General features: G+C 32.4%; 5 protein-coding genes across 7 annotated transcripts; 3 read left to right on the top strand and 2 right to left on the bottom strand.

Moving 5' to 3' along the window:
• The first annotated feature begins 1,215 nt into the window (after positions 1-1,215).
• LOC103834269 (meiotic recombination protein DMC1 homolog) lies at positions 1,216-4,148 on the top strand. Its single transcript, XM_009110344.3, has 15 exons — positions 1,216-1,433; positions 1,515-1,594; positions 1,927-2,018; positions 2,127-2,198; positions 2,284-2,322; positions 2,441-2,498; positions 2,585-2,630; positions 2,706-2,751; positions 2,881-2,942; positions 3,041-3,107; positions 3,181-3,273; positions 3,349-3,417; positions 3,505-3,583; positions 3,675-3,841; positions 3,942-4,148. Exons 1-15 carry the CDS (start codon positions 1,273-1,275, stop codon positions 3,984-3,986), a joined length of 1,176 nt encoding a protein of 391 aa, XP_009108592.2. The 5' UTR covers positions 1,216-1,272; the 3' UTR covers positions 3,987-4,148.
• A 250-nt stretch (positions 4,149-4,398) lies between these two features.
• On the bottom strand, positions 4,399-5,744 carry LOC103834279 (transmembrane emp24 domain-containing protein p24beta3). The gene is made up of 4 exons (XM_009110355.3): positions 5,470-5,744; positions 5,152-5,338; positions 4,930-5,037; positions 4,399-4,744 (listed from the first exon to the last, which is right to left on the bottom strand). Exons 1-4 carry the CDS (start codon positions 5,695-5,697, stop codon positions 4,611-4,613), a joined length of 657 nt encoding a protein of 218 aa, XP_009108603.1. The 5' UTR covers positions 5,698-5,744; the 3' UTR covers positions 4,399-4,610.
• Positions 5,745-10,093: 4,349 nt separating this feature from the next.
• LOC103834289 (early light-induced protein 1, chloroplastic) lies at positions 10,094-11,577 on the top strand. Its single transcript, XM_009110366.3, has 3 exons — positions 10,094-10,647; positions 10,735-10,830; positions 11,054-11,577. Exons 1-3 carry the CDS (start codon positions 10,504-10,506, stop codon positions 11,396-11,398), a joined length of 585 nt encoding a protein of 194 aa, XP_009108614.1. The 5' UTR covers positions 10,094-10,503; the 3' UTR covers positions 11,399-11,577.
• Positions 11,578-17,309: 5,732 nt separating this feature from the next.
• LOC103834296 lies at positions 17,310-26,482 on the top strand. Of its 3 annotated transcripts, XR_004449029.1 has the most exons (6): positions 17,310-24,605; positions 24,709-24,793; positions 25,151-25,195; positions 25,345-25,398; positions 25,496-25,592; positions 26,091-26,482. XR_004449029.1 is itself a non-coding variant. In XM_033274385.1 (5 exons), exons 1-5 carry the CDS (start codon positions 24,328-24,330, stop codon positions 26,163-26,165), a joined length of 549 nt encoding a protein of 182 aa, XP_033130276.1. In that variant the 5' UTR covers positions 17,316-24,327; the 3' UTR covers positions 26,166-26,482. The 3 variants fall into 3 exon arrangements, 1 of the variants encoding a protein (XP_033130276.1); XM_033274385.1 differs by lacking the exon at positions 24,709-24,793 and having other exon boundaries at positions 17,316-24,605; XR_004449028.1 differs by having other exon boundaries at positions 17,318-24,793.
• A 969-nt stretch (positions 26,483-27,451) lies between these two features.
• LOC103834305 (heat stress transcription factor A-6b) lies at positions 27,452-38,450 on the bottom strand. The gene is made up of 2 exons (XM_009110384.3): positions 34,203-38,450; positions 27,452-33,562 (listed from the first exon to the last, which is right to left on the bottom strand). The coding sequence occupies exons 1-2, from the start codon at positions 34,548-34,550 to the stop codon at positions 32,714-32,716; spliced, it is 1,197 nt and encodes a 398-aa protein (XP_009108632.1). The 5' UTR covers positions 34,551-38,450; the 3' UTR covers positions 27,452-32,713.
• Positions 38,451-55,458: the final 17,008 nt, after the last annotated feature.

The raw sequence follows: 55,458 nt of genomic DNA on the forward strand, positions 1-55,458 counted from the left end.
ATATTGAGAAATGTACTGTACATAAGCAAATGTGTGCTGTGAACAGTACTCATGGAAAATTCATAAACCCTAATTTGACTAATCTTCTAAACCTAGAGCACTATACAATTCTCATGCTTTGATATTTCACGAATTGGTTTAAAGCCCATGTCAAATCTTCATGTGTGCATGTGCATAGCCAAATCGTATACTCTCTAATCAGACGGTAGAGTTCATTAGAAAAGTTTGTTTTTGAAGTTATATCAGAGGCGATGGAGGTATATAAAAGAATTGCACGTCATGTGAGAGAGGTCAATGAATTTTACATAAATATATCATATAGAGAGTATTATTTTATAAAATAAATTATATAAAAATTGTTCTTTTGTAATCCACTTCTTTTGATATGAGAGATTCATTGAGTATCCATGTGCTCCTTCAATCGATCCAATTCTGTCTGTGTATCTAGCCAACAACATTCCACATGTACCCTTACAAAGTAGAGCTTCTTTTTTTTTTTTTTGAACAACAGTAGAGCTTCTATAATTCGTTTTTAAAATAAACACAAAATTGAGGCAATAGAAAATATGATCATAGTAATATATGCATACATATATATATAGATCAAATTTAATTAACATACAAGGTTATTTATTTAGCAAAACAAAAGCAATGTTATTTAGCAGGCCAATAATATTTTTCCTCAAGTACAGCATATATAATCCTTGCTAGTAAAAACAGAACATTTACAGTTTCACTTCGGTTTTGGAATATGTGAATCTCAAGTTTGTCAAAATTAGCTAGAATTAGCTAAAAGTAGAACAATGATATGACTGAAAAATATTTACCAAGAGAATTATGATATTTGGAAAAGAGTCCGTCAAAATTAGCTAGAAGTAGAACTATAATATGCCAGTAATAGTATGCCACCGAAAAGTAGACTATGATATGACTGAAAAAATTTACCAAGAGAAAAGGCCGAAAAAATTGGGTCATATAAAAGAGGCCAATAAAAAACATTATGAATTTATTTTATTGGATCGGCCCTGGAATGGACTCGCTTAAAGGAGGATGTCCAATTATCAAAGGAAGGATCTGCGCTTTGACTTTTGCTTATTTCGACAAAATGGTTAACAATAGTAGCAGCAGGCAATAAATGAATAACGTGCGCCGCGCAAGGGGTAGATATTTTTCAAACAAGTTATCCTCTCTGGCCGTCGATAAGTTGTTAGTCAATCTGACGTGGCGTCATCGTACCCGTGACTGAAAACAAAAACAGAATCCGGATTTCAAATGATTTCAAAATTCAACGGAATTTTGCGTGCGGTTCAGTTCCGACTCCCGCCATATAAAACCCTAAGATCCTCCACGCAAATCCTCTCAAGTTTCGGATTATCTCTCTCTCTCTCACTCTCTCGTTTCAAGCGTAAACCGAAAATGCTTTCTGCTCTCAAGTAAGTGATCTCTCCCTCTCTCTCTACTATATTCTGAATCGCATCTCGTTTGATTTTTTTTCTCCGATTTGCGGATAACAGATCGGAAGAAGCGAGCATGCAGCTCGTCGAGCGAGAAGAGATCGACGAAGACGATGAATTATTTGAAGCGATTGACAAACGTAAGATCGAAATCGATTCTCCGCTTGTGTAGTTATTGCTGTTATTAGGATCTTCGATCTCTGCTCGCTTCGTTCGAATCTTCATGTTGATGTTTGGGATTGGATCTCTCATCGTTTTAAGTATCTAGTCTAGACTTCGTTCCTGCTGAAGTTCCGAGTCTTAGTTATCAGATCTAGAATCGTTACTCTAGTTTCGCAACGTATTCTCGAATCGATACTTGATTTCGATCTTAGTAATGAATCTAGGATTTTGCTTTTTTAGCGAATAGCTTATGGTCAAGTATAAATCTGTATTTGATATGATCTTGTGAACTTCTGTTTCCTTGTGCCAGTGATCGCTCAGGGTATAAACGCAGGAGATGTGAAAAAGCTACAAGATGCTGGGATCCATACCTGTAATGGTCTCATGATGCATACCAAAAAGGTATAGATTGAGCTTGTGTAGCACTGTAGCGTCCTTCATTGGATTCTGATTGGATGAATCATTGATTGGATCAATCTGCTTTGTTTTGAATCTTTTGGTTTGATGTAGAACCTCACTGGAATCAAAGGATTGTCAGAGGCCAAAGTTGACAAAATCTGTGAAGCTGCTGAGAAAATAGTGGTTAGCTTTAAAAACATTTCTAACCCTTTGTTGCTGCTGCATTCAGTGTGTTTTCATTCTAACCGTGAAAACATTTCTCCTTCAGAACTTTGGATATATGACTGGAAGTGATGCTCTTCTCAAGGTTAGTCTCATTGATTTTAATAACGTTTAAATGTCTGTCTTGCAAATAAGTCCTGTTTCTTGAGATGTGTGATGGCTTATTCAGCATTTAGATACTGAAGCATTGTTTTTGTTTATAGAGAAAATCAGTTGTGCGTATCACTACAGGTTCCCAAGCTCTTGATGATCTCTTGGGAGGTATACTAAGTTTTGCTTCTACTGTTTTCCAGTATATGTCATACTACTTGAAAGTTCTTATTTCATTTCTCCACAATGCTTGCTAGGTGGGATTGAGACTGCAGCCATCACAGAGGCGTTTGGGGAGTTCAGGTAAGAAGCGTAGCCCTGCTCCTTTAAGTTTCCTGTCAATAGCTTGTAACATAACAGAGTTTAATTTCACTTCAGGTCTGGGAAAACTCAATTAGCACATACCCTTTGTGTCACCACGCAGGTTGGTTTCTTTCTTGATGTCTTAATATGAATTACTTGTTACTGTCAAAGGCATGAGATGAGATATTTACCTTTGGGGTCTCTGTCTCTCAATGCCGCTAATGCTCATTTCTGTAATTATGTTATACAGCTGCCTACAAGCATGAAAGGTGGGAATGGGAAAGTGGCTTACATTGACACTGAGGGAACCTTGTATCCTTAACATATTTGAGCAATTGTTTGGTCTAGATCTTGTAGCTTCATTAGGTGGTTTATATATCATGATTTTTCCTAAACCCTGAAACTTATAGCCGCCCTGATAGGATTGTCCAAATTGCTGAAAGATTTGGAATGGATCCCGGAGCTGTGCTTGACAATGTAAGAATTATTATTAAGCTCAGACCTTATCTCTCAGGGCTAAAACTGACATTCACAATTCTTGATGTTGCAGATCATTTATGCTCGTGCTTACACCTATGAGCATCAGCACAACTTGCTTCTTGGCCTTGCTGCAAAAATGTCCGAGGAACCATTTAAGATTCTGGTAAGCATGTCTGCTTATTTCATTGTTCGCTTCGAATCAATGAGCTCATTTAGCGGAGCTTACCGTTGTTTCCAGATTGTTGACTCAATCATTGCCTTATTCCGAGTGGATTTCACTGGAAGAGGAGAACTCGCAGACCGCCAGGTTACCTTTTGACTTCCACACATTACTACTAACATAGTCATTAACAAAATTTGGTTTTTCTCAAAAAGGTTAGTTTCTGTGTTACAGCAAAAACTAGCTCAGATGCTGTCAAGGATAATCAAAATCGCAGAGGAGTTCAATGTTGCAGTCTACATGACCAACCAAGGTTTGCTTTTAACACTAGAAGGGACGCGATTCTTTTATTGGTTTCACTAACCTAATAAGGGAATCACCTATTTTGCATCTGGTAATTGCAGTGATATCGGATCCAGGGGGTGGAATGTTCATATCAGACCCAAAGAAGCCAGCAGGTGGGCATGTTCTAGCTCACGCGGTGACCATCAGGCTGAGTTTCAGGAAAGGCAAAGGAGAGCAACGTGTCTGCAAAGTCTTTGACGCACCAAATCTCCCTGAAGGCGAAGCTATATCCTTTTAACAAATAAATAACATTGAAAGTTGACTTGATTGATTTCGGTTATTCATCACAACGTATTGACTCCCTTTTCCTTAACTAAAAGAATCACATTTTCCAGATTACACCAGGAGGCGTTGCAGATGCCAAGGACTAGAACCAGCGTAAAGGACCTCTTTATGTCTGTTTTTACCTGCTTATCTTATTTCTGTTATGCGTTTACCCACAAGACTTTACTTGGGAAAATTTATAGTACTCTTGACCGTCATATGTATGGACTGAAGCAGAAGTTTATTATTCTTAGTTTCTTTTTACCAAATACATCCTGCAAAAAATAATAGAGTGCCAGTGAGTCCTTAAAATGGCTCTAGTGAGAGATAATCATGAAAAAGAGTGAAACGATGCAATCTTAGACTGTGGAACAGAATAGCCTTGTTTTGACTATGAGCATTCTTCTTAATTTTATCTTCACACAGACGGGTAAATTAAACAGCTTGTTCTGTTTGCTAAAACGGTTATGGTGAGCGTGTATGCAATAAACGAGTGAATGATGATCGAGAGGAGTGAGATTAAAGAATCCGAATATAAGCATATCAAGTTCTCCATTGTTTAAAACATAAATAAACCGAAGTTACTGAAAATTGTAGATACCGAAAGCGAAACAAAAGGGGTCTTTCGTTGTTAAGGTCTTAATCAACTAACACTTTTTATGATTGTGTTCACCAATTCAAAACATAAAAAAAAAGGAGAGACAAAACTATGTTGGGGGTTTCAATTATGTTCAAACTCTGTTGTATGCAACAGACTTGCTGAAGAGCTTGCGAATGTAGAGAATCTGGAGACCACTTGCTGCTGCTAGGAAAATGTACTCTCCTACAGTGTAGAATATCACTCGCTTTCTCGTGCTCTCATTAGCTGCACCCAAGTTTCAAAATCCAAAACAAAAAGGAATGTTAGAACGGTAAAAGGTTCCATCTTTTTGGTCCCTACAAGCGTATTCAACGTCCCAAAGGCTGTATCATGTGGGGTCAGACATATCTAAAGGTTCTCCTAAAGTGCATTCAATAATTGAGAAAGATGAAGGGAGAATAAAAACTCACTATGACGGTGACGGGTATCACGTGCTTTCAAATACTTCTGCTCAGCAACAACAGATTCCAAAGACTCTCGCAGCTCAGCTATCTTCACATTCACCGGGTCCAAGTGTTCTAAAGATAACAGAGGAACATCAATTAGTAAGAGCTAACACAAAAACTAGTAGCAACTCAATGCAAAGAAGCAAACGCTGAAAAGGTTAATAATAAAGAATGAATGTAACAAACCGTCTTTGGCTAAGTCATGCTCGTTGGGGATATGACCAACATGAATGTAGAAGGAGACAGTCTCAGGAGTAGAGTAAGGGTTGTGGAAACAAAACTTGTACATCCCACTTCTCGGTGCCTTAAACTCAAACTTGTCTCCTGATGTCCCCTTCAACGTCTGTACAATGTTCCCAGCAGGAGACGTCACCTACACACGAATCGCATATCCCAATCAATCAATCAATCAAAAGTAAATTCCACAACTTTGATTCCAATCAATCAAACCCACAATCAAGAAAACGTAACATCCTTTCTAAGATCAGATCAGATCTATCTTACCGTGAAATCAATACCGGGATGATCTGGTCCCCAGAAGACGTCATGGTCGACGACGACGAAGTTTCCAGAGACGGTGTCTCCTTCGTAGAGGACATACTCTTGGACGCATTCATCTTCCTCAACCGTAACCGAGAGCGAGGAGATTGGATTGATTGAATTCAATAGTATCAGACCAACCAATGCTAAGACATTGATCTTCGTGTTCCTCATCGCTTCTCTGCTCTCCATCTTCTTCCTTTCGTAGATCTTAACTCTCTCCGTCGATGAAGACAAAGAAGGATGATTTAATTGCGCTTCGGCTGAGTTAACCGGAAACTAAAACCGGTTTAGGAAGAAACGTGTGAGAATGTGGAGCTGGTCAACGGGTTGCTTCTGGTCTAAAGGCATTTAAGCCACTTTAAGATAATTTAAGGTTGAATGTTAACTAAAATAAATTAAAATGTTGATAAAAAAGCTTAGAACTAAATTAGTAACGATAAAAAAATTGATGTCAAAAGATTTCACAGTACTTTTCATTTTTCATTTTTGATAAAAGAAAGTACATTTCATTTTAATGAAACATTTTTGTTAGGCAAGAAGTATTTACTTTTTCAGATTGCCTTTGATTGTCTTAACATATAAAAATGAAGTGGCAATTTGTATGTATCACATAACTAATCAAGACAAAATACCAAGTGTGACTATTTGTTAATTTGGGGAGATTCTATAAACAATAGAAAAATGTAAGGGTAAATGAGCTATTTAAGGTTAAGTAGAATGCTCTGGGCCAAATGAGTCCTTGTAAGCTCATTACAACCTGTAACCACTCAACATTGCAACCAGACTTCCCATTACAAATGTTTTTAGCCTTTTTGTTTGTTGATTACTTGATTTGCATCAGGTAACTTGCAAACAAACAAATTTGTTTACAATTCATTCTTTTTAATACTGGATAACACATGACATCATAATATAATATCTAATTCTATTAGATATGATGATCGACTACCTGCAACATATGTGATGTTGATGAACAACTCCACATATAAGGATTTCATGATTAAGCTATCTCTAAAATACTTGGATCGACGGACGGTTTTGCATGTACGACATCCTCGATGGACATGCTCTTTCTGCAGCAGACGACTACAACAAACGGCTCTGCTTACAGTACTCTGGAACTTCCGGTAAGTTTTGTATCCTATAATCCCCAAGAAATTGCATAGTTTGGGATTCAAACCCTAAACTTGGATATAAAATCCTTTAAACTTTAACCAATAGGCTAAGGTGCTTCTATAATTTACAATTCATTCAAGATAGAAAAATTAAAAAATTATGCTCCCAATCACTTTTTCACTTTCGAATTACGCCATAAGCCACATCCCACTTGAAACACACATTCTAGTGTATGAAAGACCACATTGCCCTCTAACTAAAGGAAAACCACCTTCAATTCTTTTTTCCTCTATCTTCTCATTTTCTTAGTTGGGTAACCAAAACAACACGTAGCCCTTCCCCTCTTCTATATTCTTATTTTACCAATTCGGAAAACTATAACCCTTCAAATTCATTTTTTCCAGAATCATTTCCAGAGGCGACGTAGACTCTGAACCCTTCCCTCTCAGAAAACCACCTCCTTTCTTGTTCCTACTAACATTTTCATCAACCTTCTCAAATCTCCAGTTCCCTAAAGATATACGGTCGTTTTCTCTCCGAAACTCACCAATTTGAAGCTTTAAAGACATGTGAGGTAGGATTCTTGCTTATTTCTTTCAAAGTCACCACCTTTCGAGATGCATGTTCGTCTTAGATCTTTGAGATCCGATTCATGTTTGTTTGATTACGATCTCTGAAAAGTAAAAAGTGGGATCTTTGTCCGGTTTCTTCAATTTAATTGGATTTTGTATTGTTTTTAGCATTAAGATTGTTTAGAGCTGCATTCTGCCATTTATTTCGAGTTTTAAAAATTAGATTATTCAATTACGGTCTCTGAGTTTCATATTAACCTTTGGATTTCATAGGAGGACAATAAGTTCCTGACAACCGTCTCCCACCGATACTGTTTGCGACTGACTGGTGCCTATGTGGGCGTCTTAATATTTACTCTAAGCCTGACCTCCTTGCTTTCATCCGTTATGCGCTTCCTGGCACTAGGAGTTTGAGACTATCAAAACTTCTTGTTTCAGGAAGTTGTTTGACTTACGAGCTCGCCAGTGTTCTGTCTCGTGCTAACTAGTACACTCCTTCCTGACCAGACAACTAGTTTGTGTCGATAAACACATCTTCTGGTGGAGGCAACCCCCTCTGGTTTGATCTTTTTTGTCACAGTTTCAAACACCCATGGAGGAAGATGACACTCCATCACACTCCCTTGTGGTCAGCCAATATAGCGCACAACATTACGTCCACAACTCTCCCGTACATGGCTCGCCGTCCACAACTCCCCGTACATGGCTGGTCGTCCACAACTCACACGTCCACAACTCACACGTCCACAACTCACCCATCTTCAACTATCCTGTCTCACACACCACATCCACACTTCACCCGTCCACGACTATCCCATCCAAAACTCTCCTATTTATCTCCCCAACACTGCATGCAACACTTCCGCCGAACACCATTCCGATGTGCGTGCTCCTGCATCTCCTCAAGTCATATTCTGTTTTGTATGATAGTAATGCTCTAAACTCAATCTGTTACAAAGAGAGTCTGGAGCTTCCTCACATACGAGAAGAAACAATAAATTCATGTCATTGTCGTCATGTAATACCAAGCTTATTTTTAACATCAACCGTGAGATTAAAAACTTTCTTTTTGATCTTGTGGCTATTAATGTAACACAACAACCAAGACATCAAACCTAATAAATGCAAAAAAAAAAAATTAAACTAAACCAACAAACAACTCTACTTGCATCCATCGTAACAATTCACCAACGACTTCCAGTTGTTTTCATTAAGCACAATTTCGTCAACAAACAGCCTCGGTCTCCGTGAATGTATGGCACAAGCGATCTGAGTGCAAACTAAACTCAAAATGTGGTCTATTAAGTAGGCCTGGGACGGATCCGAATATATGGAAAATTCGAGGTACCCGGATCCAGATCCGCCAGATCCGTGAATTTAATATCTAGATCCGGATTCGTGGTTTCCGGATATCCGGATTTCGGATATCCGTCCCCATATTCTATTATCCATGGATATCCAGATCCGGATCCGTAAAAATAATTAAAAATAATATGTTTTTTAAGAAAAATACTAATTTTTTTAATATAATACATAAATAAAATATTTATAAATATATTTATAATATTGTAAAAATTAAAATATAATATTATAAGATTAATTCATGTACAAATATTAATATATCAAATATAAATATTAATAAAAATAAAAAAAATTAATGTATTTTAAAAATACGGATCCGGATATCCGGACCTAAAAATTAAGATATGTGGATTCAGATTCGGTTTGGACAGATTCAAGATTTTACTATCCGGATTTGGATCCAGGCATCCTAGATATCCTATTTTTGGAACGGATCCGGAGCGGGTTTCGGATCGAATCCGGATCTCGGATGATAATTAAGTCCGAGGCCTACTATTAAGTAATCAACTCTAGAAAAAAAAATAATGATTTAAGACCCGACTTTTATTTTATCTTATTTTTCTTTTTATATCGGTTGATCAGTCAATTTAGCAGTTCTCAAACGAATTTATTGAACCAGGATGTGTCAGCGTGATCTACGGCATGTTTACAATGGACCTAAAATAGTAACGTAAACATTGATAGATTTCTCATGAATATTTTGATGGTTAAGACTTGAGACTAACCAAACTATAAGGTTTCCAAAAACTTTATATATTAAGTTATTAACATAGTGGAGAGAAATTTTAAGACCTTACAACAAAATATTTACTTATTTATCTCCTTGTCTAACGACCGTGAAATAAATTGATGAAGCTAAGATGGGCCACGCTAGTAGGAGACAAAGAGAGAAATCACGGACTCGGACAGAGTAAGCATGGGCCTATCTAGATCCCAACTTAGCTAACTTCCAAAGGCAAAAAGAGATGTGTAATGAATGAGAAAACGAACGTTTATGTTTAAAAGTTTAATTTGATTTGAGCCACATGAATTCTGGGAGAGATGAAGAGAATCTTTTTTACGTGTTTTACCAAACCCACTTGGCAGAAGAAGCTGTGACGAAGAAGAAGGCCACGTCGTTGGCTCTTTTCCATTTTATGCGTGGGGCAATCTAAAGCAACGTGGTTCTTTAAATATCGCAAATTCCTCTTTTTCACTTTTCTAGCCTACGTGTTTCGTTTTGGGGCAGCCAAATAATATTGAGCTTTGTCTTACAAAAATAAACAAATATTTTGAACGTCCAAAAAATGTTGAGTTTTGACAAAAAAAAAATATGTTTGAGTTTTAAAAGATCCGAATAAAATAATTAGCATGCTTCAATTTTTTTTTTTTTTGTAAATGGAACACTGATGACTTGTAAATTATACCAAGTTTGCCTATAAAACATTTTTTTTTGGTAAAACGTGTATTGTAGTAAACATATAAAAGGGACTAGGGCTCATATAAAACATTATGTATGCTAAGTTTCATTACTACTCGTAAATGTTTTGTCCACAACAAGCATGATGACATCTTTTACTTATAATTCGCTCATGACACACATGAATACGATACCAAACTATTCAGTATGCTGAACTTACGTCAATACAAGAACCTACTCTTTAACACTCCAATAATGTTTTTTTTTTCGAACAAAGCAACGGTTAAGGTTATTTTCATGTTATCTTTTTGAAGATTTGTTATTTTATTTTGAAGAATAAACAAACAAATGGGAGGCTAAATATGTAAACTAAAGAAAGTTCAGGAAACAGCTTGACCTATCATTTATCATCACTCCGTTCTATAAATACATACGTTGATCCTTCGTAACACCATACCAACTCTACAGTTAAGATCTACCTCACAGTTTAATAACCTTTATTTCATACTTTCTCCTCTATTTCATCCAAACACCAAAGTTTTAGAAATGGCAACAGCATCGGTTAACATGCAGTCAGTCTTCGCCTGTGGGTTGGCCACTCGCAAGATCAACACAAACAAGCTCTTCTTCGCCGGAAACTTCCCAAATCTCAAGAGGAACTATCCGGTGGGAGTGAGGTGCATGGCTGAGGTACTTATAATTTCCTCCGGTTGCTTTATCCAACCCTCATGATATTAAAATGAAATCCTGACCGTCTGATTGATTGATGTTTTGCAGGGGATGAAGGATGAGTCTACACCTTCGACCTCCGCGGCTCAGCCTTTGTCTAGTTCATCATCGCCACCACCTCCTCCACCTCCCACTAAACCAAAGGTATCATTAAATAGGCGGTACCAGACATTAAGATAGAGAAAGAACATTTATAAGTTACGCATATACGTAAACTTAGCATTAAGTAGACGTTTAAGCAAATTTTTAAAAAATATATAAATAAGATGGAAAAAATTAGGGTTATAGAAACGTTACATACATGAAACGAAACGAGGACAAAAATAACAATTGCAATAACTAACAATTTTTGGTTGGTAAAACATAGGTGAGCACGAAGTTTAGCGACTTGCTAGCGTTTAGCGGTCCAGCACCAGAGAGAATAAACGGGCGTTTAGCGATGGTTGGATTCGTGGCGGCCTTGGCGGTTGAACTTTCCAAGGGTGAAAACGTTTTGGCTCAGATCTCCGATGGTGGCGTCTCGTGGTTCCTTGGTACGACTGCGATCTTGACGCTTGCGTCGCTTGTACCCCTTTTCAAGGGTATCACCGCCGAGTCTAAGTCCAAAGGTTTCATGACGTCCGACGCTGAGCTTTGGAACGGACGTTTCGCGATGCTTGGTTTGGTCGCGTTGGCGTTCACTGAGTTTGTCAAGGGTGGGACCCTTGTCTGAGGAAAGAAATTTTCTTATTGGGGAGAATGTTATATTACAGTTTTGCCCCTTGTAAAGTTATCTGGTATGACATGTGTTTAAGCCTATGGTGTGTTTCTTTACATATGCATTAGTAACATGAGACTTTGTGGTAAAGCACTATATCAGTAAAGGTAGTGATGTTTTTCTAAAATCTTTCAGATGAACAGATCCAATAATTTGAGTAACTACAACGATTAAATGTGGAAGAAAAGGAGTTCAATATGTGAATCTCTCTCACTTTCACTCCAACCATTTTCTCCAACATTTATGGTCTGTCATCATTATTGCAAACCTAGCAAGTAGCAACATAATAATCACATATTCCCTATATATATTAAAAGAGAAATATTTGTCGTTAATATGTTCACACTATATTTGCCACGTGCTTAACATTGATTTAAATTTGAATATGTTGACGTGTCGGCTTCACAATCATTTGATAATTAAGACATTCACATTAGACAATTTAATGGGTTCACACTAATTTTTTTTAATCAGCTCATTTTAGTTCCTGTGTTTTTAATCTTTGTATTTGTGAATTGATATTATCTCTGTACAACTACTAAATAATATCATTTTGAAAGGAAAAAAGTTACAAAATCATTAAGATTCACATCAACTAAAATGCTGAAATGTGAATGTTTTAGAAATTGAAAGTTTCGTATCTTTCCGAACTTAGCCATAGTTGATACTTTTTTACACGAAGACAATAAATAATTGTGATTGGTTATGAATTAAGAAAACTAAGGTAAAAAACACCACACACAAAATTGGATATTTAGTTAGCCAAATATTACTTTTTTGCTAAATTTTCATATCAGACCAAAAATATAAACATATCAGATTGCTAGAAAAGAAATAAAAAAGCTTTAATAGAAAAGGAATTTTTTGAAATCGATTGAAAAACAAAAATTAGGTGTCGAGTGAATAAATCACATTATTTTCCACGCAACTCTAACACTTTTCACTCTATTGTATTGTGTTTTTATTATATTTACCAAAAAACTTTATAAGAAAATACATGTTATTAGTTATAGACCATATTGAACATGCCCAACAATATTGAAAGTTTCGTATCATGCCGAACTTAGCCATATTATCAATTTTTCAATATGCCCAACCATTTTTATTGGTATTCTTAAAGTATTTCCAATAATCATGTGTGTTAAATAAGCCCAAAATGTTTGTTTTACATTTATTTTATTTTGCTTTATATTAGTAGAAAAAAGTAAGTCTGGGTAAAATATCTGGATCCGAAAAACCGAACCAAACTAGATTTGAAAGTACTACAAAACTCAAAGTAAAGCTGATTAAGTACTCATATGTATCTAAAAGTTTAATATCCAGATAACAAGACTTGAATCTGATCCAAACCAAAATATTTTGGATACCAAAAATATCTAAATCACAATTATATAATTAAATATGTTAATTATTTTAAATTTTGTATCTATTAGATATTCAAAAATATGAAAATATCTAAAAATTATAACCATAGTCACAAGTAATTCTAAAAATAACATAAAATGTTCAAAATACTGAAAAATATTTTTTTTCTCCTTCCAAATATTTAAATTGAACTAATTTTTATGTAAATTTAAATATTTAACCTTACATTATTCAAATTTTTAAGTTTTATATTATTTTATTTTTGGATTTTGAGGATTTAAATATATTTGGATTTTGTTAAAAATACATAATTAAAATGGGTACCCAAACTCCAATCCAAAACCGCAATGATCGAAACCAAATCCAAACCAAAATTTGTAAAAATCTGAAATCCGAACGGATATATGAATGTTCATCTCCAAAAAGCTATACTACAAATCTCTTAGTACAACATACAATAAATAATCTAATAAACTATTTTGCTCCGCGCGGGTTATAACCTAGTATATTCTCCCTCCGTTTCAAAAAGTTAAATATTCTAGAATTTCTTTTTTTCAAAAAGATGAATTATTTATATTTTCAGTACAATTTTTGTCAACTAATAATCAAAAATTGTGAATTTCAAGAACATTAATTGCAATTCTTGAAGTCTTATTGGTTTAGAAATATAGAAAATATACAATTACAAAAAACTATGCATTAATAACTAAGTTTTATTATGATTTCTTAATAAGCGTGAAAATCATAAAACATGTATTATTTTGAAAAGGATGGAGTATTAAAAAAGAAACATTTGTCATTAATGTGTTCACATTATACTCGTCACGTGGAAGCCTCACATCGATTTAAATTTGAGTTTACTGACATGTCGGCCTCTCAATCATTTAACAATTAATACGTTCACATACTAATTTTTTTAACTCCGCCCCAGAAAATTTAATGTGTTCACACTATTTTTTTTAATCAACTTATTTTTAGTTCATGCATTTTAACCTTTGTATTAGTAAATTTAAATTCTCTCCGTACAAGTCCTAAATAATATCATTTTGAAAGTAAGTAATTACAAAATTATTAAGATTCATATCAACTAAAATGAGAATTTTTTTAGAAATTTAAGTTTTGCATCTTGCCAATCTTAGCCATGGTTGAGACTTTTGTACACGAAGACAATAATGAATTGTGATTAGTTATGAATTAAGGAAAACACCACACACAAAATCAGATCTTTAGTTTAGCTAAATATTGCTTTTCTTTACGGAATTTTTATATCAAACCAATAATTAGAAAAAATCAGAAACCCGAACAATTTTAAAAGAAAAGAAAATTCTTGAAATCAATTGAAAAAGAATTCAGGTGCCGAATGAAGATATCGCATTATATTATATGCAACTCTAACACTTTTCACTCGATTGTATCGTGTTTTTATTATATTTACCCTCGATTGTATCATGTTTTTATATTATTTACCAAACTTTTTTTTATCGGAAATACATGTTATTGGTTATAGACTACATCAATTTTTTAACATGCTCAACAATATTGACACAACGCCCAACCATTTCTATTGATATTCTTAAAGTATAGTCCAATAATTATGTATGTTAATAAGCCCAAAATATTTGTTTTATATTTATTTTATTTTGTTTTATATTAGTAGAAAAAATTAAGTCTGCTTAAAATATATTGATCCGTAGAACCGAACGGAACTGAACTAGATTTGAAAGTAATACTAAACACAAACTAAAATTGATTAAGTACAAATGGATCTAAAAGCTTAATATCCAGATAACAAAACCAAAATCTGATCCAAACTAAAATATTTTGGATACCAAAAATATCTAAGTCACAATTATATACTTAAATATGTTAACTATTTCAAATTTTATATCTATTAGATATTCAATAATATGAAAATATCTAAAAATTATTAACATAGTCACGAGTAAATATCTAAAAATAACAGAAAATGTTCAAAATGCTGAAAATATTTATTTGTTCTTCATCCAAATATTTAGTCTTACATTATTAAAAATTTTATGTTTTATATTATTTTATTTTTAGATTTGGAGTATTTAAGTACATTTGGATTTTGTTTTTAAAATACATAATTAAAATGGTATTCAAACTAATCGAACCGAACCCGCAATGTTTTGAACCAAATCCAAACCAAATTTTGTAAATATCCGAATAAGATTTAATTTCTAACTCTAAAAAAAAATCTGAATAAGTCAACTGAATCAGAACATGTATATGAATGATCCACACAAAAAAAAAGCTATACAGCAAATCTTTTATTATAACATACAACTAGGTGACCGGCCCGCACCCTGTACGGGCATAAGAACATGATCGGTCCGCACCCTGTGTTCTCTCTCGGTCCGTACCTCACGAGAGGGAACACAGTAACGTCAGTACGAACAGACAGATATTATGTGTATGTATAATTGCAACGTCACAAAATATTTTGTGTGTTTACGAAGATACTTTCATTCAAAAAATGGAATAAATAGTGTATAGTTTTAGAAGTAACAGATTTTATATTATCATTAATTAGAATTGTATTGTATATGTTTCGTAATTCTTTATTTTAGGTAAATAATATTATTTTTCCATAAATAATAAACAAACATTTAGGTAGACATATTAAAAGAAAATATAATAAAAATCAAAATATTATCCATAAATAATTTAAATTATGAAGTACATTTCTCGATAAAGAAAGCAAATTCAATTAGAAACTTGTAAAAAATTAAATAAATTTTGTAAGCAATTTGACGGGTTAACATTATTTGATAGATTTATAAATTTCTAAATTTTATTGAACATGAAATAATATTAAATTGACATACCGTCATCGGTCTCCTAACTCATCACAACCCATCTAGCAAATACAAAAAATAAATAATTGCAACAGTTTATTCATTTTAAAATTTGTATTTGAAAAAAAAAAAGTAGATTAAAATTACGTACCGTGACTACAAAATATTCTGAAAAACTTGTTTATAGACAACATTCAATATTTTTGTTTGCGACTTCCCTTCTTTACCAGTTATTAGGATTTTTAATCCAGATCTCGACTTAACTCTTGAAAGTGAAACTTTGCCTTGCATTTTGTAAGCATTTTATAAATTATTTTAAAATTATGATAAATTTATTCTTTAAACAACGATAAATAATTTAAAAATAATATTAATAAACATTTTTGGATTTTGTAATATTTAAAATAGTTATTATATAATTATATTCGAACACAATTCATCAAGTAGAGTATAAAACTATTATAATTATCTTATATAAAATTTCGTTCATTGTATTTTATAGTTTATAAATTTTAAAAGTAATAAATAAAACATTATTAATCTTTCTATAATACTTCCAAGGTAAAGTGGGTGGCAGAGTCGATGAATGTGGGTGGCAGAGTCGATTCATCAAGTAGCATATAATACTTCCAAGGCAAAGTGGGTGGCATAGTCGATGAAAGATGAGGAGCCTTTGCGTCTAAACACATTTTTCTTAGCACACAAGCAGCATCGTTGTAATACCTTAATAGTATGAGAGGAGAGATTTGTGAATAATACTTTAAAGAATGAAAAGAGAATGTTTGTATTTTAAGACCTTGGGTGTCTCATATATATATATACAGTCGATTTATTTCTCATATTAATGACGCACAATATTTTGCACAATAAATAATGAAATCGTTTAAAGAAAGATATTAAATATGTATTGTCAAAAAAATGATTTGCATATGATATGATTTTAACTTGTGCAAGTAATCCATATTAGAAAGGTAAGTTATTCAAAACAAACAACCTAATTAGAAACATTAAAATATTTTATAAGCAATGTAATAAATATGATATCAACATGCACAAGTTTACCATTTAAATAATAAGGAAAGTTTTTAATATTTGTCTTAATTCTAAATCTTGCCCAAGGGTAAACTAAATCGATAATATTTAATGATTTCAACTTGCGCAAGTAATCCATATTGTGAATAAGTGATTTACATATTTAATGATTTCAACTTGCGCAAGTAATCCATATTAGAAAGGTAAGTTATTAAAACAAATTTTGTCAATAAGTTATTTGCATATTTAATAATTTCAACTTACGCAAGTAATCCATATTAGAAAGGTAAGTTATTAAAAACAAACAGCCTAATTAGTAGGGGTGGGCACTTTACCCGATATCCGAAATGGCACCTGAACCCGATCCGAAAATGCATGTCAAGTTTTTTATTTAAAAAATTAACAAAAAATTACATCCAATTTTTTTTTAAAAATAACTAAATTAATGACTTTTTAGTTTTAAAATTTTATGTCTAAATCTATTAACCATTCAATCTATTAAAAATAAAAAATTAGTTAACTGAAAGTTATATTTTTAAATATAAGAAACTTGAGAAATGAAAATTTTAATTTTTTTTTCAAAATCTAAATATCCGAACCCGATCTGAAATAACCTAATCCGAACTAAAAATACCCGAACCCGACCCGAAGTACAGAAATACCCGAACGGGTTCTACACCTCTATACCGAAATACTCGAAAATCCAAAATACCCGACCCTAACCCGAACGGGTACCCGAACGCCCACCCCTACTAATTAGAAACATTATAATATTTTCTAAGCAAATGTAATTAATATGATATCAACATGCGCAAGTTTACTGTTTGAATAATAAGGAAAGTTTTTAATATTTGTCTTAGTTTTAAATCTTACCCAATGCTAAACTAAATTAATAATTATTATCCCCTAGCTATATATGGGCTTAACGAAATCGATAATAGTTTTGGGCTTGTCTACATAAGCGATTGATTAAAATAAATGAAAAATAAAATTCAAAAAAATCGACCAATAGAATTATAACAATTTTTCTGAGAATCTCTATATTAATGCCATGTCAGCAGAAATCACTAAAATGACTTCTCTTTTAATGTATAGGAGGATAAATAATCTAATATACTATTTTATTCCGTGCGGATTACTACCTAGTATACACTATTTCACCAACTGTTTACATTTAGTATTCATTGAATAGCGAAGTGTATTTATAATTGGGTATACACAAAATAATCCATTTACATTATCTAATTGTTTGAAAACACAAAGAACATATATAAAACTCAAAATTTAATACACAAACACTAAATATAAGTTGGGACTACACAAGATAGGGGTATTACACAGTCAAATCCGGGTACTGGGTTCAAATGAACATACTGAATGCAGCAGAAAGACAAAAGGAAATGAATCAACCAAGCCTCGATGGTCTATACCAACAAGTGTGGAAGCTGGATACAAGCCCAAAAGTGCAACATTTTCTGTGGAGATGTCTCATCAACTCCTTATGTCAAGAGACGGAAGTTGTGGCCGCTGCGCAATGGCAGATGAAATAGTGAATCATCTCCTCTTCAAGTGTCCTTATGCGAGACTGGTGCAGGCGATATCTCCTATCCATGCACCTTCGGGTGGTGAAATGTCAGATTCTCTCTACTCTAATGTTCATTAGTTAATAAATTTGAACTATGAATATCCAAAGGAAGAAGCTCATGATCTCCTAGTCTCTGGCTTTTATGGAGAATTTGGAAGAATAGAAATGAGTTTTTGTTCAAAGGCAAGGACTATAATGCTTTAAGTACAGTGAAAAAAGCGAGAGAGGACATGGAGGAATGGAAGTCCCGACAAGAGGTGGAAGTTAGTGTGGTTAAAAACCCAACAAGAGCGCCTACTGCTGATAGATGGAAGCCTCCGCCGCATGACTAGATCAAATGTAATACTGATGGGGCGTGGAAGAAAGATAATGAATTATACGGTGTGAGATGGGTGAGTAGAGATCACCATGAAAAGCTCTTGTGGTAGAGGATATTAACGTTGGGATCACCAATTGAAGTGGAAGCTGCAGCTATAAGATGGGCTTACGTACTATGGCAAGTTTTGGATATCGACAGGTGATAATAGAGACATATTCTTTGGAGATATCCAAAATGATTAATGTAGAGGATGCTCTTTGGCCCAAGCTAAAGCCGATCATACAAGACATCTCCAACTCTTTGACTTTGAACCCAACGTACAAGGTGGAGTGTTGTAATAGGAGTAGCAATAAAGTAGCTGATAGGATAGCAAATGAGTCTTTGACATTTATGTCTTGTTTTTCCAAGTTGTATTCTATTCAGCCTGTTTGGTTAAGATCAGTGTTAGAGGCTGATATGCCTCTGTAAGGATGATTTAAGTTGGTTAATGAAGAGAGTTGTTGAGCCAAATATATATATCCCACTATATAAAAGAAGCTAAATTTGAGCTTCATAAGGCTATCCACATGTGCACAAATATTCAGGACCAACCAAAGTGCCATGTCATTTTTGTGGGCTTGCAATTTTAAAAAAATTTGTCACCTACGTGGCCCGTATGACCCATCTCTCCCGAGCCTCTCTTCATACCATATTGGTCGCAGCCCATTACCCATCTCTTGATACGGTTCGGGTTATATCGCTGTCCTCTCTGAAATATCAAAATCACTAACCCTAATCACCGTTCTCGATCTCTTTGTCGATTCTCTTCCTCCCCCAAACTCATCCCGATCTCTTTGTCGATTCTCTTTCTCTCCCCAACTCATCCCGCATAACGTCCCCGATGAGAGTGCTGGTACTTCAATGTGCTCTCATAAAGCCTTCAATGTTTTCTTCAACCATGCTGTTGCCTGTTGGTGATGTTTTCAATTTAATATGCGGAGAGGATGAGATCGACTTGGGGAGAGGAGGTTATTGTTCGGAATTGAAACCCGAAAATGGATTTCACAATCGTAAGCTCTCACTTCTTTGGGCTCGCTTCGTCTTCTTAAAGAGGCTTTATCGGCTGCGTTGAGGCTGTATCGTCCGGTGCCGGAGTTCTTCAACCCCGGCTTGAAGGGCGACAAGATACAACATGGGACTTTTGTTTCGCAGTGATGTTTTTGATTTACTTGGCTGGGAGGATGAGATCGACTCTGGGAGATTTTGTTTCGAGTTCAAACCGGAGAGATTGACTTTGAAATCGTACGCTCTTAGTATACATAATTATGGGCCAATACACACAGATTACGATACAAACACAAACACGAAGCTCAGCATTAGAGTTTCAGCCCCGGAGATTCAACAGCAACTAAAGTAAGATTCCAAATTCGTCCTCTGTTCAGCCTCCAGTCAATTTCTTTCACTTTTTTAATCTTTGCCTAATGTTCATTACTGTGATCAAAAATAACTCGCTTGCATATGTCTTCTTTTTCAGGTTGTTACTTGGCTTTCTATTTCATGAAGCACAGAACGTAGTATATAAAAGGAAACAGAAATACACTTTGCAAATATTCTCTGTGTCTTTGGATTAATCTATAATCTTGTGATGTAGATAGATACAAAAGCTTCTTACGGATCTCCATGGAGAATTCATGAAGGTAACCTGAAACAACTCTCTATCTCTTGCAAGTGGATGCCAGACTAATGTCATAGTTTGGTAAAATTCCAGATTAAGTTTTGGTGAATGACTTTGTGTTTTGTACAGAAGATAAGAACTCATGTTCGTTATGGGAAGCAGTTATCACAATACAACCTTACTTATCGAATTTTCATCAAGTAATATTACATGATTTATAATTAGTTGTGTATTTTATGACTTTTTATAAGTGTGGTTGACGATAAAAATGACAAGGCTATCACAAAAGATACCTCAAGTTCAGGTATTTTAGATATGGGACTCTCTGGACCTTTAATATGTGATAATGTATCGAAGTTTTAAGTCTTCTTCCAACAATACTCTAATTCGATTTTGTGGTGTATCGATACATTTCCTGAAGGGCTTACTCGGAAGCTTCCAGTTACCAACAAGTATGTGAAGCCAATATGTATAGGATTTGGAGGGGCGGAGGACCACGACCTTGAAAATCTGAAGAAACAGCTCGAAGATGATGATCTCATCAGAGGTACAATAACTGCGGAACATCAAGGCAGTGAAGGTACAATTTTACCTGTGCATGTCAAAACCGAACTCTGTAGCCATCTCCCTACACCGGTTTAGTCATAACTGTCATTTGATTAACAAACAGAGTCTGGTGTTAATTAGCTGATACAAAAGACAATCGCGCATACAGCTGAGAGGGTCACGTGGTCTAAGTCTTGAATTAACGTTTGAGTTGTTCTGTTCAGTGACAAAGGCTTCTGTCCATTCCAAATCAAGCAGGTACACATATGAATCCGGCTCCTGTGTTTAGAATCAAGAAACAAAGTTCCTTCGCGTCAAAGGCTTGTGTGCGAGTCTCTTCAGTGCTCTCTTTGGCTTTCTTATGTTCGATTCACACAAGTATTGGTCTTCCACAACAAAGACTCATCCACATTATTACATGTTCTGCTATAAACCTTTTCTTTTACCTCTAGGCTCATTGTCAATACCAAAATACAGCTGCGTTTTGACCTTGATTAGGTGTGATTGTGACTCTCTTTCACTTCCTCGATGCACATGGCTACACTTTTCTTTGCGGTGGTTGAGATGTCGATAGACATAATCACTCTTGGGAAAATCAAGGGACTGCTTAGCATGGGTCGCCTCTTCTGCTTGAAATATTGGAGACCAATGAGTTAGAGTTTAGAGACATCAATTGGTAGATTCATACAATATAAGCTTAGAGTTTTGTTTCTTCTTTGTTTTTCCGGTTGATTGGTTTTAAGAAATGGAATCCTTTCTCTCAAAAGACTATAAGCATATTGTAGTGTCAGATGGCTTAATGATTCTTCGATTTTGAAACCAGAAATCTATTTTCCTGCCAAAATGCTTCTTTGTTATTGTTACATAGTGGAGTGTTTAAAACATTACTAAACCAATTCAGTCAAATTTTAATAGAACGAAGCAAAACGATTAGAACCAGTTGTATTTTTATATCTTTGTAAAACTCAGCTTCTCAGGATCAATCTTATCACTACGAATCATCATTCTATAGAAGAAGATGAAGTCGGATTTGGAAAGCGTTTGGTAATTTTTAGAAGTTTGAGAAAAGGTAATAGAAGTTGTATTAAATAGTGGATATAGTGGACGTTTGAATTAAGTTTGTACACTTCTCGGATTGATACATTTATTCACGTTTTGAAATTGAACACGTCTATTCATTAAACACGTTCCCAAAGTCTTAGAAACAAATACATTATCAATTCAAATCCCATTAGAATAAGTTATTGTTCATACGTTCTAAATATTTAATAATAAATTAAACAACAAATTTTTTATATCTACAAAATTTTCATCATAACATAAGTATTTTTATCACGTAAAATAAATTGAAATGCATTTGAAATATTTAGTAAGAATTAAATATCCAGTTTTTTAATATCACAAAAAAATATCTTTTATCACGTAAAAACTTGAAAACATCCATGTATAAAATTATATACAATCTGTATAGAGATTTATCTCTTTTGAAAAAATATTAAAAAATATATGATGTAAAATATTTTTTAATGATAACACAATACAAACTATATATAATGATAATTATCAAATCAATAAAATTCATTTCTAATTTATGGTTAAGTATATATTAACAAATTTAATTATTTATTAAAGTTAATAAAGACTTTGTAACACAGTATAATTTAGTTTTGGACAATGATAATTATCAAATTAATATTTTAAAAATTTTATGGTTAATTATATATTAACAAATCTAATTATTCATTAAGAATAATAAATATTTTAGCCGCTCTACATTTTAAAGTGAAAGTTTAGAAGATGAAAAAACTCACTCCATAAATAATATTATAAATTATTTAAAATAAACATAAATAAATGATTAAATATAAGTTTGATTATAACAAACAATCCGCGCAGGGCGCGGATAAAAGATCTAGTATATATAAGTTGAGATAATAACTTACTCTCACCAAATTCTAATTTTCAAGTAGGACAACTGACAATAGGTCCAAAAGATGCGAGAGTCAACAGAACAAGAAAACAATAATGGTCTAAATAGCATTTCCAATCCCACTTTATTTTCAACTATAAACTCTATTTTTTAGTAAAAAATTTTTTAGTCCACTCTAGTTTTCACTTTAAAATAGAATAATAGGTGAGATAATTATATATTTAGAGTAACTTCATTTTTACTCTATTTTAGAATTGAATTTTTTATTTATAAAAAATATTTTGAATATTAATTTTTTTACTCTATACTTTTTAATATAACAATAATTATTATTTTTGGATATAACCTTCAAATTTTTAATTATTGCTTTATCAATGACAAAAACTTAGTGTAAACTAACATTTGTTAAAGTTTAATATAACGTTCCAAGTTTTAAGGTGTATATTTTTATAACTATATATTTTTGTTATCAATTTATTATGTGTTTATTCAAAATGTAATTAACTATAATATATAATATATTCTTGTTAGATATAACATATGTAACAACTTGTAAAAATAGAATAAACAATGCCGCATATATTTTTGCTTCAAAATTTTCATTTTGTTAGTTTATATATACATATTTTAGAAAAATATACATAAAATATGAGGACCAAACTAATTTGATTATTGAACTTTTTTAGTTCGGTTTTGAATCTTTTAGCAATTGTGTTTTGTAGTTTTATTCTTGAGAGATGGAAGATAAAACTCCACCCTCATATTTCCAAATATAAAATGATAACAAAATTTGGTTCCAAAAGTTTCTTGGTTGTTTTAGAGATATTAAATATAAAAAATCTCATTTTTAAAAAATCTCATTTTCACTTCGAAATAGATTAATCGATAGAAAAATACATTAATGGTGATTGTTACATGCAAAATACTATTTGTTTGTGATGTAATGTAAATTATTTATTTAGTGAATATTTAATTAAAATTAATTTCATAATTATAAAATAAACGGGCTCAATTTTAAATTTTATAATTAATTATAAGGTTTTAATAGCAAAATAGAATATTTTATTTTTGGAATAAAAAATGTAGTAATACATTGGAGTAAAATCTAATTTCATTTTAGAGTTCCTCTATATTGAAGTAAAAAATAGAGATATAAATTGGATATATACATTAGAGATAGTCTAAGAAAAAAAAGGTAAATATGTAATGCAATAAAGTACATGAGCCAACTGGGCCATCTACTTCTATTAGAAAGCCTTATTTTCTGAATCCACTTGGAAATATTTTTGGTTAGTGTATGCTAAGGAAAATGAAAGAAAAAAGGATTAGTTATTTTATCCGACATCTCTTAACTAATAAAGTTGCATTTTTTTCACTCCTTCGGGGAAAAAAATACACCTGGCATCTCTATTTATTGGGCCATTAAAACTATTTATTTGTTAATTGATCTTAGCCACTTTTCTTTCACAAGGTCCACCATTTTCAAGCCCTACACTCTTTCACAAATGTTCCAGTTGCCGTCTTTTCCGGTTTTCCTCATCCAACGTTTTTGTCGTTATCAATTTTCAGTGCCTTAATCTCCTATTCCCCACTATCTACATCAATAGTTCTTCCATTCAATATAGTTACAATATATGCTGACAATCACTTCGGCTTCTCATGCTTCTCTATTATATATGACGCTCACAACTCCCACGATAACACTATCTACAAATAAAAATCCAGAAAACCATGAAGAGGAAAGAATAAAGTCCAAACCTCTCTGGGTTCCAAAAGGAGTTGGAACTGATTCCAGTGAAGGGTTCGACCTCAGTAGAATGAAACGTCCCATGCTTCGTCTCCACAATCCTCATCTTAAAAACAAGGTCCATGGACATAGCAGTTTCATGGCAAGAACTGGTGTTGACAAAAGGTAATTGACAATGATTATAATTCTATTTCGAGTTTTTGACCAGTAACACAACCAGACACCAATAAACTAACAAATTTGGTTCCGTTTTTATAAAAAATAATAGGTTCATATAGTGTACTTGGGTAGAAGAACATGATCATGAGTTTGTAACAAAATTTCATTATCAGATATTGTCAACTTCTTGGAAGGTATGTGAGAATAGTTTCTCTTTTCCAAGTTAATATTAGTTTCTCAGTTCAAGAGCCGTGCTTGAGTAGAAGCTAATAAAGCATCTGCTTCATGGCCAAACTAGATAAATTTACTTTAGGGGCCACTTTAACGGACAATAGTCTTTAGATCTACAGGTGTTGGATTCATATCTAAGCTGTTGCATTTTCAGTACTTCTTACACTTCTTGAGATACTGGGTCAACTATTTTTTTTTGCTTGCGGGCCATCAAATGTCAAGCACTGCCCTGCTCAGTTGTTACTGTTTTTGTTCCCATGATTATATTAAAGAGGATGCTCATGATTCAATGGTGTACATCTACTAACATGGCTTCTCAGGTTTTGGAGCAAAGCTTACGAAGTCCCAAGCCAAGCAAATAACAGGTACTTTGTCTCAAGTCTCAGCTTTTCTTGGGTTTCTTATTAAATAAGGTTTTTATTTACTTGAACTGCATAACAAACCATCTCTTCAACTCTCTTTAACTGATCACCCACGTGATATGCATGTCTTTATTCCTTAACACCACATCTAGCGCCCATGTCTACTTTTACAAACATACAGCAGCTGGCAAGAGTTATTTTCAGAGGTACGTATATTTGACATTATCCATTTTGTAATTGATAAGGTATACCATACTTTTTTAACATTTCATCAGTTCAAAATACCACCGTACAATGCATTAGGTTGGAGTCTAATGCCGACACTAACCCAGGAGCTGCTCCGTTCAGTCGTGGTTTTGCAAAGATATATTTGGAATGTGTTATCACCTATGCATCTCTGGTATACCAGCTCTCTCGATTAATACCTTTGCAGCTTTCCAAAATTTGTTTAAAATGCTGACATATTTACAAAACATGAAATTGAGTTCCTTAGCACCGGGAAGGTGACGAGTTTTCATACGAACACACGTTGGAGCAACTGAAGCTGGTCATATCTTGGTAATATTATGTCTGCACATTTTACATTGACAAACCACTGTTTCTAATCTTTATCTCAATAGAAAACACTGCATCCGTCATTTAGGTTGCAGATATTGAGAACCCAAAGGAAAGCCATCTCCCAAAGTTCATCGACATTGTGGACACTACATAAACTTTCCAGCTAATGTTGTCACCTTACAATTTTCTTCCAAGCATAAGACGTTTACCATCTCTCGCATTTTCAATGAACGTCAGCGTCTTCCTATCCTCACTTCATTGATGTGTAAGTTTCTAACATAGCAAACTCGAACCTTATTAGTTGACCATCAAGATAACCACAATGGTTCTGTCATAAAAGGGAGGCAACGGTGGATCTGGTGACGATATGCCTGGAGTGGCATCAGTGACTTCCAGACCCAGCGTTGGTGACTGACAATGCAGCTGACTCAACTGGTAGCCCAAGTGTATGTGATAAATCACCCACCAAAATCTTGCTCTCACCTGGCTTCAACGCAACCAAGAAAGTCCAGCATGGCTTAAGATCCGAGAGAATTCACTTTTTCTCCACAACCCCAGCTTTTAAAATAATGAAACAGCAGCTGGTTTTCTTTTTTTCATTTCGTCTCCACATTGCTTAAACGTGTTTTCATATTTCAGTTAACTTTAATATAATTTTATTTCAAGCTCATAAACTTTCTGGTCCCTCAAATGTGTCCAATTTTATTAATCTAGCAACTATTTGCTTTGTTAGGCGTTGACTTGAATCCATGTTACTATGTTAGGCTCAGACTTCAATATCCAATATGTCATGCATAAAAAAAATGTATATATGTTAACATATTGAATCACCAAGCGGGCTTATTATATTTATACGCATACAATACTTACATCTTATGTTTAAACCGGCTTCCCTCAAACTTTGATCCACCTGCAACTAAATACCTATCTACCCAATATATTACATACCTCAAGAGTTTATTGTAAACCACCAGAGCATGGTATGTGAGGGCAACATGAATGCCACTAGGCTTAGAATGAGGTATTTTTAATTCCAATCAACAGAATGCGATTATTTTCTACAAGAAACAATGCAATTATTCACAAAACGTAATTAGTAAAGCACTCAAAATTAAAGAAAATTTCACTATAAATTGACAATCGAATATAAACTGAAACAAACATATATTATAAAACATCAGTTGGTGTTACATAATATGTACTAATTATTATTTATGAAATTATTAAAAATATTAATATATTACTTTAAAATAGAACTTTTATAATTTATCACATTATAGTTGATTTAGCTTGGATGTGGGTGTATTAATTTATTATCATGAGAAAATTATTTATTGAAATAATATTAAAATTTGATACTCTAAAAAAATATTAGTTAATTTTACTTTAGATTTTCTTTAAATATATCAAACTGAAATATAAATCAAATAGGAAAAATATAAATCATTACATTTTCCATTTTTTTTAATTTACAAATTTTGTGTTCTCTAACAAAAATAATGTTAGTTGTTTTTTTATAAATCAAACCAACAAAATTTAATACAATTTACAATTTGATCTTAGAATAATAACATATTATATATATTATTTTTAATATAAAGTAAATTTTCAAATATTTTACAAAGTTTAAAAACATTTTAATATAAAATAGTTTTAGTGTAAACTCTCCCGCCCGTAGGGCGGACCAACCTCTAGTCTATATATATATATAGTAGATTTTGTTCTCTTCTTAAGACATTTGGAAGAGAGGTTTATTGACATGTGTCCATATGTTTTTTCTTTTTGTATTTTAGATCTTTTTTCTTTTCGATTATTACAATTTATCTCATCACTTTCTAATTGTGCACTATCTAATCCTTCTCACACTAAGTATCATTATAGTTTGAGAATCTATTTTAGTGGTCATTAAAATTTTTAAAATAAATAAAATAATATAAATAAATTTTTAAATATTTAATTTATTCCCAACTAAAAATAGCATAAACTTTCATCATTTTATTATTTTTACTATTTTCTATTATTTCTTTTACGAATTATATATTTATTTTACTATTAAAATTATAATTAATAACCAAACTAAAAATAAGAAACTAGAGCACAACAAAAAATTTAAACCTAAAACCTCCATTATCACTGAGAAAACAAAATCCCATAGTAACACTAATTCAATAGAGGTCTAGAGCTGAAAGGAGATCAAGAACGAAAACTAACTTACCTCATTGTACCATAAAGTGTCTTGGCGAGAACAAGTAAAAAGAAAAATAGAAACATAAAATCTGAAACAAAGCAATCCCCCGAACAAAAATAAGTGTGATCAAGCACCAACGCAAAGAACCAAGAAAGCGGACCAGAGGGAGAATAATAATCGGAAGGAACAAATACTTCCTCTGTTTTTAATTATAAGTAGTTTTACTTAAAAGCACAAATATTTAGAAAGTTGTTATTTAAAAAATATATCATTTAATCAATTAATTTAACCAATTATAAAAAATTTAACATTATTTTATTGGTCACACAATATCCAATAAATGAAAAAAGTGTATTAAAATATGTAAATTACTTATATTATGAAACAAACTCTTTTTGCTAAAACTACCATATTTGAAAACAGAGGGAGTATTAAAAATGGGAGGAACAAAACCTACAGAAGTTGCTTTTACTCGAGTCACCATTACGAACGACTTGTAGTGATTGGTGTAAAGTTAATCCCTTTCGGTTTCAAAATTTTCTTAAATGATGTATGAACCGGTTTGTTAACTCACATCATTGATGTAATTTCAATTACAACTACATCATCATATTGAGAAGAGAACACGATGGATGAAGAAATCACTATCGGATCGACAAACCCATCACCCAAACGAACTATGGCTACATCTTATCTAAGTCTATAAGGTTAGGCCAGAACAATATAGATCAAGTAAAGTTCTGCCGAAAAATAAAAAATAAATTATCTAAAAAACTTGTTCTTTGAATTTGTGTATCTTGAATGTTGAAATTTAGTAGGATAAATCTAAATTATGAAAGAAAAGAAGTACACATGGCTTTAGAGGTTTTGATACTATAATTATGAGAAATATTACATAAGCGATTCGATAACCGACAATACACTTGTCTTATGAGAATCTACGCCTAACTACATCACTTGAGCTGTCCTTCGAAGATCCATGTCTGACCAACTTTACTTACACCATGTTGAAGATTTCTTGTAAGCCTTTCTTCCGTAATCTCAGACTTGAGTGTAGAAATCTTTAAACTTTAATCAGTAGGCTATGGTACTTACACAAAATTTAAAAGATCATTTGAAGGGAGAAAAAAATTCTTGATTTTTTTGTTTTGTTTTAAGCGATAATGCATATTGGAAAAGAAGGATTAGTTATGGTCTGCTGGATTGTCCTCATTTTGTATGACAATAATTATAAGTTTAATTTTTTTACTAATGAATTTGATAGTTTATATGTTTCACGTGAGACCAATAAAGAGTTTGTTACATGATCTGTAAAATTCATCTATTTCAAAAGAAGTGTGTGAATCTGTTATGGGCAAAATCAAGTTAAAAAGACTCTAAATGTTATCTCTATTTTTGTAGCAATGAAGGGCGACATATGGAGCAAACTGACCAGTAAGTCATGAGAAAAACAGTAGAGCACGTGCATACGCAATCTTAAATTCAACAGACAACTAATGAAACAGATTTTACGTGACTTCCACTTACCATTGTCGCTTCCTTTTCCCTTTTTGTCCATTCCTTAATATTAATAATAATCATGATTCATCCCCCGATTTACCATTTTGGTATTGTTTGTTAATCCATTTTAGATTCAAAGGATTTATAATATTAGATTCGTGATCTGTGTGGTAGCTAGATTTTATTATTTTCAACCATACATATAATATATCTGTATTACTTATTAAAATATGTATTTAACATTTAGTCAAAAAAAAATATGTATTTAACATATATTATGGTGCATAATCGTTGGACATACAGAAGTCACATAACCTAATCATGTTATTGCGGATCGAGGCTATTCAATAATTGGTCTACAAGTTGTTGCTGGCTAGCTAGCCAGTTTACACTCAGTAGTGGAGTCGGGACACTAGTCAGAATCTTATCCTGTAAAGCGTTATTATGTGCACTGTCGAATGTCATTGATTACATTGTCCATATCATATGTTGTTCTATAGATTTCTTTCAAACAGGCTCACAATTGTTTGATATCTCTTTCATCGTTAGTTTCGGTACCAAGTTAAGATTATGCATCTCCGAGAGTAAACTCATGTCATTTCGGTTCCAAAACATTACTAGATTGTCATTATATTTTATTAACAAGTTTTTAAAACCTTAGAACCTTATGTCAAAATTGCCTATAATAATATAATTTGTGTTTATATTTTGAGAAATATAATTTAGATACCCCAAATAATGCCTTAGAGACGGTTATATAGTGCTTTGAAAATAAAATAAACATTTCTTAATTGAATATAATCTCTTTGTTTTGAAGAATTTCGTTTCAATGTTCTTTTAATTTCTTAATTAAATAAAATTGTATTACTAGTCCAACTGTTCGACTAATTCCCTTACTATTATTATCGTACTTCTATCTTTTATTGTGTTGCAACTGAAACTCTATTTTACTTCGTTTTACAAAAAAAAAAAAAAAGAAATGATATGTTGCCATGTTGTCTATTTATCTACCGCTATATTCTATATTGCTAAAATTTTGATAACTACATCCGTAAAACTAAGATATAATGAAAATTGAACTGATGGTTTATCTATTTCGGGAAATATTCAGACAATGATTATTATGACAAGATCAAAAGCCAGTAGATAGCTTGCCATTTCCGCAACACGAGAGAAAAAACAATTGCTTCTAAAGAAATAGCAAAAGAATATATGGAGCGGTTTAAGGTGCACTATCATATTCCACGAAGTGGGAGTATAAAGTAAAACTAAATCTATACTATTAAAAGAGAAGCAATCTTAAAACATCTACTTATGCAAGGTTGTTTGGACCTATTAATTAGACTAACACCATATAATTTAACCTATTTTTAAGCCAAAGTAATATTCCATACATCAACTCATAATTTCCTTAATGTACAAAAAGATATATTGTAACTAACAATGATATTTTACCTAAAAATTTTATTATCATTTTTCTTAATACAGAAAATAACTTAAGAAAATAGTTATAACAAACGGATTAATATTAATGTACATATTTTTATATATTAATGTCCCATTTTAAAACTAATTTATTTATATATGTAGTAAAAAACAATATTAAATTTTGATGAAATCTTATTAAAATTTACAATTTTTATTTTATTTTTAACTTGAATTTGTAAAAACTGGGTTTTATATTGAACTAGGTCTGATTTAACTCAAATTCGGTTTTTAGCACAACTCAAAACCAGTTAGAAGAGCGAGTCAGGATCCGACTGGTTCGATCATACGGTCCGATCAGATTTTCAAAACATTGGTTAATACAGTTCAATAATTAAAATATATATTTTTAATAATGAATATCTTTACTACTAAAAACATACATATCATCTTTAAATCTATTTCAAACAAATCTCACACTATAAAAATAATGAATAATAAAAACATTAAAAGTCAATAGTTATAATGTGAAACAAAAAAATTATACTAGATTTAAAATTTATTAAAGATTAAAAACCTCAAACCCGTGCTTCTTAAGCACGGGTTAAATTCTAGTAAAGTGTTAAAAATGAAAAGCTCGAGCCGTGTTTCAGTGTTGTATTACATTTTTTTTTTTTTGGTAAAATGTTGTATTACATTTTCTTAACAAGTAGAGCGAATTAATAAATGGATAAATAATTTATGAATCAATAAAGGTTTAAACAACCAGTTGTTGTTTTCTAAACTATTAGACCTGCGAGATTTGAATTTCGTGGAATTACTTTTTTTTTTATATAAAAAATATGGCATCCACTAGAAACGGTTAGGAGTATGGTTATCTAAGCAGGAGTTGGTTATTCATTAAGGTAAGAACAATTTAGATTTGGTAGCTGTGTTTGGACTCTGACTTTATGATAAATGATTTTAATGAAATTTAAGTAGTCAAACCAATTTTCAATGCTGGCATATTCTCATCATAATAATTAGTAGTCCCACTTAAATTTCCCATCTATTTTTTCACAGAGAAAATGACTTAACTTAGCACCAGTAAAAAAACAACCAATTTTAGAGATTCTGCATTTTTATTTATCTTTCAAAAGAATTGACGTTTGATCTAATGCAATATACTTAACATAGTGTAAATATATAAGAAATTTTAACTTCAAATGTATCTCGTCTACAATTGTGATAATTTTATTGGGAAAATTAGATATGTGGTGAACAAATGCGAATTAACTTTCAAAAGAAGAATTTTTTTAAAAAAGAGTAAAACACAACTGAGACAAATACGCTGTTTATGGTTTGTATATAGATTAGACAAATGAACAATTTATAGTTCTTTGGATTCATATTTATACTAGCCTCAAAACCTGATATTTATTTTCTTTTAAGAGTACATCTTTATCTCATTAAACATACTTTTCTTAATCGCTAAAAGGTATATAGTATTCCCTAGATGTCGATCTTGACACAAATCTATAATTTTTTTGCGCCTACGATGACCACATTTGGCAGGGCTTCATCTGTCCAAACAAATGTGATTTTTAATCATATAGATTTGAATCACTTCCAGAATCAACGAGATGTTATAAAACTTGTGGGATAACTGTGCGTGACATAAAATTACTTATAATAAATCCCTAATAAATAAAGAAACGATTTTATTTCCAAGAACTAAAACCATCAAAAGAAACAAGAACATGACTTAACACCCGAGTTCAAAAGTTGTCCCATGAAACACCTAACTGAAACAAAGCCAAAGATTCAATAGTAAACAAGTTGATTTAAATGCCTAAGTGCTTTTTTTTTAATTAGTGTCGACTAGAACCCAAATAACCAAGCTGCTCAATTAGCACATCAACATTTTCTTCATCATCTCCTTGAAGATCAAAATTTTGACCTTCATTTAACAAATCTTCCCAAAAACCTTCACCATAAATCTCGTTGTTCTCATCCTGGTACCTTTCTTTATGCTGTTCTTCTTCATTTCCTTTTCCAACATCCAGTACCACATCTTCCTTATTGCACTGATCTCCAAGTCCCTGAATGTGCATAGCAAGTCTGTCTAACTCTGACATGTCTCCATGTGTTTCTTGTTTCATGTCAAAAAACGCCGAGGAGGATCCAGCATCCTTTCCATACCTTCCATAACCACCACCACCATCATCATAATCTTCCACACAAACCACATGTCTTTTCCCTTGATCGATCGGTCTTTGTCTCTTCTTGTCAATTGCTTCTTCTGTATTCTTTCTCTTCTCTTTCTGCTCAATGAGTTGCTGGAGGAAATCTGGATTCTGCATTGCGCGGGCTAGGAAGCTCATCATTTGTTTTTGTTTTGATTCAGTCTTCTTGAGCTTATCTTCTAACAGTGTGAGATCCATTTTGGTGCTTTGTTGTTGCTGTCTCACCTTTACCAGCTCCATCATCAGAACTTGTTTGTCTCGCCTTAGGCTATCCATCTCTCCATCTAGACCATACTTACCAACTTCTATGCAACAATTGTCTAGAGATTGTAGTTGAGAGGAAGATTGAGGGGGTTGCATTTGATTATTGTTACTCGTCTTTCTTCTCCTTATTGTCTTGAGGAGATGCTTTTGCCCTCTAAGAAACCCTTCATTTGCAAACTCCCATCGATCCGGATTCACCTTTCTGAAACCCTATTTATATAATTTTATGATCAGATTCAACTCCACACGTGGATTAATCAACTTACATAATATCAAAGCCCAAAACATTCCATACATACTCTAGCCATCTCATTTTCTAATTTGTGCATTTCATGCAACTAGAGATAAGAGTTTTCTTATAGTTATACTTCATTTCTGTATATATTATACGTGACTATAGAGAGAGAAACAAATTAGTTGCATATCATATCATTCAATCAATGTTGTAGAGATTTTTCCTTGGAGATTTCTAACAAACAAATGTTGAACATTTTAATGAGCTCCGTTTCAAGAGATCTCGAAACAAAAAGACACAAAATATACAAGTGGATGTAAAGTATAATAAAGTCTCGAGAGTTTTCCGAGAACAGTGATGCCCACTTGCATTTATATATATAAACTCACAAATCCGTCAAGCAATCATGTATATTATAATTAACACTAATTAACCACTCTGATGATCTCAAAAACGCTGAAAAACACCAATCAGAAACCCAAGTCCTAAGAACTCGATTTAAATTTTGACTGCACCATATGGAAAAATCCACAAAATCAAGCTTTGACCTAATATAGTTGCAGTCACCATTTGATTGTGAGTTAGTAAGTATATCTCTTTAAGATTAGTACTTACATATGTGTTGAGCTGGCGAACAAAGCTAGAGAAGTTATTATGCTTGAAGAAGATGGGAAGGAGAGTCATGGAAAAAGATTCTGGATCCCAGACGATGAAGCTGTTATTGGCTTGGCTCCAAGAGACGACATGATTGGTTCTTGAATCTTCTACCAAATCATATGTCTTTGTAAGAAATGGAGGTGGGCCTGATTCGTGGAGACCTTCTATTGGTTGTGGAGAGCTCAGTGTTGTTGTTGGATCATTTGGGGCCATGGAAGTTGTGTAGAGATAAGAAGATGGTGGTGATGGAGAATCATTGAATCCTCTAGGAAACTCCTCTTTAATGAATCTATATGAAGGATCCATGTGGTTTCAATTTAAATAAATTTTGTGGGTTTAACTTCGCTTAATATCACTGAATTTGAATTTGCAATAGAGGAAAATGTGATTTGGATTAGAGAGAAATGGATACTGAAATGTTTAAACTTTGGAGAATTATGCAGAGAGAGATTTTGACTGTGGAGTTTTGGGGGTGTGAAGATGAAGTATATATATGGAGAAGAGAGAAAGCAATGAGAGGCAAGGAGGCAAAAGGGTTTTCTACTATATATTCCAATTTTATAAACTTTGATGATGGATTCCTTCCTCTTTTGTATGGCTAAAAAACAATTCCCTTTTCTTTATTGTTAGGTTAATTATTGTTTAATTTGCGCTTTGTGTTGGCATCTAGATAGTTTGACATGGTGGAGCCAAAAGCAAATCCTGAGATATTTTCTGTACTATAGGTAATGAGTCACTCCATATTTTTCTTATTAAAATATACAATGACTTTATTTAATAGCCACTAACTAATATATATTCGTGTTCTCTTCTGATTGGTTGATAATAAGTACTAATGCATGTATACACTCGTCAAGAGTTCAAGACCCTTCTTAGTTTGCACAAATAAATCCTTTTGGCAAAAACTATTGAAAAGCGACGCTATATATACACACTCAAGAAAATGTACATGTATTAATCGCGGAGTAGTAAAGATCAAGTTCATAAAGAAATTTGACTATATAAATTTTTGCTACTGGAATTGTTGACATATTTTTGAAGAATGAAAACATACATTTTTAGTTTTTTCATATTTTTGAATGAATTTTTATTTTTCTTTAAAAACGGTTTTATAAAAACTTCTTTCAGATCATGATTTTTTTTTCAAATATTTTACAACATATAGAAATTTAATGCTGTATTCATTCGGTCTTTTCCCCTTTCATCTTCCAGTTAACCATAGATTCATCTATATATTTGGCATTTCCTGTTTCTCAAAAATAAATTATACAATCTCAAATATTTATGTAGATCATCATTGCTAGACAATCGCATGTTCTCCATGCCTCTCCCTCAATTCAAAAAAATTGTGTAAGGTGCTCCTTGTAATCCATAATTAGTTTTGGTAATTTGTTGATCCAAAATCCAAACTGGTAGTGACCCAAAGATACATGTTTGGTTCGAATCCAAGTTTATACTACAGAATCTATGAGTGTAACTGGTTATTCCTAGTAAGAATATTATGAATAAAAAGAATGATTATTTTGTGGAATAGAAAAATTGGAATGATGTTAAAAATATAATAGAAACTGAAATTATAAAAGAATAGAGATATCACATATTCCATTTATTCAAGAAGGTTTAGAATCATGAATAAAAAGAATAATTTTTATAAAATATTAATTTTTCTGTTCATTCCAAAAATGGAATGCATGGAATTGTGTTCTGAAAAACTTCTATAATAACTGGCAACTAATTTATGGAATGGCATGGAATGATATATTTCAAATGATTTTATTCAAAAAATATCATTCCACTTGCGGCCTATTTGTTATTTTTATGTTAAATCTACAGGTTTGGGTTCTGGTTCGAATTTGAGTTTTAACCAAGATTCAGTCAGATGTCCAAATAACCGGATTTCTTTTTGTATATATTAAATGTTTTAGTTATTTTTGATATATTTTAAATATTTTTAAGTTTTAGATTCGAGGTTAAAAATATATTCTTAGGTTCTCGGGTTAAATTTCAAATTTTACATATATATTTTTTGTTTTTTTTGGTATTCAGATATTTTTAGATACAATATGGGTACTGAATACCTGATCTATAGTATAATTTGGAATTCAGTGTATTTTACTGTTCTAAGAACTTGGACCCAATCCGATATAAAACCAAACAAAAAAATATAAATATCTATGTGAGTTTAAATATCTGAAACTTGAAGAACCTGGGTTTGATTTAACGGGACTGAATCTGATAAATAAGTATTATTTACCATGATAAATCAGTAATAAGAATTAAATTTATCCAGAACAAAAGAGTTTTTATGCTAAACTTCTCCAATTAGAACAGGACACAATATCACAATTAGAAACACATGTGATATCTTGTTCATTAATAGAATTTAGACCATTTCCAATCTATAACACTATTATAATATCAAGATTACATTATTTTATTTTGATTTCAACACTAAATTTTTTTTCATCTTTAACTCAACTCCAAAATACTATTTAGTGTGATTTTCACATTAAACTTTTCCAATTCAATATTAAAAATTACATTGTTTTAATGTAACACTATAATTTTATATTTGATGTAATCTTAACACTATCACTATAATAGTGTTATAGGTCGGAGATATTCTAAAATTCTATCGATGAACTAGATCTCACATGTGTTTTTAATTGTGATATCGTGTCCCGTTATCAGGCCGACAACTTAACCAGTCCAACCTGGAAAACCATAGACATAGACTATACTAGACCGTATAATCATCACTTTAATTAACCTTTTGGATATAATAATCAAACTCCTATATTATATTGATACAACGTGAATATTTACACTGTATCCCAAACTACGCATCCATATGTAACACACGTACGCGACAACTGCAAGCGCGTTTTGATCGCACAAATGTACTGTCGATCTTACATATCCATTTTTGACGTTAAAAAGGTTGAAATAAAGATAAGTAGTAATGTTTTATCATCATCTTTTTTATCATCATATTTACCAAAAAAAATGTTTTATCATCATACTCGATCAGGCGAATTATACAATTTAATTAACCCTACAGCAAAAATCTAAAAATATACTGTATTTAATATATTGGGAACAACGAAAACCTACCAGAAAATATACATATAACGAGAAATCTGATAAAAAGTGATAAAGTACAGATAAAACACGTGGCAACAGCTTGATTCATAAACACGGACCATTTTTAATTAGGGAACAAGATTATACGTTCTTATAGTTGTCTTAGTGCAAACATTATCGGCTTTTGAGGACTTCAAATCTCTGAGGAAGTGACACGACGCTTGTGAGTGTGTCTAAAGCATCCAAAATTAGCAGGTTACGTGTAGATTGTTCATTAGGTTAATCATATTTTAAACATTTAATTACCTCTGATGTGATTAGCTCAACACGTGAAACCAGACAAATCCGACACGTGTATCTAGTCCTTACATTATTTTATTTTTGATCTACCATTCGTTGATTTTGATGATTTGCATAACATTGAAATGTTGACTCACTCTAAAAAGGGTTTGAAAAGTAAGATATTTATGTTCCTTCTCCTGAAATTAGATATTTGCATGCACTTTATTGTTAAGATATTATTTAATGTTCGCAAAACTCGAAATATATTTCTTTCACTATCTATATCCAAAAACATTAATGTCCTACATGAGTATGAAAATGAGATTATTAACTCATGAATTAGTTCAGCTCTACTCAAATCTTATGAAGTTTGTAGGTGAGCAAGTTTTATACTTATATTTAGTTGATCAGTTATCTAAAGTGAACCAAATGATTCATAAACTAATTCTGAATGAAGATGCTTCGTTAATTTTAGATTTTAAGATTTAAATTTGAGATATTTTAGAACTTCAAAACTATAAAAAAATATATTTTCCATTTTCGCTAGTCCATGAAGGAAAGAAATCCGAAAATGGCATCATTCGCACCGTGCTTGTGGTGAAAATGTGAAGAACTCTCGGTATGGTTGAAGCTCTCTATATTTAATCACACAACGTACAAATATTATAATACTAGGTTAAGATCTCCGCCTTGCGCGGAATGAACATTATATATATAAATAATTATATATTATATGTTTTTACATGAAATAATAAATATATATTGAATAATTAAAATTCATTAACTATTACATATATAATTAAATTGGTGCGAACATATAATTAAATCAATTTTATTAATCCAAACAATATTTTTTTTCTATTTGATAGGATATGTAATTAAATTTTAAATGATATTAACATACATATTGAATTTTTAATATTAATGTCTATTAAATGATGCTTTCTACTCATATGATTGTTTGATTATTTGTATCTTTTATAGTAAAAACCTTAAATTACTGATAACAAAATTTTCATGGGATTAATAGTTTTAGTAATTTGTATATTTTTTTAAAAATTAAGTTGTCAATGTTCATTCAAATCTTTTATCAAAATATTGTTCAGATTAAATTTTAAAACTAAAATATTTATGTATTTGATATGGTTTATAATTTAATTTAAAATTATATATATATATATATTTATTAATCTTGATAATTATTTAAATTAGATTTTTTAATTATATGATTTTGTAATCATTTGTACTTTTTTCATAACAAAATTTTAAACCATGGATCACAAAAGTTGAATGTGAGACTTTTAACAGTTTTAGTAGATTATAATCATTTTTAAAAGTTTAAAATATAACATATACAGAAAAATCTAGATTTTAATTATATGGTTGTTTAATTTATTTTAATAGTTTAAAATTAAACAAATATGATAGAAGATACACTATTTTTTATCAAATCTTTATTATTCAAAATCATTAATTATCATATATATTTTAGCCGCATTAGGCAATTCTGTAATTTTTATTTAAGGAAATTATAAAGAACATTAATAATGAATTTATGGTTAATTTAATAAAAAAATTATTATATAATTAGATGGACCAACATATTACTCTAGTGATTCTAAGAATCATCCTAGTGATGACACGTGGCTACAAAAAGAAGTTGTAATGCTTCTCAAATAATAGGGGATATGGATAGTAGCTTGGTGGTAATTAATTAATTTGGGGTACAACGTAAGCTCATTTTTATGTTTTATTTTTCTCATGAAACCTAAATGTGATTACTGGACAGTTCAAAATTCTGAAAGTTTGGGTTGGATGTTTTTATTTGTGGTGAAAATGTGAAGAACTTTTACAAAAAGCATGTTCGTACGTACCTGAAATTAGTAGGGCGGCGTTCAACTCACATACGGGTGGAAATTTACTAATATCATCAGTCTTCATATATTGTTTGTTTTAAGAGTTTCTGTAGAAGTGTTACAGTCTAACACACATGAGGATGTGTGATATTATGAGAAAAGTCGGAAAAATGTTGGTGTAAGTCAAAATATTGGTACATGACAAAATGTTGACGTTCATATATTTTACAAATATAGACCTGTTGAACTCATCAAGTAAAGAAAATTAAAACAAATTGATTGCTAACATTCCGTTTGAGAGCCCAATGATAGTTATAGAATCCTCTGACATTCTATTACAGAATGTCGGGATAATTTTACGGTTTTGAAGACATAGAGCAAATTCGTTTAGTAACACTGAAGAGATTTGTAGCAAGATTGTAAGGTTCTCTCAAAGTATGCCACATTTTTTTGCTTTTCATCACTTAGTTAAGGGTAAAAGATCGACTAGCTCAGAATGAAGAATCGGGTTGTGTCCAGCCTTGTTTATTGTGTGGTGAGCCTGAGACCCGACACGACTAGTTTTTTGTTTGTTTGCATATCTCTAATCGTTTACAGCCTATATAGATGTCGGACCTACTTGGTGTCCAAATTGACCCGGATTGGTCAGCTAGTTTGCTTCATCTTATCACTCATGCAGTTGATAAAGACACTTTCCTTTTGTTGATTTTAGTGAGAATACATGTTTTATTTGCTCAAAATTATCGCTGAATGTTTGACAATTCAATTATAAAGTGTTGTTGAACATTTTTAACCGATCGAATTGAGAGCCGAAATGAATAAAATGCTTAAATTGGTGCTCAAAAGTCAAAAACGTACGTCTAACGGATTACAAATATATGGTAGAAAGACTAAAGCTATATTAGAAAATTGATCATTATACCACACGCAACGCAAGCGAAGCGACATGTATCAATAATTCTCAGCGGCCCGTGTAACTAAGTCAAGATCGAGCACAACTTCAACTAACATTTATCGGGTCATTTCAGATGTTTGAGGAAAACTGTATTTGTTATTTGCATGCATATAGTTAAAGAACCTGATACCATGTTCATTCTGAGACATCAATGAAAAGTTGTATATAAGAAACGTCAAGTGGTAGGCGAGTGGCTAAGTGGAAGGCGAAACCGCAGGGTTGCGTTTGGAAACGTAGAAGCGAATTTTTAAAAATATTTAGGAAGCGGATACGTTTTGGAAGCGTATATATATATATATATATAAAATTTATGTATAATTTTTAAAATCATGTAAAAATACTAATATTGAATAACTTAATAAAAAGATGAATTTATTATGTTCAAGATCAAATATTTATTATGTTCAAGAGAAAATATATAAATTTTTATGTTCATGTTTATATTCACAAACTCCATCAATGATATTCATAATTAATTAACTATGTTTTTTATTAAACTAAGTTTTCAGTACGTACTTAATATTCTAAAAATTTAAATATGTCACCTCTTATGTTCTTTAAACTATATTTGCAAGCTTTCTAAGAAACTATATTTGCAATCAGAATTCTTTATTATTAAGATCTTCCAAATTAAAGCCTTTTTCAAAAAAAAGATCAATCAAACTAAAAATAGACTATTAGTGACTCAAAGTTATTTAATAAATAATATTGTGCAGAACATTAAATCTATTTTATCTAGTGTTTTGTTTATATCATTTTACAATATTAGTTATAGATCTAATACTGTGAGAAATAAAACCAAATTGAACCTAGATGACTAAAAGAAATTGGTTAAGCCTCAAAAATGAAAACCAAAAGAACAAATACGTGGACACATAAGCTTCTTCATCGTGGATGTTGTTGTTTTATAAACCATCGGCCATTGAAAATACAGATCACGTTTCCGATTAACATGTTGTCGCTTCCAAATCAGAAACATACGTTTCCTCCACGTTTCCAATCATCGTTTTTTGGGAACCGCGTTTCTGTTGCGATTCCAAGCGCTTCCCACCGCTTTCGTATCCGCTTCCGGTTCGGAGTCGGGAATCAGAGCCTGAGTGGCGATTCCATGCAACATAGGTTAAAACACTCTTTCAGAGTTTGAGATTCTCTTAAAACAAAAATATAACTATGTAGAAAGTTTGAGTTTGGGCCTAGACAATTTACTTGTTAATTTGATAACATGTGATTCGGCTATCCCTAGCATTAGCCGAAATACATTTTAAACTCAGGTTAACCATGTAACGACAATTAGAGAGAAATCTATTATATAGCACTAAATACGTTATTACCAGAACTAAAAATTATATGCAAATTTAATTTTTGAGAGTTGAATCTATAATCTTTCAATGATTTTTTTTTTTTTTGATTTTATGCATCTTACTATACATGATCTAAGAAACGGTTTTGTAAGAAGAAAAAATATGTCAGAATTATATCACAGAACATCTGTAATGTAATGGAGAGTTTTTAGAGAATTTTTCGCCACACTAAACAAAAAAAGTGAAAAAGGAATAAAATTAAAATCTTAAAAGAAAATAATCTCTCCGACAAGAAACTATGAGGAGAGCTTGAGAAATTCAAAGCAATGATAGAAATATGTGAATATTATAATCATCAGAATTTGGGTGGATAGCTTATTAGTGGAGTTAAATTGTTTACTTACTTTCTCAAATTAAAAGAAAATGATTATAAATTAGTGATAGACTAAATGGGTATCTTACTAATAATGGTGCTCTTTTTTTCTTGGTAAAATATTAAAATTTATACCATTTTTGAAGATTTTACAATGATGCAGTAGCAACTTATTACAGCAAATAGAGAAACGACAACAACCCTTAAGACAGAAAGACAAAAAACATGAGAAGTAAAATTGAAGAAGAGAGCGAGTAGATGAAGGGATCACTACAAGAAAACAGCGGTATTCTAACGGACGTTCCGACGGAAAATGAATTCCTCGGAATATACCGAGGAATTTCCGAGGCAATTCCGAGGAAACACAAAATTTGGCTTCCTCGGAATATTCCGACGGAATTCCGAGGAAAATTCATCTCGTCGGAATATTCCGACGGAATACCGAGGAAACTAGTATTCCTCGGAAAAAACCGATGAATTCCGAGAAAATATTATAGACGTTAGAGAGCCGTTGGAGAGCCGTTGGGGGATTTTAAAAATTCCGAGGAAATTCCGACGAACTAGCCGTTTGCATCGGAATTCCGTCGGAATTTCCTCGGTCCGTCGGCAGGATTTCAACTATAAATACAAGCACCCCTCTTCCTCTTCATTCACTCCATATCTTCATCCTCCCTCTCACTTTCTTTACACACGAATTTGATTCATAAAAAACATGTCTTCTTCAAATTATTTTCGTTCTTGGATCGATCGACCTCATTTAGATCCGAACACGAGATTGCTTACGGAAGAATACCAACAAGGTATAACCGAATTCATGGGGTTAGTTCACCGACAACCGGAAGCAAAAACAGGTATGTTAAGATGTCCTTGCTCTAATTGTAAAAATAAAAAAGTTATTAAACAATGGGATGTTTGGACTCATCTATATTTGAGTGGGTTTACACGAAGTTACAAAATTTGGTATCATCATGGAGAAACTGATTATGAACATGGTAGTACTAGCGACCTCAGCCAGCGGTTAGATTAGAAGATCCAATTAGAACGGATGTAGATTACGGTGTAGGTACTGAGCAGATGGTAAATGATCATTTTAGAGGGGAAGATTTACCCAATGCCGAAGCTAGGAGATTTTATGATATGTTGGATGCTGGAAAGCAACCATTGTACGAAGGTTGCAGAGATGGTCATTCAGCTTTATCATCTGCTACAAGATTGATGGGCATTAAGACGGATTATAATTTGGCTGAAGACTGTGTGGATGCGATTGCTGATTATGTAAAAGGTATTCTACCCGAAGATAATGTAGCTCCTGGCTCATACTACGAGGTTCAGAAACTCGTAGCTGGTCTTGGTTTATCGTATCAGGTAATAGATGTATGCAGAGACAACTGCATGATTTATTGGAGGGCGGATGAACAGCGGGTTTCATGCAAATTTTGTGGGAAGCCTCGTTATAAAGATACGAGTGGAAGAGTTCCAGTACCATATAAAAGGATGTGGTATTTGCCTTTGACAGAAAGGTTGCAGAGGCTGTATCTGTCTGAACGCACAGCGCAACCAATGAGATGGCATGCGGAGCACTCAACAGATGGTGAGATCAGACATCCTTCAGATGCAAAAGCGTGGAAGCATTTCCAATCAAAGTATCCCGACTTTGCGTATGAGAGAAGAAATGTCTACCTTGGATTATGTACTGATGGTTTCAGCCCGTTTGGCAAGAGTGGAAGACAGTATTCTCTATGGCCAGTCATTCTTACACCATACAACCTACCCCCAAACTTGTGCTTGCGACGAGAGTTTTTGTTTCTCTCGATTCTCGTTCCCGGACCAGAGCATCCTAAGAGATCACTTGATGTGTTTCTTCAGCTACTAATATATGAGTTGCAACAACTATGGGCTCAAGGTGCTGAAACATACGATGTTTCGTGTAAAGAAAACTTTCAAATGCGGGCAGTACTAATGTGGACAATAAGTGATTTTCCAGCATATGGTATGTTATCTGGATGGACAACGCATGGAAGGCTATCATGTCCATATTGTCAAGATAACACTGATGCTTTCCAACTAAAACACGGAAGGAAAACGTGTTGGTTTGACTGTCACAGGAGATTTCTACCACCAGATCATCCATATCGTAGAAGTAGGAATTTGTTTACGAAGAACAAGAGGGTGTTTGACAGTCCACCTCCGGAAATTCGTGGGAAAGATTTGAAGACATAACTTAGAGATTTTGGTGCAGAAAGGACGCCAGACGTCGGTGGACATGAGCATTTTCCGGTAGATGGTGTTGGAAACCTACATAACTGGCACTAAAAAAGTATTTTTTGGGATCTGCCATATTGGGAGGATCATCTACTAAGGCATAATTTAGATGTCATGCATATTGAGAAGAACTTTTTTGACAATCTCATGAACACGATCCTTAATGTTCAAGGTAAAACAAAGGATAATTTGAAGTCAAGACTGGATTTAGTCGATATATGTGCTCGTTCAGAACTTCATGTTGATGAGAGTGGTAGGGCTCCTTTTCCCATATACCGACTTGATGCAGCGGGAAATGATGCGTTCTTTGATTGGATTTCAAACGATGTGGAATTTCCAGACGGTTACGCATCTAATTTGCGTAACTGTATCGACAGAAAGGAAGGAAAGTTTACTGGCTTGAAAAGCCATGATTGCCATGTAATGATGCAGCGCCTCCTTCCGTTTGCCTTCAAGGAACTATTACCACGAAATGTTCATGAAGCAATTGCAGGAATAAGTGGTTTCTTCCGCGATTTATGCACAAGATCAGTGACTCTTGAAGGTATTGAAAATTTGAAGACTAACATAGCTGTGATTCAGTGCAACCTTGAGAAGATATTTCCTCCCTCATTTTTTGATGTTATGGAGCATCTTGTTATTCACCTGGTAAGAGAATTGGAACTTGGTGGTCCTGTGCAGTATAGATGGATGTATCTGTATGAGCGGTATATGTTCCATTTGAAGAAGATGGTGAAAATTTTAAGTAGGGTGGAAGGGTCTATAGTCGCACAGATGATCAATGAAGAAACTTCAAACTTTGCCGAGTACTACTTTCCAGCAGAAGTTCAGACCAAAAACAGAAGACCTGCTCGGCATGATGATAGAGTTAAAATCTATAAAACTTTTTTTGTGGTTATAAATAGTTTTTTTTTTAAATATAAATCATTTTTTGTGGTTATAAAACGTTTTATGTATTTTATATATAAAATATAAATTTCTATATTTATTAAACATTTTTAATATTATGAAAACTATTTTTTTTAATTATTTAACATTTTAAATATTTTTTAAAACTATTTTTCGTAATTATTTAACATTTTAAATATTTTTTAAAACTATTATTCGTAATTATTAAATGTTTTTGGGATTTATTTAAACTATTTTTAAAATTTTAAACTATTTTTTATTTATTAAAACTTTTTTTATTAATTATTAAACTATTTATATTTTTGTGATTAAAAACTATTTTTTTAACTATTTTTTATTTAAACTGTTTTTTTAATTAAAATTATTAGAACTAATTTTTAAATTTGTTTTTTTTTAATTTACAGGTCTAATGATGATCAGATCCGGCCTCGCCAGCGTCGTAGCCGAGGTGGTATGGGGAGCCAGTCTCGGGGTTCGTCCAGCCATGTTCAGGATTCCGTTTCGCCCCACAGCTCCTACCATACATCTCCCTCTCCATTACTCGCTCCTGCTGCTCCCGCTCCCGCTGCTGCACCCGCTCCTGCTCCTCCGGGTCCTCCGGGAGTGATGAGTGTTGCGGAGTTGGTTCGACAGCCCGGTCGTGACCATCTTCCCTATCTCACTGAGTATCCACATGGACATGGTCAAACATGGTAATTTAACTTTTATTTTTTTAACTATTTTTTATTTAAACTGTTTTTTTATTAATAATTTGTTTTTTTTATTAGGTTCAACCTATCCGGGAACGGGATCAGCGCATGGATCAACCGTATGATGTACTCGGCCCTCGACAGGGGACATCCGACTTTCACTCACTTCCCTATCGAGAAGCAGCATCTGTGGTTTCGTCAGTTTGCGGTAAGTATTCAAATTTTTAACTTATATTTTTTATTTATTAAAACTATTTTTTGTAATTATTAAACTATTTTCTATATTTATTAGACATTTTAAATATTATTAAAACTATTTTTTGTAATTATTAAACTATTTTCTATATTTATTAGACATTTTAAATATTATTAAAACTATTTTTTTTAATTATTAAACTATTTTTTTAATTATTAAACTATTTTTTATTTATTAAAACTTATTTTTAAACTATTTCAGCAAGAATTCAACTGGAATTCCGATGATACGCTCTCTATCTATCACCATTTTGGCCATAAAGTTATGGACAACTATGGGAAGCAGATGTACGAGTGGAAGAAGAAGTGGGAAGTAAACAATGTATTTTTTAATTTATTAACAATTTTTAATTTATTAAACTATTTTTTAAATTATTAAACTTTTTTTTTTTTAAATTAAAAGGTCCCAAAGTCGATGAACGACACGGTCTGGAAGGAGTTGTGTGTGCATTGGGATAAAGAAGAGACGAAAGAAACTTCTTCCACCAACTCCAACAACCGCAGGAGCGACCGTAAAGGAAAGGGCATCTACAAGCATAACTTGGGTGCTCAATCTATTGCCACTCTGGCGGATCGCATGGTAAGTTCAACCGCTTTTTCTTCAATTATTTAAGTTTCAGAATTTTATTTTTTGTACATTTTTTTAAATTTCTAATGTTTGTTTAATTTATTTTTTTTCAAGGCGGAAGAAAATGAGGGCGACCCGGTTGATGATCTCGCCCTTATGAAAAGGGCGTATACCAACAAGAAGACCGGCCAGATTGATGATGGTCTTGTGAGGGACGTGGTCGACCTGGTCCAAACTCAGGTGTATGACGAAGTGTCTCAGCTTCAAACCGATGATGACGATTCGACGGCCTCGACCAACTTGTCCCGGGTTCGAATCAACGAAATCGTTGAATCGGTAAGTTTTTTTTTTTTAAAGTTCAATTTAATTATTTCTTGATTTTTATTTTATCATCAATTTATATTATCTAAATTTGGTTATTTATATTTCAGTCGGTTCCAAAGAAAAATGGACGTTTGGTCGGTTTGGGTCGTCGCTCCTGGTCGGCTGCTCCTTCTTCTACACCACCGGCATATGTTGATCCAGAAGTTCTTACGGCTCAGCTGAAGGACAAGGATGATCGGATATCTGCGTTGGAGACCCAGATGGCAGCTCAACAGGCGGACTATGAGACCTAGAAGAGGCTGAACGAACAGATGATGGAGATGATGAAGAGGATGTACCCGAACGAGGTGTTCCCGAACATTCCAGACCAGTTGTTTTTTTTTTACCAAAAACTCTGAATGTTTTATTTAACTTTGAATATTATCTACTATGTTTTAATGTTTTATGTTTTATTCAATTTAAATTTTAATTTTAAATTTTCGAATTTAAATTTTAAAAATTTAAATTGTTAAAAATAAAAATAATTTTTTAAAAAAATTAATTTTTTCGAAATTCCGAGGGAAAGCAGTTCCTCGGAAAATTCCGAGGAACTATATTCCCTCGGAAAATTCCGAGGGAAACATGTTCCTCGGAATATTCCGAGGAACTGAAATTTCTCGGAATATTCCGACAGAAGAATGTTACTCGGAATTTTCCGAGGGACAAAAGTTCCTCGGAATTTTCCGATATACATTCCGAGGAATATTTCGTCGAAACTTCCGAGGATTGGACCATCGAAATATTCCGAGGATGACGTCCCTCGGTATATTCCGAGGAACCTTCCGACGAACTCTGTGTCCTCGGAGTTTCCTCGGAATTTTGTTTCATTGGAATAAATGGTGATGAGTTCCAGTCCCATTGTTACAAAGCACACAAATATCTGAGACATTCATTCCACATCTTCGGAGTCTGTCCTTTGTTGGGAGCCTTCTCGATAATGCCAACCAAGACACAAAAGAGTTTCTAGGAATGTGTTCCTTCCATATTACCTTATACCAAGATACGTTTGAAGATGTAACTAGGATATGGTCCCAAGTAACCTTGGAGGAGAAAGAGGTTCCATAGTTAGCAGTCCGTGCTGTTGGATGGAAGCGGAGGGGAAATAGTAGAGACATCAGCTTGGAGCATAACCATTTCCTGACTTCTTGCAGGTGGGAAACACCATGAACCATTTCTTGTGGCATCAACAATATGAGCATTCTTCCTGATTCGAAGTGATCTCAGTCCCCCTTCACCTACCAAAAATATTAAGGGCCCGAGCTCAGTCCAAGAATCAAATCAGAAAGATCCAGAGTGGCCATCCTTAACCTGACAGTTCCAAAAATCAGGCTGCACGTCTTTAAGTTGAAACTGTAATGAATATGAAAGTGTATGATGTATTGATGATGTACAAAGTAGCATATAGATACAAGAAATCTATTATATAATAGGGAGAGTTTCTCTCCTCCTAATGCGACACGTCAGTGGTCTGTGGGTCCTATTTTTTAAAAGTGTGAAAAAATATCAAATATGTGGTTCGAACCCGGGTTATTGAGATATAAGCACCTACAACTATACCATTGCACTAAAGGATACTTTGTACATTGATGGTCAAAACTAAAATATGTTATAAAGGTCGGAAACTAATATAACATTGTGGATCCCACTTCTTTTTTTTTTTTTAATTGATGGGTGACGAATGGACTTCGACAAAAAGTGGGCTTTAGGCTTATTGATTTTCTGTTTATTAGGCTTTGTATCTGCCCAAAATGGTGATACGGACAAAGCTAAGAAGATTAGGGAAGCCGCCATCTTCACCATCTCCTTCGTCGCTTGCGATTTCCCTTCCGGCAATCATCTATTATGGTCGATCTTTAAGGCTCTACGTACGTTTTGCGCCTACCAAACGCTTAGTTTCTCCTCTAACGCCTTCAGATCTCTCATATATATAGAATCCCTCGAGGTAAAAGCTCCATCTTGTCTCAAACTTTTCTTTTTCAGTTTTCCGATCGCTTTACTTTCTCACATCCGTCACGAAAATGACTTATCCAGCTGCTCCAGCCGCTTCAGCTGCCGTTCCCTACTCCACCTTCGACTCTCTCCGCCTTGGAAGGTCCACTCAGTCCATTGTTGGTCGGCTCATCCGATTCTAGGATTCCAGGAACATTAACAAGAATGGAGAGTTTATGGGCATCACTATTCTCCTCCTTGATGAACTGGTGATGATTGTTTCTAACTTATTTTTTATCACTTTAACTCTGTTTTTTTATTCTTTGTTCATATATGAAACGTGTCTTCATCTTTTTGTTTTGGTTTTATCTATGAGTTTTTTTATGAACAACTAATGATTTTTCTCTGTTTTTCTTACATGAATCTGTGATCTACGGTTTTATCCCTGCAATCTCCAAACAAAACAGAAAAACTGAATGAATTATGTTTTTAGCAACCGAATCTAAAAGAAATAAAAGACATCTTACTTAACAAATTAAAACCTTTTCTTTTGCAGATTCCGACGACGACGAAGCACCCGAGGACCAACGACAATGGAATGATGCGGACGAAGCCTAACTGATGTAAATAAACTCCTCTTCAATAACGCATCACACTATTATCGCTCCCCAATCTCACAAACTTAAGCTCTAATCATGCCAGGGATCCCACATGTGATGCTGTCCCGACGACGGAGAAAAAAGAAAGAAAGATACCCTAACGTTTTTTTTTTATTTTCAGTTTTTAAGTTCAAATCGTGTTTTAGACATAGAGCCCAACATAATTTGAGCCCAAACATTTTAAACCCACAATTATTTTTTCATAATGTAAAAACGTCAACATTCGTTTATGTTTTGTTAAACTATTTTAATCTTTATGTTTTGTTAAACTATTTCACACATGGGGCAGATCTCCTTAGAAGGAGAGCCACTCGCCACGATGCTTCCAGTTTCACCATTCTTGAAACTCTTATGAACCACAAAGCCAATATAAGAGCTATGTTGAGGATGTAGACAATGTGTGATCTTAGCGATGAAGATTAGTGTAGCTTTAATATATGCTACTACGGTCCATGAGCTCCCTAACAAGTACTAGCAAACAATGTGTATTTTGAAAAAATAAAATAATTTTGTAATGCAAGTAGTTTGAAACTTTGAGTATTTATTCAAACAACGGATATATACAGAGTTAATAACTTGATATGGACCCCCAAATAAGTTGGTACTGCGCTGTCACAATATCTGTCTTTTTAATTTCATATACCTGACGTAAGCTTCTTCATCTTCTTCTCTTTCCCTTTCTGTTGTTCCACGCTCTCTGTTTCATGTTTAGGCCTTTTTTACATTCTCTATATTTTACCTTAATTATACGTTTTGAATTTTCCTTCCGTTTTGGGAGATGTCTCTAACTTGAGTTAATCCGATAAATTGTACTCTTTAATTTTTCACAAATTTTAAACAACACCAACATCCCATAAATCATACCGCCCCACCGATATCCAAAGTAACTGGCTCCGCGCTTGCGCGGGGTCTCAGCACCTAATATAGATATATACTAAGGGGAATATGTAAAGATGGATAAGTACAATATAGAAGTTATCCTTATCTGTAACTAATGTCCTTATCTCTATAGAATCTACCCCTAATTGTTGCTGAAAAACAAGGCGAATCAGCAGTTAACCAGAAATTTTTTTTTTTTTTGAAAAAAGCAGTTAACCAGAAATTCCTCTTGAAAATATTATTTCTGAGCCAAGCTACCCAAAGAGAGTCACAGTTGGAGAAAAAAATCCACAGTCTTTTAAGCTTGAAAACAATTTGGAAATCCTCCGATAACCGAATACCATTGTTATTTGGTAATGGTGCTCTTAGTTCCATGTTGGATAGTTCATGAACCTGAACATACATCATTTTAATTTGATGCACAATAGACACCAAGAAAACATTTGCCATATAATATATCTATATATATATATATATATATATATATATATATATTATATATTTGTATATATATGTTGGTGGATACAAGTCGCAAGTTAAGACTATTTTCATACCGCTCCATATATATATATATACTAGGTGACCGGTCCGCACCCTGTGCGAGCATAAGAACATGACCGGCCCGCATCTTATCTTCTCTTTCGGCCCGTACCTCACGAGAGAGAACACAGTAACGTCAGTATGAAGAGACAGATATGGTGTGTATGTATAATTGCAACGTCACAAAATATTTTGTGTATTTACGAAGATACTCTCATTCAAAAAATAAAATAAATAGTGTATAGTTTTAGAAATAACAGATTTTATATTATCATTAATTAAAATTGTATTGTATATGTTTCGTAATTCTTTATTTTAGGTGAATAATATTATTTTTTCATAAATAATAAACAAACATTTATGTAGACATATTAAAAGAAAATATAATAAAAATCAAAATATTATCCAAAAATAATATAAATTATGAAGTACATTTCTCGATAAAGAAAAAAAATTCAATTAGAAACTTGCAAAAAATTAAATAAATTTTGTAAGCAATTTGATGGGTTAACATTATTTGATAGATTTATAAATTTTTAAATTTTATTGAAAATGAAATAATATTAAATTGACATACCGTCATCGGTCTCCTAACTCATCACAACCCATCTAGCAAATACAAAAAATAAATAATTGCAACAGTTTATTTATTTTAAAATTTGTATTTGAAAAAAAAGTAGATTAAAATTACGTACCGTGACAACGAAATATTCTGAAAAAACTTGTTTGTAGACAACATTCAATATTTTTGTCTGCGGCTTCCCTTCTTTACCAGTTATTAGGATTTTTAATCCAGATCTCGACTTAACTCTTGAAAGTGCAACTTTACCTTGCATTTTGTAAGCATTTTATAAATTATGATAAATTATGATAAATTTATTCTTTAAACAACGATAAATAATTTAAAAATAATATTAATAAACATTTTTGAATTTTGTAATATTTAAAATAGTTATTATATTCGAACACAATTCATCAAGTAGAGTATAAAACTATTATAATTATCTTATATAAAATTTCGTTCATTGTATTTTATAATTTATAAATATTAAAAGTAATAAATAAAACATTATTAATCTTTCTATAATACTTTCAAGGTAAAGTGGGTGGCAGAGTCGATTCATCAAGTAGCATATAATACTTCCAAGGCAAAGTGGGTGGCAGAATCGATGAAAGATGAGGAGCCTTTGCGTCTAAACACATTTTTCTTAGCACACAAGCAGCATCGTCATAATACCTTAATAGTATGAGAGGAGAGATTTGTGAATAATACTTTAAAGAATGAAAAGAGAATGTTTGTATTTTAAAACTTTGGGTGTCTCATATATATATACAGTCGATTTATTTCTCATATTAATGACGTACAATATTTTACACAATAAATACTGTAATCGATTAAAGAAAGATATTAAATGTGTATTGTCAAAAAATGATTTGCATATGATATGATTTTAACTTGCGCAAGTAATCCATATTAGAAAGGTAAGTTATTAAAAACAAACAACCTAATTAGAAACATTAAAATATTTTGTAAGCAATGTAATAAATATGATATCAACATGCGCAAGTTTACCGTTTGAATAATAAGGAAAGTTTTTAATATTTGTCTTAATTCTAAATCTTGTCCAAGGGTAAACTAAATCGATAATATTTAATGATTTCAACTTGCGCAAGTAATCCATATTGTGAATAAGTGATTTGCATATTTAATAATTTCAACTTGCGCAAGTAATCCATATTAGAAAGGTAAGTTATTAAAACAAATTTTGTCAATAAGTTATTTGCATATTTAATGATTTCAACTTGCGCAAGTAATCCGTATTAGAAAGGTAAGTTATTAAAAACAAACAACCTAATTAGTAGGGGTGGGCACTTTACCCGATATCCGAAGTGGCACCCGAACCCGATCCGAAAATGCATGTCAAGTTTTTTATTTAAAAAATTAACAAAAAATTACATCCAATTTTTTTAAAAAAATAACTAAATTAATGCCTTTTTAGTTTTAAATTTTTATGTCTAAATCTATTAACCATTCAATCTAGTAAAAATAAAAAATTAGTTAAGTGAAAGTTATATTTTTAAATGTAATAAACTTGAGAAATGAAAATTTTAATTTTTTTTTTCAAAATCTAAATATCCGAACCCGATCTGAAATAACCGAATCCGAACTAAAAATACCCGAACCCGACCTGAAGTACAGAAATACCCGAACGGGTTCTACACCTTTATACCGAAATACTCGAAAATCCAAAATACCCGATCCGAACCCGAACGGGTACCCGAACGCCCACCCCTACTAATTAGAAACATTATAATATTTTCTAAGCAAATGTAATTAATATGATATCAACACGCGCAAGTTTACTGTTTGAATAATAAGGAAAGTTTTTAATATTTGTCTTAGTTCTAAATCTTGCCCAATGCTAAACTAAATCGATAATTACTATCCCCTAGCTATATATGGGCTTAACGAAATCGACAATAGTTTTGGGCTTGTCTACATAAGCGATTGATTAAAATAAATGAAAAATAAAATTCTAAAAAATCGACTAATAGAATTATAACAATTTTTCTGATAAGCTCTATATTAATGCCATGTCCAGCAGAAATCACTAAAGTGACTTCTCTTTTAATGTATAGGAGGATTGTATATGTGTCGTAATTCTTTATTTAGGTGAATAATATTATTTTTCCATAAATAATAAACAAACATTTATGTAGACATATTAAAAGAAAATATAAAAAAATCAAAATATTATCCATAAATAATATAAATTATGAAGTACATTTCTCGATAAAGAAAGCAAATTCAATTAGAAACGTGCAAAAAATTAAATAAATTTTGTAAGCAATTTGACGGGTTAACATTATTTGATAGATTTTTAAATTTCTAAATTTTATTGAACATGAAATAATATTAAATTGACATACCGTCATCGGTCTCCTAACTCATCACAACCCATCTCGCAAATACAAAAATAAAGAATTGTAACAGTTTATATATTTTAAAATTTATATTTGAAAAAAGTAGATTAAAATTACGTACCGTGACTACGGAATATTCTGAAAAATTTGTTTGTAGACAACATTCAATGTTTTTGTCTTCGGCTTCCCTTCTTTACCAGTTATTAGGATTTTTAATCCAGATCTAGACTTAACTCTTGAAAGTGTAACTTTTCCTTGCATTTTGTAAGCATTTTATAAATTATTTAAAATTATGATTAATTTGTTCTTTAAACAACGATAAATAATTTAAAAATAATATTATTAAACATTTTTGGATTTTGTAATATTTAAAATAGTTATTATATAATTATATTCGAACACAGTTCACCAAGTATAGGATAAAATTATTATAATTATCTTATATAAAATTTCGTTCATTTTATTTTATAAGTTATAAATATTAAAAGTAATAAATAAAACATTATTAGTCCTTCAATAATTTCGAGAATAGTTTCCATAAATTGTTATTTGTAATATTCGTTAGATTATATGGCAAGTGATGTTAAACGTCAATAAGTTAAACAATTCATCCATATTTGGAAAACATATATATAACAATGACAAGTTAAATGGTAGAGTATGTAAACACCTGTTTTTTACCAGCGTGAGTTAGAACCCCGCCGTATTTAAGAATCATAAGGGCCTCTACAGGTCTTTATTCTTCGCCTTTACCATCCCACTTCAGCGGCTTCAGTTGAACCTTCCTGTATATCCCTGAGAAATTTCCTCTCTGCGCCATTCCAAAAGGTTCTCTGCTATGAGAAAATGACCTCATGAATTAAATTAAAAATGCATAATGCTAGCTTACTTATAAGATAGTATATTCAACAAAAAAAAAATGATATAAGATAGTATTACTAAATGATACTATGTAATACTTTCCCGGACAATATTCAACAAGAGAGAGAGAAAGTACTAAAGAACCTCTTCAAGAACTGCTTTAACTTGGCGAAGCTTCTCAGCATGTTCAATCAAGGTTTTCTGGATCACTATCACTCTCACGACCTGGTCTACATATAAAAAAAGGAAGACCATATTGTCGTTACCAGTATTCAACACATGGAAAAGATAAACCAGACATGCTTTTTGGAGACAAGACACAAAGAGTTGAGTTCAGGGTTCTAAAGATGAGGAGCCTTTGCGTCTAAACACATTTTTCTTAGCACACAAGCAGCATTGTCGTAATACCTTAATAGTATGAGAGGAGAGATTTGTGAATAATACTTTAAAGAATGAAAAGAGAATGTTTGTATTTTAAGACCTTGGGTGTCTCCTATATATATACAGTCGATTTATTATCATAT

This window comes from Brassica rapa, chromosome A01, assembly GCF_000309985.2.
Source record: "Brassica rapa cultivar Chiifu-401-42 chromosome A01, CAAS_Brap_v3.01, whole genome shotgun sequence".
NCBI lineage: Eukaryota > Viridiplantae > Streptophyta > Magnoliopsida > Brassicales > Brassicaceae > Brassica > Brassica rapa.

Excerpts from the sequence above, each read along its gene's own strand:
- LOC103834269 (XM_009110344.3), top strand. The coding sequence starts at position 1,273 with ATGATTTCAAAATTCAACGGAATTTTGCGTGCGGTTCAGTTCCGACTC. Across the intron at positions 2,631-2,705 it reads GAGGCGTTTGGGGAGTTCAG|GTCTGGGAAAACTCAATTAG; the intron begins GTAAGAAGCGTA and ends ATTTCACTTCAG. Across the intron at positions 3,418-3,504 it reads GAGAACTCGCAGACCGCCAG|CAAAAACTAGCTCAGATGCT; the intron begins GTTACCTTTTGA and ends TCTGTGTTACAG.
- LOC103834289 (XM_009110366.3), top strand. The coding sequence starts at position 10,504 with ATGGCAACAGCATCGGTTAACATGCAGTCAGTCTTCGCCTGTGGGTTG. Across the intron at positions 10,648-10,734 it reads GAGTGAGGTGCATGGCTGAG|GGGATGAAGGATGAGTCTAC; the intron begins GTACTTATAATT and ends GATGTTTTGCAG. Across the intron at positions 10,831-11,053 it reads CACCTCCCACTAAACCAAAG|GTGAGCACGAAGTTTAGCGA; the intron begins GTATCATTAAAT and ends GGTAAAACATAG.
- LOC103834305 (XM_009110384.3), bottom strand. The coding sequence starts at position 34,550 with ATGGATCCTTCATATAGATTCATTAAAGAGGAGTTTCCTAGAGGATTC. Across the intron at positions 33,563-34,202 it reads TTCGCCAGCTCAACACATAT|GGTTTCAGAAAGGTGAATCC; the intron begins GTAAGTACTAAT and ends TTATATAAATAG.
- LOC103834296 (XM_033274385.1), top strand. The coding sequence starts at position 24,328 with ATGCTGACAATCACTTCGGCTTCTCATGCTTCTCTATTATATATGACG. Across the intron at positions 25,196-25,344 it reads CCAAGCCAAGCAAATAACAG|CGCCCATGTCTACTTTTACA; the intron begins GTACTTTGTCTC and ends CACCACATCTAG. Across the intron at positions 25,399-25,495 it reads GGCAAGAGTTATTTTCAGAG|GTTGGAGTCTAATGCCGACA; the intron begins GTACGTATATTT and ends ACAATGCATTAG.
- LOC103834279 (XM_009110355.3), bottom strand. The coding sequence starts at position 5,697 with ATGGAGAGCAGAGAAGCGATGAGGAACACGAAGATCAATGTCTTAGCA. Across the intron at positions 5,339-5,469 it reads ATCCCGGTATTGATTTCACG|GTGACGTCTCCTGCTGGGAA; the intron begins GTAAGATAGATC and ends ATTCGTGTGTAG. Across the intron at positions 4,745-4,929 it reads TGATACCCGTCACCGTCATA|CTAATGAGAGCACGAGAAAG; the intron begins GTGAGTTTTTAT and ends ACTTGGGTGCAG.